Source organism: Salmo salar, chromosome 23 (genome assembly GCF_965601325.2).
Source record: "Salmo salar chromosome 23, fSalSal1, whole genome shotgun sequence".
In the NCBI taxonomy this organism is placed as follows: Eukaryota; Metazoa; Chordata; class Actinopteri; order Salmoniformes; family Salmonidae; genus Salmo; species Salmo salar.
This window is the reverse complement of record NC_138313.1, coordinates 29,391,669-29,462,967: the sequence shown is the minus strand read 5'-3', so window position 1 is coordinate 29,462,967 and position 71,299 is coordinate 29,391,669. Positions and strand designations below refer to the sequence as shown.

The window sequence follows — 71,299 nt, the reverse complement described above, 5'->3', positions numbered from 1 at the left end:
AATAACATTGTCACAGAGAAGGGCTTGCTAGCTAGCTATGTGGAATATAATTCATGGCCATTTTTGTAGGGATTGATACATTTTTCGTTAGAGCTAATCAAGTGGAAAAGACTAACTTTAGAAAACTCAAATACACTACAAGTTTGCATTTCCTGCTGTGCAGGAAAATACTCAGCAACAAAAGAGTGATCAAATTAAGATCCTACATCTGTATGTATATGTCCTTAGAAGCAGTACGAATAAACTCAGCAAAAAAAAAAACGTCCCTTTTTCACGACCCTGTCTTTCAATGATAATTCATAAAAAGCCAAATAACTTCACAAATCTTCATTGTAAAGGCTTTAAACACTGTTTCCCATGATTGTTCATTGAACCATAAACAATTAATGAACATGCACCTGTGGAACGGTCGTTAAGACACTAACAGTTTACAGACGGTAGGCAATTAAGGTCACAGTTATGAAAACTTAGGACACTAAAGATGCCTTTCTACTGACTCTGAAAACACTAAAAGAAAGATGCCCAGGGTCCCTGCTCATCTGCGTGAACGTGCCTTAGGCATGCTGCAAGGAGGCATGAGGACTGCATATGTGGCCAGGGCAATAAATTGCAAGATGCCTAAGACAGCGCTACAGGGAGACAGAACGGACAGCTGATCGTCCTCGCAGTGGCAGACCACGTGTGACAACACCTGCACAGGATCAGTACATCCAAACATCACACCTGCGGGACAGGTACAGGATGGAAGCAACAACTGCCCGAGTTACACCAGGAATGCACAATCCCTCCATCAGTGCTCAGACTGTCCGCAATAGGCTGAGAGAGGCTGGACTGAGGGCTGGTAGACCTGTTATAAGGCAGGTCCTCACCAGACATCACCAGCAACAACGTCGCCTATGGGCACAACCCCACTGTCGCTGGACCAGACAGGACTGGTAAACAGTGCTCTTCACTGACGAGTCACGGTTTTGTCTCACCAGGGGTGATGGTCAGATTCACATGTATCGTTGAAGGAATGAGTGTTACACCGAGGCCTGTACTCTGGATCAACTTGGAGCTGGAGGGTCCGTCATGGTCTGGGGCGGTGTGTCATAGCATCATCGGACTGAGCTTGTTGTCATTGCAGGCAATCTCAACGCTATGCGTTACAGGGAAGACATCCTCCTCCCTCATGTGGTACCCTTCCTGCAGGCTCATCCTGACATGACCCTCCAGCATGACAATGCCACCAGCCATACTGCTCATTCTGTGCGTGATTTCCTGCTAGACAGGAATGTCAATGTTCTGCAATGGCCAGCGAAGAGCTCGTATCTCAATCCCATTGAGCACGTCTGGGACCTGTTGGATCGGAGGGTGAGAGCTAGGGCCATTCCCCCCCAGAAATGTCCGGGAACTTGCAGGTGCCTTGGTGGAAGAGTGGGGTAACATCTCACAGCAAGAACTGGCAAATCTGGTGAAGTCCATGAGGAGGAGATGCACTGCAGTACTTAATGCAGCTGGTGGCCACACCAGATACTGACTGTTACTTCTGATTTTGACCTCCCCTTTGTTCAGGGACACATTATTCAATTTCTGTTAGTCACATGTCTGTGGAACTTGTTCAGTTTATGTCTCAGTTGTTGAATCTTGTTATGTTCATACAAATATTTACACATGTTCAGTTTGCTGAAAATAAACGTAGTTGACAGTGAGAGGACGTTTCTTTTTTCGCTGAGTTTATAAAGTCACTGCAACCTTATATGGCTGCATCAGACCAGCTGGTAGCACTATAGATGTCATTGGCATCAGTGGAACCATAGGATACTCGAGAAATAACTATTGATCAAGTGGACTGAGTTTAATGCAAATTAATGTTAGATTTAAATTATGGATATTTAATTTGGTAAAATGAAACACTGGAAGTCCTGCGGCTTGCACAGTGAGCGTATTACAACTGTGAGAATGTATTGAAGTATTTTGGAATGCCAATCTTGAGTGAACCAACAGATTTAAATCAACATGGTGTTAGGTTCTAATTTTCAGTGTAAATAACTCAACGGACACACTAGAAAAGCTTAACCAAGTTTAATTCTTCCCAAAGGGTTGATACAGCTGTAATTCAGACTCAGACATGGCTTCCCCCGTGGTGGTATTCATACCCCACTTTAGGTGGAGTCTCCTTATCGCTAAACATTGCATCAGTCATGCTAAGCAGGGTACTAAGTGATATGAGCCTTCAACGGTTTCTCCCCTTATCAGTACTGTCACATGCGATTGTGTTCCCTGCACTCAGCCCCTCCCAATCTTCATTATGGCACCCCTCATGTCTTTTCTGTAACTAATGTTCCTATACTTCTGAATAGAACAAAATTGAACCCCGAATCCAACAATGGTAATGCTTTCACTGATTGCACATAAATAAAGATTCTCATGTAAAAACAGAGTGCTTGCTTTGTTATTGAATTGTTCTTGTGTCCTTTCTTTCATCCTGAGAACCTCGTTCATTGCTGCTCACAGCTATAGCTGCCTTTGGGTCTCAGCAAACCTCCATGCCTCTGCCTTAATCCCATGTTAAAAAAATGTATTCTATAATTGTTGTGAAGCCAAGAACTCTCTTAATTACATACAATTTCATGTTGGACCCTCTACTTATGTTTAATTCATAAACCATTGGGCTTGTTTTAGATATATAAAATGTCCACCCATACATACCGGTGCCCCCAACCCCCACCAGCTATGCGAAGCAGTACAACTCCCCTGTTGGTGTCTCAGTAAATAGTATTCGTTTTGGAATTTCTCACAATAGAGGCTTATTTACAACAGTGACACTAACATGATACAGGCCTACATTGTCCATAAAAATTCAACATAAAATAAAGGACAAAATAAAGCTGGTGCTTTCCAATGAAAACATTTCCTTCACAATTGTTTATTCAACACGCTATGGTTCAAAAGTATCTTCAAACTTTACAGCGGCCCACTGAAGTGCACATACCCATCCTCTAATCGGCCGCCACCATTCATGCATTTTTGGCATGGTAGATTTGTTCCGTGGCAGGAAAACGATTCCATCCTATATGTCCATGAAGTAGTCAAATCTCCTTGAGAGATAGGCCTAAATTATTTATTTTGTAGTGCAAAATTAAACACTTTCCAAACATACATCTTTGGGTCTTTTTGCTCATTTATTAGCAGCAAAGATAAAAACATCGCGAGAATTACATACATGTAGATGTACTTACCTTAGGTGCATATCATAGATAACAAGAACTGTATGGTCTCCATACCTGTGCATGTCTACTTCCTGGTCATCTGTGTGCCTATAGGCCAGTGGAGGCACAACATATGCCCTCAGGCTGGCTCTCTAGTGCACAAATGTAATGGAATATACAAAGACAGACAACAACAACCACATAAGTAGGTCAAAATTGCTTATACTGTACACACAGAATGAGCCAAAGCCCCTGGTGTTGATCATACTGACCCTGTCTGAGTCCTCACTGCTTAGTGTGTTTGTACGTTTACTCGGACACCAGTTACAGAAATTAAATTATACATGTAAAGATGTAATTCTTCATGCTATCAATTTACAGGGAGGAAAGTGTCCAGGCGATGGATGACTCTCTTCCCACAGCAGTGTGCAGGACACTGTAGTGGACTGGAGCATCTTAAAGCCATGCAGGGTGATTACCATATCATTTACCAAGGCACACTTGGTGTGAGAGTTTGTCTGCATTATGCATAAGCTGCTGCAGGGTCTGGCTGGCCTGTGGTTGTAGCACTGTGGTGTTTACACAGTACACACCACTAGGAGTGTGTTGTTCTAGTAGAGATTGATGATCTTTTCCCTGGCAAGTACTTTTATTTTAGTATTTGAAGGGTTATTTGTAAAAACCAAATAGTCTACCAAGTTGTATTAGAGTATTTTCAAATACTATACTGAGCAAAAATATGAACGCAACATGTAAAGTGTTGGTCCCATGTTTCATGAGCTGAAATAAAAGATTGCAGAAATGTTTCATAGGCACAAAAAGCTTATTTCTCTCAAAAGTTGTGCACAAATTTGTTTACATCCCTGTTAGTGAGCATTTCTCCTTTGCCAACGTGTGGCATATTGTCACGGCTGTTTGAAGGAGCGGACCAAGATGCAGCGTGTTCGTAGCTCCACATATTTATTAAAAGTGAAACTGAATGCAATACACTGAAATACTTGAAAATACACAACAACAAACCGTGACGCAGCGAGGACAACACACTACTCAAAAGACAATAACCCACAAACCACAATGAGAAAAACCCCTACTTAAATATGATCAGAGGCAATAAGGATCAGCTGCCTCCAATTAGAGATCAACCCCAAACAATCCTAACATAGAAATAGACAAACTAGAACCTAAACATAGAAATAGAAAACATAGATTAACCAAAAACACCCCTGTCACGCCCTGTCCAACACTACTATAGAAAATGACATCTTACTAGGGTCAGGACGTGACACATATCAAGAAGCTGATTAAACAGAATGATTATTACAAGTGCACCTTGTGCTGGGGACAATAAAAGGCCACTCTATAATGTGCAGTTTTGTCACACAACACAATGCCACAGATGTCTCAAGTTGTGAGTGAGCGTGCAATTGGCATGCTGACTACAGGAATGTCCACCAGAGCTGTTGCCAGAAAATTTGACGTTCATTCCTCTACCATAAGCCGCCTCCAACATCGTTTTAGAGGATTTGGCAGTACATCCAACCGGTCTCACAACCGCAGGCCACGTGTAACCACGCCAGCCCAGGACCTCTACATCTGGCTTCTTTACCTGCGCGATCATCTGAGACCAGCCACCTGGACAGCTGAGAAAACAGGAGTATTTCTGTCTGTAATAAAGCCCTTTTGTTGGGAAAAACTCATTCTGATTGGTTGGGCCTGCCTCCCCAGTGGGTGGACCTTGCTCCCAAATGGGTGGGCCTATGCCCTCCCAGGCCCACCCATGGCTGCGCCCCAGCCTAGTCATGTGAAATCCATAGATTAGGGCCTAATTAATTTATCGCAATTCAAATCAAATCAAAATCAAATCAAATGTATTTATAAAGCCCTTCTTACATCAGCTGATATCTCAAAGTGCTGTACAGAAACCCAGCCTAAAACCCCAAACAGCAAGCAATGCAGCTGTAGAATTGACTGATTTCCTTATGAACTGTAACTCTGTAAAATTGTTGAAATTGTTGCATGTTACGTTTATGTTTTTGTTCAGTATATTTTCAAATACCTGGATTAAATGCCTGGGATTGTGTTTGAGTCAGTGTATTTTAGTATTTTCAAATACTTTCCAAGTGTATTTCCAATACATTAAAATGTTAAACTACTTGTCTTTTGAAATGAAATATATCTGAATACTTACTTTGACTGTGTGAAAGTAATTGAGATATTTGAAATTGTACAGTATTTGAAGCCAGGTCTGGGAGACACCTTTCCGTTGAGCCAGGAAAAGACCAAGGTTTATCTCAGTTAGGAATTCGCCAATTAAATGATACCCATAGTAGTTGCTGTGATTTTGTATCACACCTACATTCAAACCATCCAACACCCCTCATTACAAATTCTGTAAGCAATATATGGGAAAGTAAATAGTGAGTATTAGATAAGGGTTATTATTCCATGATAAGAGGAAACTACCCAAAGAAATATTCAGTAAATTATGTTCAGTAACCCCACACTGTAAATCTGAGTATAATATAAAGGGAAAATGTCTCAACATTAAAAACAGTAGCATTGTTACTCATTGCTTCATTGCCTGAATAATGCATGCATTTTGGGCAGTGGCATCTCAGCTTTCCTTGCATTGTAATGCTTGGATTGACCTCTCTCTTATACAATCAATCATGCCCGCCATGGGTGCCATTGTACCACTCCTGGGTAATAAATACTTATATGGCAAGTGAGAGGCTTGGAAGTGGGTGGAGGTCACATCTTTAGCAGAATTATCATACCACTTTGTTATAATGTTAACTCTGTACATTATTGATTAGTGCCAACTGTGAGGCTTACACATTATTGTCTGTCAACGTCTTATACAGTATTTCTGCATTCAGGAAAGGTAAAGTGTCAATGACATTCAGATATTCAAAATGTATACGGGCACACACATAACCACAGTGATTCTCAACCACTGCATGCCCACCTGTGCACGCACACACACACACACACACACACACACACACACACACACACACACACACACACACACACACACACACACACACACACACACACACACACACACACACACACACACACACACACACACACACACACACACACACACAGGGCTGGTCCCTACCACACTAGACTCTTCCTTCAGGAGCTATATTAGAGCTTTTAAGTGCCAACTTCAAATACGCTTTTAAAAATAGCCTTTGGGGTAAAAAAAAAGTTAAGTTGCTTTGAGGTTGTCTCTCTGGGCAAGGTCATGGAATGTCTGAGACTGTTGTCAACATTCTGCCACACTAGTACACCCCTTCCCCTATGTCTTTCTGGGCTGGGCTATAACTCACTCATCCTATGCATTGGGGATCACACATTTTGTAGATGCTCTGGAGATGTGAGAGTTGGCTAATATCATAATATGTTACCCTCAATATGACCTATGTACCATTTTATCCCAAACAAAAATATTGGTCACAGAAGGACATTTCTTTTTAAATCCTAAGGGGGTAGACTAATTAATCAAGTTGACCTGCTAAGTTACTCTAATTGACCACTGCTTAATTCATCAAGATCACTCAATATGGAGTTATCAGTATTCCTTTACTGACTGAAAACAAGATTTCAGCCACCCTACAGTTAATTGGAAAAGTATGTGGACACCTGCCCATTCCAAAATCATGGGCATTAACATGGAGTTGGTCCCCCCTTTGCTGCTATAACAGCCTCCACTCTTCTGGGAAGGCTTTCCACTAGATATTGGAACATTGCTGCAGGGACTTACTTCCATTCAGCCGCAAGAGCATTAGTGAGGTCGGCACTAATGTTGGGCAATTAGGCCTGGCTCGCAGTCGGCGTTCATATTCATCCCAAAGGTGTTCAATGAGGTTGAGGTCAGGGCTCTGTGCAGACCAGTCAAGTTCTTCCACACCAATCTCGAAAAACCATTTCTGTATGGACCTCGCTTTGTGCACATGGGAATTCTCATGCTAAAACAGGAAAGGGCCTTCCCCAAACTGTTGAAAAATTCTGTAGGGTTAAGATTCACCTTCACTGGAACTAAGGGGTCTAGCCCGAACCATGAAAAACTGAAGCAGACCATTATTTCTCCTCCACCAAACTTTACAGTTGGAACCATGCATTGGGGTAGGTAGCTTACTCCTGGCATCCGCCAAACCCAGATTCGTCCATCGGACTGCCAGATGGTGAAGCATTTCCACTGCTCCAAAGTCCAATGGCGGCGAGCTTTACACCAGTCCAGCTGAAGCTTGGCATTGCGCAAGTTGATCTTAGGCTTGTGTGTGGCTGCTCGGCCATAGAAACCCATTTCATGATGCTCCCGACTAACAGTTATTGTGCTGACGTGCTGACGTTGCTTCCAGAGACAGTTTGGAACTCGGTAGTGAGTGTTGGAAACGAGGACAGACGATTTTCATGCACTACAAGCTTCAATACTCGGTAGTCCCGTTCTATGAGCTTGTGTGGCCTATCACTTCGCAGTTGAACCGTTGTTGATCGGACAGCTCTAACAGGGCAAAAATTTGACAAACTGACTTGTTAAAAAGGTGGCATCCTATGACGGTGCCACGTTGAAAGTCACTGAGCTCTTCAGTACGGGCCATTCTACTGTCAATGTTTGTCTATGGAGATTGCATGGCTGTGTGCTCGATTTTATACACTTGTCAGCAACGGTGTGGCTGAAATAGCCAAATCCACTAATTTGAAGGGGTGTCCACATATCTTTGGCCATATAGTGTAAGACAAGAATAAGAATAGAATATTGATATGAACAACCACTGTACTGTATTTTATAATGTTGTACAGGAGACTCCTAATGGATTCAAAGATGGCATGTGCAATACTCCTATACTCCTGTGTACTGAGAGAAGAGAATAATAAGGGATAAGAGAGGAAAATAGAATAAAGTAAGAGAGTGTGGAGACAGATATTGGAAATGCCATTTCCTCCACTGTGCAAATCAAAGGGAATCCTCTATGACTCCTGGGAGCAGAGTCACCCGGGTAAAAACAGTTTCACTGTAAATGCAAATCTCTCTCCCCCTTATACAGTGAGGGAAAAAAGTATTTTATCCCCTGCTGATTTTGTACGTTTGCCCACTGAAAAATAAATTATCAGTCTATAATTTTAATGGTAGGTTTATTTGAACAGTGAGAGACAGAATAACAACAACAAAAAATCCAGAAAAACGCATGTCAAAATGTTATAAATTGATTTGCATTTTAATGAGGGAAATAAGTATTTGACCCATCTGCAAAACATGACTTAGTACTTGGTGGCAAAACCTTTGTTGGCAATCACAGAGGTCAGATGTTTCTTGTAGTTGGCCACCAGGTTTGCACACATCTCAGGAGGGATTTTGTCCCAGTCCTCTTTGCAGATCTTCTCCAAGTCATTAAGGTTTCGAGGCTGACGTTTGGCAACTCGAACCTTCAGCTCCCTCCACAGATTTTCTATGGGATTAAGGTCTGGAGACTGGCTAGGCCACTCCAGGACCTTAATGTGCTTCTTCTTGAGCCACTCCTTTGTTGCCTTGGTCGTGTGTTTTGGGTCATTGTCATGCTGGAATACCCATCCACGACCCATTTTCAATGCCCTGGCTGAGGGAAGGAGGTTCTCACCCAAGATTTGACGGTACATGGCCCCGTCCATCGTCCCTTTGATGCGGTGAAATTGTCCTGTCCCCTTAGCAGAAAAACACTCCCAAAGCATAATGTTTCCACCTCCATGTTTGACGGTGGGGATGGTGTTCTTGGGGTCATAGGCAGCATTCCTCCTCCTCCAAACACGGCGAGTTGAGTTGATGCCAAACAGCTCCATTTTGGTCTCATCTGACCACAACACTTTCACCCAGTTGTCCTCTGAATCATTCAGATGTTCATTGGCAAACTTCAGACGGGCATGTATATGTGCTTTCTTGAGTAGGGGGACCTTGCGGGCGCTGCAGGATTTCAGTCCTTCACGGCGTAGTGTGTTACCAATTGTTTTCTTGGTGACTATGGTCCCAGCTGCCTTGAGATCATTGACAAGATCCTCCCGTGTAGTTCTGGGCTGATTCCTCACCATACTCATGATCATTGCAACTCCACGAGGTGAGATCTTGCATGGAGCTCCAGGCCGAGGGAGATTGACAGTTCTTTTGTGTTTCTTCCATTTGCGAATAATCGCACCAACTGTTGTCACCTTCTCACCAAGCTGCTTGGCGATGGTCTTGTAGCCCATTCCAGCCTTGTGTAGGTCTACAATCTTATCCCTGACATCTTTGGAAAGCTCTTTGGTCTTGGCCATGGTGGAGAGTTTGGAATCTGATTGACTGATTGCTTCTGTGGACAGGTGTCTTTTATACAGGTAACACGCTGAGATTAGGAGCACTCCCTTTAAGAGTGTGCTCCTAATCTCAGCTCGTTACCTGTATAAAAGACACTCCCTGTATAAAAGACACTCCCTTTAAGAGTGTGCTCCTAATCTCAGCTCGTTACCTGTATAAAAGACACCTGGCAGCCAGAAATCTTTCTGATTGAGAGGGAGTCAAATACTTATTTCCCTCATTAAAATGCAAATCAATTTATAACATTTTTGACATGCGTTTTTCTGGATTTTTTAAATTGTTATTCTGTCTCTCACTGTTCAAATAAACCTACCATTAAAATTATAGACTGATCATTTCTTTGTCAGTGGGCAAACGTACAAAATCAGCAGGGGATCAAATACTTTTTTCCCTCACTGTATCCCTCTCCTTCCCTCTTTCTTTATTTTTCTCCATCCCCTGTTCTCTGTTATGGTTGCAGCACACTGCACAATCAATATCAGCGGAGCTGTCCAGTGATGGGAGAAGGAATTAAATTGGATAACAATTAGCCCTGAACTAATTCCCAGTCTCCCTGTGAAGAGAAAGGAGGATATAGGATGAAGGGATGAGGAGGCGTTATATGAAGTTCTCAAGCTAACCCCTAGTTCTAGATGCAGCATTTAACAAGAAGCACTTTGTAGTAAAAGGCGAGAGTAGTGACTCCAAAACTGTTTTTACTGTATCGTCAACATCACTAAAGAGCAATCTTTAGAGCAAAGCAGATTACTTTTAAATCACATCAAAGGTCTTTAAACTTTTGTCTCTTCCTCTACTGAGCAAGCCTGCAGAGCATTCTGACATCCTTATCTCTCCCGACCAGACCCTGCTGCAAACACATCAATTGGCTGCTGCGACGCACACCACATTCAGTATTATCTTCTTTTTTTAATTTTTTTTTTATCTTTTATGATTTTATTTTTCAGCTGTCTGTTTATTACAGATGCAATGCATTTTGGCATAACCAGGTTGAGTTAATGGTTTCCAACTAACTGCAATCTCTCTTTTGACTTGGCAAGGAACAGACATACTAATTGTTTGCTAAACATGAGATAAGCAATACGGCTCTTTAGCCGTAGAACTCTGAATCTGATCAGGATCCATAAAACGCTCCCACAGTCCTGTGGGTTTCAGATATAATATTTTAGTAGGATCCCCAAGGCACTCTTCACGGGGTACAAACAGGAAACAGAACACAAAAATAAAATACCTAATATACTGTACATAACACTTCGTAATACAATACAAAATATATCAAAATGTCTGTCTCTCTTCACAGCCCCCGTCGTGCTGTAAGGTGTTCTTTTATTTGTTTTTTTAATATAGTTTTATTGCTGTCTTGAGTTACCTGGGGTGGTAGAGAGTTCCATGTAGTCATCATGGCTTTATTTAATACTGTGCGTTTCCCAGCCTCTGTTCTGGACCTGGGTACTGTGAAGAGACCTCTGGCTGCATGTCTTGTGCGGTACCGATGAGTGTCCGAACTGTGTGCCAACTGCTTGAACAGACAGTTCGGTAGCTTTACCCATCAACAACTTGCACATAACTTTGAGCAGGGAGAGATTGATATGCATACCACTGACATTCGCCCTATGTGTACATCTAAGTGCAACTCGTGCTGCTCTGTTCTGGACCAACTGCGATTTAGCTATGTCCTTCTTTGCCGCACATGACCACACAACTGGGCAGTAGTCCAGGTGCAACAAAACTAGGGCCTGTAGGACTTGGCTGGTTGATTTAGATGTCAAGAAAGCCGAGCAATGCCTTATCATGAACAGACCTGTTCCCATTTTAGCAACCATTGAATCTATATGTTTTGACCATGACATATTGCTATCTAGGGTTACACCCAGCAGTTTAGTCTCCTCAACTTGCTCAATCGGTACATTATTCAGCAATAGATCTAGATGAGGTTTAGGGTTGAGTGAGGGATTTGTCCCAAAAACTATGCTTTTAGTATGATGTTTAGCACCAGCCTATTGCTAGTTACCCATTCTAAAACTGACTAGTGCTCTATGTTAAGGGTGTCAGTTATTTATTTTACTGTCGTAGCTGATGTGTATATACATTTGAGTTGTCAGTGTACATTGAAACACAGGCTTTATTCAAGGTCAGTGGAAGGTCATTAGTAAAAACAGAAAACAATAACGCCTGTAGCCGGCTACCCTGCGGTACACCACACTCAACAGAATTTGCATTAGAGAGGCTTCCATTTATTAGATAGGTAACTCAATCCATGATAAGGCAGATGATGTAAATCCATAACACCTATGTTTTTTCAGCAATAGGTAATGATCAATGACATCAAAAGCTGCACTGAAATATAACAAAACAGCCCCCACAATCTTCTTATTATCAATTTTTTTCAGCCAATCATCAGTCATTTGTTTCAGTGCAGAGTATGTTGAGTGCCCTTTCCTATAAGCATGCTGAAAGTATTTTGTTAATTTGTTTTCTGTAAAATAACATTGTATTTGGTCAAACAACATTTTTTACAAAAGTTTTTTTGATATTCTTAGGCAGCAGAATGACCATTGCCTCCCTCCAGGCCCGAGGGCACACACCATCTTCTAGGCTTAAATTGAAGATGTTTTCTTTTTTCTTTTTTTTCTTTCACCTTTATTTAACCAGGTAGACTAGTTGAGAACAAGTTCTCATTTACAACTGCGACCTGGCCAAGATAAAGCAAAGCAGTGCGACACAAACAACAACACAGAGTTACACATGGAATAAACAAACATACAGTCAATAATGCAATAGAAAAAGTCTATATACAGTGTGTGAAAATGAGGTAGGATACCGGAGGTAAGGCAATAAATAGGCCATAGTTGCAAAATAATTACAATATAGCAATTAAACACTGGAGTGTTAAATGTGCAGAAGATGAATGTGCAAGTAGAGATACTGGGGTGCAAAGGTGCAAAATAAATAAATACAGTATTGGGATGAGGTAGTTGGATGGGCAATTTACAGATTGGGAATTGGAGGAATTGGCTTTGGGGGTGACCAGTGAAATATATCTGCTGGAGCGCGTGCTACGGGTGGGTGCTGCTATGGTGACCAGTGAGCTGAGATAAGGCGGGGCTTTACCTAGCAAAGATTTATAGATGACCTGGAGCCAGTGGGATTGGCGATGAATATGAAGCGAGGGCCAGCCAACAAGAGCATACAGGTCACAGTGGTGGGTAGTATGTGGGGCTTTGGTGACAAAACGGATGGCACTGTAATATACTGCATCCAATTTGCTGAGTTGACTGTTGGAGGCTATTTTGTAAATGACATCGCCGAAGTCAAGGATCGGTAGGATAGTCAGTTTTACGAGGGTATGTTTGGCAGCATGAGTGAAGGATGCTTTGATGCAAAGTAGGAAGCCGATTCTTGATTTAATTTTGGATTGGAGATGCTTAATGTGAGTCTGAAAGGAGAGTTTACAGTCTAACCAGACACCTAGGTATTTGTAGTTGTCCACATATTCTAAGCCAGAACCGTCCAGAGAACGGAAGGAAAGTTTTATGGCATTGAAGCTCGTCTGGAGGTTAATTAACACAGTGTCCAAAGAAGAGCCAGATGTATACAGAATGGTGTCGTCTGAGTAGAGGTGGATCAGAGAATCACCAGCAGCAAGAGCGACATCATTGATGTATACAGAGAAAAGAGTCGGCCCGAGGACTAAACCCTTTGGCACCCCCATAGAGACTGCCAGAGGTCCGGACAACAGGCCCTCCGATTTGACACACTGAACTCTGTCTGAGAAGTAGTTGGTGAACCAGGCGAGGCTGTCATTTGAGAAACCAAGGCTGTTGAGTCTGCCGATAAGAATGTGGTGATTGACAGAGTTGAAAGCCTTGGCCAGGTCGATGAATACAGCTGCATAGTATTGTTTCTTATCGATGGCGGTTATGATATTGTTAAGGACCTTGAGCGTGGCTGAGGTGCACCCATGGCCAGCTTGGAAACCAGATTGCATAGCGGAGAAGGTACGTTGGGATTCGAAATGGTCGGTGAGATGTGACAAACAGGAGTCGCAATGTATTCCGCTACCAACTTCAACAATTTACCATCCAGGTTGTCGGTACCAGGTGGCTGGCCCTTATTTATAGATTGCAATTTATTCACTTCTTCCTCACCAAGTTTGCGTAACTCAGAACTACAGTGCTTGTCTTTCATTACTTGGTCAATTGTGCATGAATATGAAGGCTCAGCATGTGTTATTTGCATGTCATGTCTAAGTTTGTCAATCTTGTAAACAAAACAGTTATTAAAGTGGTTGGTAATATCAAAGGGTTTTGTTATGAACAAGCCATCTACCTCAATGAAGGATAGAGCCGAGCTTGCATTTTTAAAATTATATTATTTGGTTTGTTTTTACAGTTTTAAAAAGAATTTACTGAATATTTAAAACATACAATGTACTTGCAGTGAAGCCGCTCAACATCTACATCACATTAGTCATCTAACAGACTCCCTTCCAGAGCAACCCACAGAAGCAACCAGGGTTAAAGCCCTGCTCAAGGACACATCGACAGATCTCCCACAAAAACGGGGACCTGAACCAGAGACCCATCAACCACCGGCCCAAGCTCCCAACCACCAGGCCACCAGCCCTCCAAGATCCCCCCCCCCCCCCCCACACAGTTCCCCAAGAGCTGCCCCTCAAACATCCGAGACCCCCCAAGAAAGTGTGTATAATTCCATTTCCACACCCCCAATGAACCAACAACCAACAAAATGAACAAAAGAGAAAAAAGAGAAAGACAAAGGAAAACAGAATACAACAATGCAAAAAATTTAACAAATCGAGGACAACAAAAATCATAACAGCAAGGCCAAATTAATATGTTTGAGTGCATGTAGGGCACTATTTACGTGTGTGTGTGTGTGTGTGTGTGTGTGTGTGTGTGTGTGTGTGTGTGTGTGTGTGTGTGTGTGTGTGTGTGTGTGTGTGTGTGTGTCCATGTACAGTTGAAGTAGGAAGTTTACATACACCTTAGCCAAATACATTTAAACTCAGTTTTTCACAATTCCTGACATTTAATCCAAGTACAAATTCCGTCTTAGGTCAGTTAGGATCACCACTTTATTTTAAGAATGTGAAATGTCAGAATAATAGTAGAGAGAGATTCATTTCAGTTTTTATTTCTTTTATCACATTCCCAGTGGGTCAGAAGTTTACATACACTCAACTAGTATTTGGTAGCATTGCCTTTAAATTGTTTAACTTGGGTCAAACGTTTCGGGTAGCCTTCCACAAGCTTCCCACAAGAGGTTGGGTGAATTTTGGCCCATTCCTCCTGACAGAGCTGGTGTAACTGAGTCAGGTTTGTAGGCCTCCTTGCTCGCACACACTTTTTCAGTTCTGCCCACAAATGTTCTATGGGATTGAAGTCAGGGCTTTGAGATGGCCACTCCATACCTTGACTTTGTTGTCCTTAAGCCATTTTGCCACAACTTTGGAAGTATGCTTGGGGTCATTGTCCATTTGGAAGACCCATTTCTGACCAAGCTTTAACTTCCTGACTGATGTCCATATAATTTCCCCCTCCTCATGATGCCATCTATTTTGTGAAGTGCACCAGTCCTTCCTGCAGCATAGCACCCCCACAACATGATGCTGCCAACCCTGTGCTTCACAGTTGGGATGGTGTTCTTCAGCTTGCAAGCATTCCCCTTTTTCCTCCAAACATAACAATGGTTATTATGGACATACAGTCCTATTGTCACGAGCATCTAAAGGAGTAGACCAAGGCGCAGCGTACTTAGAGTTCCACATGTTTAATAAATATGAAACTCACCAAAACAATACAGAAGAAAACGAAACGTGCCGTTCTGGGCTGCTCACAGGCAGCTACACAAAAACAAGATCCCACAAAGCACAGGTGGGAAAAGGCTGCCTAAGTATGATTCCTATTCAGAGACAACAATAGACAGCTGCCTCTGATTAGGAACCATACTCGGCCCAAAACAAAGAAATACAAAAACATAGAAAAAGGAACATAGAACGCCCACCCCAGTCACACCCTGGCCTAACCAAAATAGATAACAAAACCCTCTCTATGGCCAGGGCGTGACAGTACCCCCCCCAAAGGTGCGGACTCCAGCCGCAAAACTTGACTCTAAAGGGGAGGGTCCGGGTGGGCCTTCCTTACGGTGGCGGCTCTGGTGTGGGATGTGGACCTCGCTCCACCTTCGGCTTGGCCCACTTAGGTGGCGCCTCTGGAGTGGGGACCCTCGCCGCCAACCCCGGACTGGGGACCCTCGCAGCGGGCCCCGGACAGGCGGGCGACTCTGGCAGCTCTGGACAGGCGGGCGACTCTGGCAGCTCCGGACAGGCGGGCGACTCTGGCAGCTCCGGACAGGCGGGCGACTCTGGCAGCTCCGGACAGGCGGGCGACTCTGGCAGCTCCGGACAGGCGGGCGACTCTGGCAGCTCCGGACAGGCGGGCGACTCTGGCAGCTCCGGACAGGCGGGCGACTCTGGCAGCTCCGGACAGGCGGGACATTCCATAGGCCTGGCTCTGGGCGCAGGCACAGGACTCACCAGGCTGGGGAGACATGCAGGAGGCCTGGCTCTGGGCGCAGGCACAGGACGCACCAGGCTGGGAAGACATGCAGGAGGCCTGGCTCTGGGCGCCGGCACAGGACGCACCAGGCTGGGGAGACATGCAGGAGGCCTGGCTCTGGGAGCAGGCACAGGACGCACCAGGCTGGGGAGACTTGCAGGAGGCCTGGCTCTGGGCGCAGGCACAGGACTCACCAGGCTGGGGAGACATGCAGGAGGCCTGGATCTGGGCACAGGCACAGGACTCACCAGGCTGGGGAGACATGCAGGAGGCCTGGCTCTGGGCGCAGGCACAGGACTCACCAGGCTGGGGAGACATGCAGGAGGCCTGGCTCTGGGAGCAGGCACAGGATAGACCGGGTCCTGGAGACGCACTGGAGGTCTGGAGCGCACGGCCTGCACAACCCGTCCTGGCTTGATGCCCACTCTAGCATGGCACTTGCGGGGGGCTGGCCTATAGCGTACCGGGCTATGAGCGCGCACTGGAGACACCGTGCGCTTCACAGCATAACACGGTGCCTGACCAGTACCACGCTGCTTCCGGTAAGCACGGGGAGCTGGCTCAGGTCTCCAACCTGACTCTGCCACACTCCCCGTGTGCCCCCCCAAAAAATGTTTGGGGCTGCCTCTCGAGCTTCCTTGCCAGCCGTGTTCCCTCATACCGTTGCCGTTGGTCCTTTTCTCCTGCTGCCTCCGCTCTTCTCAGTGCCTCTACCTGTTCCCATGGGAGGCGATCCCTTCCGACCAGGATCTCTTCCCAAGTGTAGGATCCCTTGCCGTCCAGGATGTCCTCCCATGTCCAGTCCTTTCTCTCCCTGGCCCAGGATCCTTGCTCCTCCTGGGCACACTGCTTGGTCCTTCTTTGGTGGGATCTTCTGTCACGAGCGTCTAAAGGAGTAGACCAAGGTGCAGCGTACTTAGAGTTCCACATGTTTAATAAATATGAAACTCACCAAAACAATACAGAAGAAAACGAAACGTGCCGTTCTGGGCTGCGCACAGGCAGCTACACAAAAACAAGATCCCACAAAGCACAGGTGGGAAAAGGCTGCCTAAGTATGATTCCTAATCAGAGACAACGATAGACAGCTGCCTCTGATTAGGAACCATACTCGGCCCAAAACAAAGAAATACAAAAACATAGAAAAAGGAACATAGAACGCCCACCCCAGTCATACCCTGGCCTAACCAAAAGAGAGAACAAAACCCTCTCTATGGCCAGGGCGTGACACCTATTTCTGTTTCGTCAGACCAGAAGACATTTCTCCAAAAAGTACGATCTTTGTCCCCATGTGCAGTTGCAAACCGTAGTCTGGCTTTTTTATGGCAGTTTTGGAGCAGTGACTTCCTTGCTGAGCGGCCTTTCAGGTTATGTTGATATAGGAGTCGTTTTACTGTGGATATAGAAACTTTTGTACGTGTTTCCTCCCGCATCTTCACAAGGTCCTTTGCTGTTTTTCTGGGATTGATTTGCACTTTTCGCACCAAAGTACGTTCATCTCTAGGAGACAGAATGCATCTCTTTCCTGAGCGGTATGACGGCTGCATGGTCCCATGGTGTTTATACTTGCATACTATTGTTTGTACAGATGAACGTGATTTTCCCATGATGTCAAGCAAAGAGGCACTGAGTTTGAAGGTAGGCCTTGAAATACATCCACAGGTACACCTTCAATTGACTCAAATTATGTCAATTAGCCTATCAGAAGCTTCTAAAGCCATGACATCATTTTCTGGAATTTTCCAAGCTGTTTAAAGGCACAGTCAACTTAGTGTATGTAAACTTCTGACCCACTGGAATTGTGATACAGTCAATTATAAGTGAAATAATCTGTCTGTAAACAATTGTTGAAAGATTACTTGTGTCATGCACAAAGTAGATGTCCTAAATGACTTGCCAAAACTATAGTTTGTTAACAAGAAATTTGTGGAGTGGTTAAAAAATGAGTTTTAATGACTCCAACCTAAGTGTATGTAACCTAAGTGTATGTAAACTTCCGACTTCAACTGTATGTGCATGTGTGTGCATTTGAATGAGTGTGTGTGTTCATGCATGTGTACAAACACCTGCGTGGTATCAGCCTCAGGCAAACAGTCATTAGCTGTAACACTGCCCCTCAGTGTCATTCAAGCTTACTTTTGGTTGTGTTTTATTTTGACTTAATTTTTTTATCTTTGTCTTTGACTGTCATTCTATTCCCCGCCCAGCAACTCCACTCCCACTTGTCCTCAATTCCACATCCCAACCCTCAGTTCGCTTTTTTTGCCTAGAGTTTTATTTAAGGTACTACACAGCTTTTTACTACCATTCTTTATATAATTTATCTTTGTTCCATGCTGAAGTTTCTTCTTCTTTTTGTTTAGTTTAGCGGGATTTCTCAATGTACTGTATGTTTAAGAAATCTGCTGTGTTGTCAGACTTATTTGCTATTCCCTTTGCCTCATCCCTCTCAGCCATACAGTTTTGCAACTCATTATCTATCCATGGGGATTTGGCAGTTCTAACAGTCAGTTTCTCGATGGGCGCATGCCTATCAGTAACCGAATAAAGCAATTTCATAAATGCTTCAAGTGCGGCATCAGGTTGATCCTCATTACACACATCAGACCAGGTTTTTCCGTTATAAGAAAAAAATGGCTGGTACTTCAGACTGTTGACACCAGCTTGTGTCCATTTGTCAAGAGTAGTCATTTGCTCCTCTATGGCTTTGTGCTTAATGCCTTGGTGTGTGAGTCAGCATATTGTGAGGATGTTAGAACGCACTGCACAAGCGGAAAACTGGCAAATGTTGCTCATGACACACCTTCTGAATTTTGATCATTTCAAGCACCCATCTCTGTATTTGACTGTTTGTGAAATACATAGATTTGATTTGGCTGTAATACCTCACAGTTGATGGCCAGTTGTACAGTTTCCTGTGAAGGGGCACCACAGTCATCTAGTGGGGATAGGTGGTAATACCTCTGTAGAGGCACCCCTCTCTGGTACCATTCCAGGTGACCAGTGTCAGTGTGCTGCCTGCTGTAGTCCAGAATAAGGAGGAGTTGCAGGGGACTGAATACATTTCCTGTGGAGAATGTATACGTCAAAGCAGAGCCATCAGTCCATCTGCTGTCATTAATCAGCCAGGCTTTGTGTTGCCTAACCCCGGGGGACACCAGCCTTCCTCTCTGCTCGGGTGTTATCCTCAAACAGACACTCTCTCCTCTGAGAGTGATCTCTCTCTCTGCCATTGCAGGAAGTAACACGGGCTACAATACAGATACACAACTCTCTCTGTGGGGTTGGGGAATTAGGATTATTTTTAGGCAAGGGGAATTCAGGAGGAATGTGCTATTCTCATATATCACTTGCAGCACCTTTTAACAGTGCTAATGCTTCAAATATTTCACCTAACCAGTACTACTACAGGTTAGAACAACTTTTTCAGAATTTAAGTTTTACTAAACTGACCTTTTCAGATATAGGAATAAACAGAAAGCAAAGTGAGACGTAAAGGGTTATGGTATACAGTTAGTAAAGCAGTAGCATACTGTACCTTTCCAAATGTTTCTGGGATTGATTTGTGAAAGCAGTTAATCTGTTATGAATATTACAAAAAATATTCTAATCACATACTGTGAAATTCTAATGGAAACGTCTATAAGTAATTTGAGAATCCATTCAACAAGAAAATATAATATACTGCTCAAAAAAATAAAGGGAACACTTAAACAACACATCCTAGATCTGAATGAAAGAAATAATCTTATTAAATACTTTTTTCTTTACATAGTTGAATGTGCTGACAACAAAATCACACAAAAATAATCAATGGAAATCCAATTTATCAACCCATGGAGGTCTGGAATTGGAGTCCCACTCAAAATTAAAGTGGAAAACCACACTACAGGCTGATCCAACTTTGATGTAATGTCCTTAAAACAAGTCAAAATGAGGCTCAGTAGTGTGTGTGGCCTCCACGTGCCTGTATGACCTCCCTACAATGCCTGGGCATGCTCCTGATGAGGTGGCGGATGGTCTCCTGAGGGATCTCCTCACAGACCTGGACTAAAGCATCCGCCAACTCCTGGACAGTCTGTGGTGCAACGTGGCATTGGTGGATGGAGCGAGACATGATGTCCCAGATTTGCTCAATCGGATTCAGGTCTGGGGAACAAGCGGGCCAGTCCATAGCATCAATGCCTTCCTCTTGCAGGAACTGCTGACACACTCCAGCCACATGAGGTCTAGCATTGTCTTGCATTAGGAGGAACCCAGGGCCAACCCCACCAGCATATGGTCTCACAAGGGGTCTGAGGATCTCATCTCGGTACCTAATGGCAGTCAGGCTACCTCTGGCGAGCACATGGAGGGCTGTGCGGCCCCCCAAAGAAATGCCACCCCACACCATGACTGACCCACCGCCAAACCGGTCATGCTGGAGGATGTTGCAGGCAGCAGAACGTTCTCCACGGCGTCTCCAGACTCTGTCACGTCTGTCACGTGCTCAGTGTGAACCTGCTTTCATCTGTGAAGAGCACAGTGGCGAATTTGCCAATCTTGGTGTTCTCTGGCAAATGCCAAACGTTCTGCACGGTGTTGGGCTGTAAGCACAACCCCCACCTGTGGACGTCGGGCCCTCATACCACCCTCATGGAGTCTGTTTCTGACCGTTTGAGCAGACACATGTACATTTGTGGCCTGCTGGAGGTCCTTTTGCAGGGCTCTGGCAGTGCTTCTCCTGCTCCTCCTTGCACAAAGGCGGAAGTAGCGGTCCTGCTGCTGGGTTGTTGCCCTCCTACGGCCTCCTCCACATCTCCTGATGTACTGGCTTGTCTCCTGGTAGCGCCTCCATGCTCTGGACACTACGCTGACAGACACAGCAAACCTTCTTGCCACAGCCCGCATTTGATGTGCCATCCTGGATGAGCTGCACTACCTGAGCCACTTGTGTGGGTTGTAGACTCCGTCTCATGCTACCACTAGAGTGAAAGCACCGCCAGCATTCAGAAGTGACCAAAACATCAGCCAGGAAGCATAGGAACTGAGAAGTGGTCTGTGGTCCCCACCTGCAGAACCACTCCTTTATTGGGGGTGTCTTGCTAATTGCCTATAATTTCCACATGTTGTCTATTCCATTTGCACAACAGCATGTGAAATTTATTGTCAATCAGTGTTGCTTCCTAAGTGGACAGTTTGATTTCACAGAAGTGTGATTGACTTGGAGTTACATTGTGCTGTTTAAGTGTTCCCTTTATTTTTTTGAGCAGTGTATATGGTTTAAATACATACATATCTAGTACAGGTATTGCACTTTTGTGTTTCCAAATGTGTCCTCTTGTGTTAATGAAAATCACTGTAAGGTCAAGACTGTTTACAGAATGCATTTAACCCATGTCACGGTTGTCGAAAAGAGTAGACCAAAGTGCAGCGTGTGTCGTTCCACATTTTATTTAATCTGTGAAACTATGCAATACATAAAATAAACGGAATAAACAAAACAAACCGTGACGCAGAGGTGAAACAAACACTACTCAAAAATAATCACCCACAAAACCCAGATAGAAAAAAACCCTACTTAAATATGATCTCCAATTAGAGATGAGGACCAGCTGCCTCTAATTGGAGATCCTCCCAAACAAACCAACATAGAAATACAAAAACTAGAATCTAACATAGAAATAGAACACAGAATAATCCCCCCTGTCACGCCCTGACCTACTCTACCATAGAAAATAACAGCTTAACATGGTCAGGACGTGACAGTACCCCCCCCCCCCCCCCCCCCAAAGGTGCAAACTCCGAATGCAACTAAAAAAACAAAACAAGTAAACAAAAGGGAGGGTAGGGAGGGTAACCAGTGTCTATGGCGGCTCTAGAGCAGTACCCAGAACCTTATCATCCAGCGCATTCTCCAGTAGAGGAGGCGGCTCTGGTTCGGGGCGTAACCCCCGCTCCGCCCGCTGATCCCTCTGCTTCTGTGCCACCGGACCGTAGATCATCGCCGGAGGTTCCGGGCTGCAGGCCACCGCCGGAGGTTCCGGGCTGGGAACTGTCGCCGGAGGCTCCGGGCTGGGAACTGTTGCCGGAGGCTCCGGACTGGGAACTGTCGCTGGAGGCTCCGGACTGGGAACTGTCGCCGGAACCTCCGGACTGGGAACTGTCGCCGGAACCTCCGGACTGGGAACTGTTGCCGGAACCTCCGGACTGGGAACTGTCGCCGGAAGCTCTGGACTGGGAATGCGCACTGGAGGCTTGATGTGTGGGGCTGGCACAGGTGACGCTAGACTATTAACATGCACCTCAGGGCGAGTGCGGGGAGCAGGAACAGGACACCCCGGACTGGGCAGACTCACTGGAGGCCGGGTACGTGGGGCAGGCACAAGATATACTGGATCGTGGAGGTGCACTGGAGGTCTCGAGCGTAGAGCTGGCACAACCCGTCATGGCTGGATGCTTACTTTCGCCCGGCAAACGCGGGGCCCGGGCACAGGACGAACTGAGCTGTGCAGGCGCACTGGCGACACAGTGCGTAGCGCCGGCGCAGGATATCCTGGACCGAGAAGGCGAACTGGAGACCAGGAGCGCTGAGCCGGCACCACCCTTCCTGGCTGAATGCTCAACCTAGTACGGCGATTGCGGGGCGCGAGCACAGATCGCACCGGGCTGTGAATGCGCACTGGCGACACAGTGTGCATCACCGCATAACACGGTGCTTCCTTCTTCACTCGCTCTGGCTCAGGTCTCCACCCTGACTCTGCCAAACTCCCCATGTTCCCCCCAAAGATGTTTTGGGGGGGATGCCTCTCGTGCTTCCGTCATTGCCGTGCTAGCTCCTTGTAACGTTGCCGTTCTGCTCTCGCTGCCTCCACCTGTTCCCATGGGAGGCGATCCCATCCAGCCTGGATCTCCTCCCACGACCAGGATCCCTTTCCATTCAAAATGTCCTCTCAGGTCCACTCCTGATCACGCTGCTTTGTCCTTTGGTGGTGGGTGATTCTGTCACGGTTGTCGAAAGGAGTAGACCAACGTGCAGCGTGTGTCGTTCCACATTTTATTTAATCTGTGAAACTATGCAATACATAAAATAAACTGAATAAACAAAACAAACCGTGACGCAGAAGTGAAACAAACACTACTCAAAAATAATCACCCACAAAACGCAGGTAGAAAAATCCTTACTTAAGTATGATCTCCAATTAAAGACAACGAGGACCAGCTGCCTCTAATTGGAGATCATCCCAAACAAACCAACATAGAAATACAAAAACTAGAACCTAACAACATAGAAATAGAACACATAGAATAACCCCCCCCCCCGTCACGCCCTGACCTACTCTACCATAGAAAATAACAGCTTACCATGGTCAGGACGTGACAACCCAAACTTTGGGACTACCCTGCATTTTCTGGCCCCCATCTTCTTCATTTGACAATTCATTCCAGGCTACACGACCACACAAATCTATATTCCATCCATGGATATACAATGACATTATGTCTAATATGCATTTCCCACAACAATACCAGTGCATACGCATATCAGTAACAACAACATTAATGTTAGATGTCATGCAGTAAAAACAAAACTGCCATTGGAAAAAAAGGCATCTACAATGCCACAATGTTAAGACAGTATCAATGAAATACAACTTTAGTTCAGCATTGTACTGTAATGACCTCGATAGATCATAAATAAAATTATGTCCACAACAGAGGATCGAGTTCTTGAATTGAACGGTTTATTTAACCACAACTGACACAGGCTACTTTGGCCGTAGCCTATGCTAAATACATCCGTATTCCACCCAGACTATTTGCCTTGACATCCCTCCCCACCCCCCTTTGTTTTTACATTACTGCTACTAGCTGTTTATTATCTATGCATAGTCACTTTACCCCTACCTAGATGTACAAATTACCTCAACTAACCTGTACCCCTGCACACTGACTCAGTACCGGTACCCTCTGTATATACCCTCATTACTGTTATTTTATTGTGTTACTTTTTTAATTTAAATGTCTTAAAACTGCACTGTTGGTTAAAGGCTTGTAAGTAAGCATTTCACAGTAAGGTCTACACCTGTTGCATTCGGCACATGTGACAAATACATTTGATTTGATTTGATTAAACAACAGGTATCCAACTCTCTGTTAGGACGTGAACGAGACAGAACAATAAAAGCATGACAATATAACATGTAATGCCCAGCCACCTGCCCAGCCCCCCACTGGTCCATCAACTACAATGACGCCTGCACTGAAACATTCCAGGCATTTCTTTGATTGCCAGACAGCAGGGGGACTGTCATGCTGGACCCTGTGAAACCATCAGAAACTGATAAACATGCAATGATAACCACACAACAACAGAATGTCAGAACACAGGCACACATAACTGCCCAAGCAAGTCGCTACAGTACTGATTTATGGTATTTGTCTGCATGCCACTAGATAGCGTCAAATCCAGTCAGGGGAGCTCATTAGTGATTTCACTAAGGTAGTTTTGAATTACTTCAAATTACAGAGCTAAACTGTGTGTACTATTGACTTAACTCACAACCTTTCCCAGCATAGGCCTGTGTCACGTCCTGACCATAGAGAGCTCATATTTTTCTATGGTAGAGTTGGTCAGGGCGTGACTGGGGGGTTTTGTCTAGTTTAAATTTTCTATGTTATGTTCTAGTTTCTTTTTTCTAAGTTGGGGTTTCCGTATGATTCCCAATTAGAGGCAGCTGGTCATCGTTGTCTCTAATTGGGGATCATATTTAAGTAGTTGTTTTTCCCACTTGGTTTTGTGGGAGATTATTTTGAGTTAGTGCATGTAGCACCTCTTCGTCATGTTTAAAAAAATAAAAATTATATGGTTTATTGTATGTCTTGCCTAGTTTCGCATTATAATAAAATATGTGGAACGATATTCACGCTGCGCCTTGGTCCGTTCCTACACACAGTCGTGACAGCCTGCTACTGCCAACACACCCCAGTTCCTTAGTTCTCTCTCTGTTCTCTGTCTCTTCCTCTCTCTCCTCAGCATGTCTGTGCTAGTTCCCCTGTATTCTCTTTAAAGTGCAAAACATTTTTGAAGGACTCGGCTGACAGGAGATAGAGGAGTTCTGAAGGCAGGTTTTAATCACTCTGTAATACTATAGTTTGAGAGAAGCAAGTGCTCAACTCCCCCCTTCCATTCCCTCTCTTCCCCTAATACACCCTTTCTCTCTGCAGGCTGTGTATCACCAATGGATGGGAAATATGCTATTTTTCTTGTCTTACCTGTTTTTTTACATTCTTACCCACTACTATAAGATGAGCTGTGGACTATCCAGTGTTAGTGGCCATTTAAACAGTGCAGCCACACAATTTCAGCTAGGCCTATTACTGTAAATGTTTTATACATATTCAGAAACTGTCAATGGTTAAGGTATTTATAAACCCCTTTTTAAATATTTTAAGTTAACTATAATGTCAAATGTTGTCAGTGGTGTAAAGTACTTAAGTAAAATGCTTTAAAGTACTACTTAAGTTGTTTTGGGGGTATCTGTACTTTACTATTTCTATTTTTGACAACTTCTACTTTTAGTTAACTACATTCTTAAAAACACCCAAAAGTATTAGTTACATTTTTAATGCTTAGCTGGAAAGGAAAATGGTCCACTTCACGCACTTATCAATTGAACATCCCTGGTCATCTCTACTGCCTCTTGTCACGGGCGTCGTAGTGATTGGACCAAAATGCAGCGGGGATGTGAATGGTCATTTTCTTCTTGATTAAATAAAATGAACACTGAACAAAAAGAACGATGAAAACAGTCCTGTCAGGTACACAGCTAAACAAGAAACAACTAACCACAAAAACCCCATGAAAAACACCCGTACTAAATAGGACCTTCAATTAGAGGCAACGAGGAACAGCTGCCTCCAATTGAAGGTCAAAACAATAAACTAAACATAGAAATAGAATAACTAGAAAATAGAACATAGAAATACAAAACATAGAACACTACCCAAAAACCCTGACAACACAAAACAAACACACCCCTGCCACGTCCTGACCAAACTACAATAACAAATACATTTACATTTTTTTTTTTTTACATTTTAGTCATTTAGCAGACGCTCTTATCCAGAGCGACTTACAGTAGTGAATGCATACATTTCATTTCATACATTTTGTTTTTTCTGTGCTGGCCCCCCGTGGGAATCGAACCCACAACCCTGGCGTTGCAAACACCATGCTCTACCAACTGAGCTACAGGGAAGGCTGGTCAGGACGTGACACCTCTGATCTGGCGGACTCACTAAACACAAACACTTCATATATAAATAATGTCTGAGTGTTGGAGTGTGCCCCTGGCTATTCGTACAAAATAAAAATACATGTAAATGTGTCCCATCTGGTTTGTGTAATATAAGGAATTTGAAATGATTTGTACTTTTACTTTTACTTTCGATACTGAAGTATATTTTAGCAATTACATTTACTTTTGATACTTAATAACCTGTTGGGGCTAGGGGGCAGTATTTGCACGGCCGGATAAAAAACGTACCTGATTTAAACTGGTTACTACTCTTGCCCAGAAACGAGAATATGCATATAATTAGTAGATTTGGATAGTTAACACTCTGAAGTTTCTAAAACTGTTTGAATGGTGTCTGTGAGTATAACAGAACTCATATGGCAGGCCAAAACCTGAGAAGATTCCTTGCAGGAAGTGCCATGTCTGACAATTTGTTCTCCTTCTGTGGCATCTCTATCGAAAATACAGCATCTCTGCTGTAACGTGACATTTTCTAAGGCTTCCATTGGCTCTCAGAAGGCGCCAGAAAGTGTAATTTGGGTGTCTGCAGTCTCTGGGCGAAGTACAGCAGCTCTGTTTGTGAGTGGTCAGGCTGGGAACAGTGACACTGGAGATGCGCGTTCATAAGAATTCTCCATTTTTTTCTTTCAGCCTTTGAATGAATACAACGTCGCCCGGTTGGAATATTATCGCTATTTTACGAGAAAAATTGCATAAAAATTGATTTTAAACAGCGTTTGACATGCTTCGAAGTACGGTAATGGAATATTTGGATTTTTTTTGTCACGAAAATGCGCTCGCGCGTCACCCTTCAGATACTGACCTGAACAAAACGGAGGTATTTGAATATAACTATGGATTATTTGGAACCAAAACAACATTTGTTGTTGAAGTAGAAGTCCTGGGAGTGCATTCTGACGAAGAACAGCAAAGGTAATCCAATTTTTCTTATAGTAAATCTGAGTTTGGTGAGGGCCAAACTTGGTGGGTGTCAAATTAGCTAGCCGTGATGGCCGGGCTATGTACTCAAATATTGCAAAATGTGCTTTCGCCGAAAAGCTATTTTAAAATCTGACACCGCGATTGCATAAAGGAGTTCTGTATCTGTAATTCTTTAAATAATTGTTATGTACTTTGTGAACGTTATTCATGAGTAATTTAGTAAATTCACCGGAAGTTTGCGGTGGGTATGCTAGTTCTGAACATCACATGCTAATGTAAAAAGCTGTTTTTTGATATAAATATGAACTTGATTGAACAAAACATGCATGTATTGTATAACATAATGTCCTAGGAGTGTCATCTGATGAAGATCATCAAAGGTTAGTGCTGCATTTAGCTGTGGTTTTGGTTTTTGTGACATATATGCTTGCTTTGAAAATGGCTGTGTGATTATTTTTGGCAGGGTACTCTCCTGACATAATCTAATGTTTTGCTTTCGCTGTAAAGCCTTTTTGAAATCGGACAATGTGGTTAGATTAACGAGAGTCTTGTCTTTAAAATGGTGTAAAATAGTCATATGTTCGAGAAATTGAAGTTATTGCATTTTTTAGGTATTTGTATTTCGCGCCACGCGATTCCACTGGCTGTTGACTAGGTGGGACGCAAACGTATATTACACTTCAAACCATACTGTCTTCAGATTGAAACACTGTCAAAAATACTGTCAGTCTGATTTGTAATAGACTGTAATAGCCCAAATTTAAAAAGCAAACATTGATTACATAACGTTTTTACATGGTGGGGTCTCAAAAAATTTCTTATATCAAGATGGGGTTGAGGGCCAAAAAAGTTTGCGAACCCCTGCCTGTGTAACACGATCCAAGGGGCAAATCAATCAATGACTCATGCAGGGAATGTTGGCTCAATTTGCTTTGCCACACTATTACAAGTTCTTGTTCACTCTTGCATCAGGCTACTCTGTGACTTTACCTTAGAACCATAATAGTATGGGCTGCCCATCCAAGAAGTGACGCTCAAGGGTTCCGATTTTGTGCTGCTTGCAAGACAACTTGGAAACTCTGAACCCTCTGAGTAAAAATATCCCTATTGGTTCCTAACGTTTTTGGAGTAAAGGTTCCTATTGGTTGATTCTGATACTTTCCAAGCGGGAAACTCGGAGTTCATCTTTCTTGCTGCATTCAGACAACTCGGAACTCGTAAACACAGAAATGTCCGACTTCGAAACTTGTAGAAACATGAGCTCTGATGCCGCATTCACGTTATGTCAGAAACTCGGTGTATCCGACTTGTTAACCTCTTACATCTAGACGTTCCGGTAGCGGAACACCTGCTCCAATATCCAATGATAGGCGTGGCGCGAATTACAAATTCCTCAAAAATACAAAAACTTCAATTTTTCAAACATATGACTATTTTACAGCATTTTAAAGACAAGACTCTCCTTTATCTAACCACACTGTCCAATTTCAAAAAGGCTTTACAGCGAAAGCAAAACATTAGATTATGTCAACAGAGTACCCAGCCAGAAATAATCAGACACCCATTTTTCAAGCTAGCATATAATGTCACAAAAAACAAAACCACAGCTAAATGCAGCACTAACCTTTGATGATCTTCATCAGATGACAACCCTAGGACATTATGTTATACAATACATGCATGTTTTGTTCAATCAAGTTCATATTTATATCAAAAACCAGCTTTTTACATTAGCATGTGACGTTCAGAACTAGCATTCCCACCGAACACTTCCGGTGAATTTACTAAATTACTCACGATAAACATTCACAAAAAACATAACAATTATTTTAAGAATTATAGATACAGAACTCCTCTATGCACTCGCTATGTCCGATTTTAAAATAGCTTTTCGGTGAAAGCACATTTTGCAATATTCTGAGTAGATAGCCTGGCATCACAGGGCTAGCTATTTAGACACCCAGTAAGTTTAGCCTTCACCAAACTCCGATTTACTATTAAAAAAGTTTGATTACCTTTGGTGTTCTTCGTCAGAATGCACTCCCAGGACTGCTATTTCAATAACAAATGTTGGTTTGGTTCAAAATAATCCATAGTTATATCCAAATAGCGGCGTTTTGTTCGTGCGTTCAAAACACTATCCGAAGTGTAAATAAGGGTCACGCGCATGATGCATTTCGTGATAAAAAAATTCTAAATATTCCATTACCGTACTTCGAAGCATGTCAACCGCTGTTTAAAATCAATTTTTATGCCATTTTTCTCATAAAAAAGCGATAATATTCCGACCGGGAGTGGTGGTTTTCGTTCAAAGATAAAACATGGAGTCCACTCGTGTACGAGCCTGAGTCTCACAGTACTGTGACCAGCCACTATCCAAACGCGCTAATGTTTTTCAGCCAGAGCCTGCAAAGCCACGATTCAACTTTTTGCCGCCTTCTGAGAGCCCATGGGAGCCATAGGAAGTGTCACGTAACAGCAGAGATCCCCTGTAATGGATAGAGATAATCAAGAAGGCCAAGAAATTGTCAGACAGGGCACTTCCTGCATGGAATCTTCTCAGGTTTTGGCCTGCCAAATGAGTTCTGTTATACTCACAGACACCATTCAAACAGTTTTAGAAACGTTGGAGTGTTTTCTATCCAAATCTAATAATTATATGCATATTCTAGTTTCTGGGCAGGAGTAATAATCAGATTAAATCGGGTACGTTTTTTATCCGGCCGTGAAAATACTGCCCCCTAGCCATAACAGGTTAACCAAGGCAGAAGAGTTGGATCCAGAGTTTCTCACTTGGGAGGTATCAGAATCAACCAATAGGAAGCTCTACGGAAATAACTTACGTTCATTTTAACTCGGAGACCCGAGTTTCCAACATGACAAGAACGTAGCATGAGTTTCCCACTTGGATCCAACTCTTCCGCCTAGGTTAACAAGTTGCATATTTCTGAGACATGGGGCGGGGGCCTATGCATATTTATAAACAATAGCTGGTGCACGATATCTAAGGAAGTCTCAGGGTTTTGCTCGCCTAAAGTAGAGTATCTCATGATAAGCAGTAGACCACACTATCTACCTAGAGAGTTTTCATCTGTATTGTTCGTAGCTGTCTATATACCACCACAGACAGAGGCTGGCACTAAAACCGCACTCAATGAGATGTATTCCGCCATAAGAAAACAGGAAAACGCTCATCCAGAGGCGGCGCTCCTAGTGGCCAGGGACTTTAATGCAAGGAAACTTAAATCAGTTTTACCTCATTTCTATCAGCATGTTAAAATGTGCAACCAGAGGGAAAAAAATTCTAGACCACCTTTACTCCACACACAGAGACACGCACAAAGCTCTCCCTCGCCCTCCATTTGGCAAATCTGACCATAATTATATCCTCCTGATTCCTATCCTCCTGATTCCTGCTTACAAGCAAAAATTAAAGCAGGAGGCACCAGTGACTTGGTCTATAAAAAGGTGGTCAGATGAAGCAGATGCTAAACTACAGGACTGTTTTTCTAGCACAGACTGGAATATGTTCTGGGATTCTTCCGATGGCATTGAGGAGTACACCACATCAGTTACTGGCTTTATCAATAAGTGCATCGAGGACATTGTCCTCACAGTGACTGTACGTACATACCCCAACCAGAATCCATGGATTACAGGCAACATTTGCACTGAGCTAAAGGGTAGAGTTGCTGCTTTCAAGGAGTGGGACTCTAACCCGGATGCTTATTAGAAATCCCGCTATGCCCTCCGACGAACAATCAAACAGGCAAAGCATCAATTCAGGACTAAGATCAAACCGTACTACACCGGCTGTAACACTCGATTGATGTGACAGGGCTTGCAAACTATTACATACTACAAAGGGAAGCACAGCCCAGAGCTGCCCAGTGACACAAGCCTAACAGACGAGCAAAACTGCTTCTATGCTCGCTTCAAGGAAAATAACACTGAAACATGCATGAGAGCACCAGCTGTTCTGGAAGACCGTGTGATCACGCTCTCCGCAGCCGATTTGAGTAAGACCTTTAAACAGGTCAACATTCACAAGACCACTGGGCCAGATGGGTTACCAGGACGTGTACTCCGAGCATGCGCTGACCAACTGGAAAGTGACTTCACTGACATTTTCAACCGCTCCCTGTCTGAGTCTGTAATAACAACATGTTTTAATCAGACCACCATAGTCCCTGTGCCCAAGAACACTAAGGTAACCTGCCTTAGTGTTACCCGTAGCACTCACGTCTGTAGCCATGAAATGCTTTGAAAGGCTGGTCATGGTTCACATCAACACCATTATCCCAGAAACCCTAGACCTACTCCAATTTGCGTTCCACACCAACAGATCCACAGATGATGCAATCTCTATTGCACTCCACACTGCCCTTTCCCACCTGGACAAAAGGGACACCTATGTGAGAATGCTATTCATTGATTACAGCTCAGCGTTCAACACCATATTGCTGGGACTAAACACCTCCCTCTGCAACTGGATCCTGGACTTCCTGACGGGCCACCCCCAGGTGGTAAGGGTAGTCAACAACACATCTGCCACGCTGATCCTCAACACAGGGGACCCTCAGCGGTGCATGCTCAGTCCATTCCTGTACTTCCTGTTCACTCATGACTGCACAGCCAGTCACAATTTCAACACTTTCATTAAGTTTGCTGATGACACAACAGTGGTAGGCCTGATCACCGACAACTATGAGACAGCCTATAGGGAGGAGGTCATAGAACTGACTGTGTGGTGCAAGGACAACAACCTCTCCCTTAATGTGATCGAGACAAAGAAGATGATTGTGGACTACAGGAAAAGGAGGACCAAGCACGCCCCCATTCTCATCGACGGGGCTGCAGCGGAGCAGATTGACAGCTTCAAGTTCCTTGGCGTCCACATCACCAATAAACTAACATGGTCCAAGCACACCAAGACAGTCGTGAAGAGGGCACGACAAAACCTATTCCCCCTCAGGAGACTGACAAGATTTGGCATGGGTCCTCAAAGCCTCAAAAGGTTTTACAGCTGCACCATCGAGAGCATCCTGACGGGTTGCATCACTGCCTGGTATGGCAACTGCTCGGCCTCCGACCGCAAGGCACTACAGAGGGTAGTGTGTACGGCCCAGTACATCACCGGTGCCAAGCTTCCTGCCATCCAGGACCTCTATACCAGGCGGTGTCAGAGGAAGGCCCTAAAAAATGTCAAAGACTCTAGTCATAGACTGTTCTCTCTGCTACCGCACGGCAAGCGGTACCAGAGCGCCAAGTCTTGGTCCAAGAAGCTTCTAAACAGTTCTACCCCCAAGCCATAAGACTCCTGAACATCTAATCAAATGGCTACCCAGGCTATTTGCATTGCCCCCCCCCCCCCCCCCCCACTACTCTCTGTTATTATCTATGCATAGACATTTTAATAACTCTACCTACATGTACATAATTACCTCAATTACCTCGACACCAGTGCCTAAAGCACATTGACACATTGACTCAGAACAGTTACCGCCTGTATATAGCCACGCTATTGTTATTTACTGCTGCTCTTTAATTATTTGTTATTCTTATCTCTACTTTTTTGGGGGATTTTCTTAAAACTGCATTGTTGGTTAAGGGCTTGTAAGTAAGCATTTCACTGTAAGGTGCCTGTTGTATTCGGCGTGTGTGACAAATAACATTTGATTTGAAAGTATCAGAATCAACCAACAGGAAGCTCCACGTTTCCGAGTCCGGAGTTTTCCGATAGGCGGGTTCACAACAACATTAGAGCTTCGGAGGCAATAGAACGCGGAAGTAAATTTACAATAGTAAATGAGCTAAACCAAATCGAAAAAAGTATTGTATCTAGTGTAGGCCTATTATTCTCATAAACGTAGCTATAATTTATACGTTTAGTAGATTTAGTGAAGTGACGCTGGAGTATTATGAACGCGGAATTGGAAGCTCAGGAAGATGAACTGCTGGCGCTCGCGAGTATCTACAGTCAGGAGTTCAGACGGGCTGTTTCAGGATTGGGTGGGGAAATCCGGGTCTCTTTGGACCTACCTCGGGACTTCAGTGTGATTGTCAAATCAGGTTTGGATTCAAATAATAGTCATTATTTTATATTTTATGCAAGTCACCTAAACTCACAATTTAGAAACCGTTATATGAGTATTGAATTATTCTGATCTCACTACCAGTTTTATTGCAGCCTTTAATTAGGTTATGCTACAATATAAATTGACAAAACATATATTCTATACTCAGGGTATTCTAGTAAAGCAGATGAATGGTATCCAGGCTTCTTTTGTCTTTATTGTGATACCAAGGTGACAAGCACAGAGATTATGTAATATCTTTCCTCCCTCCTCTGGTGCTGGCCTTCGACCTACCTTTGGATTACCCCTCCACCTCATCACCCGAGTTTATACTGAGCTGTAAGTGGCTCTCCCATAGTCAGGTATGTTTAGATCAAAAATGTATTCAATACTGTGAAGTGTATTGAGACATCATTTGTGTATTGAGACATCATTTGTATGTGTAGTAATCATTGATTAATGTCTCAGCTCTCAGCAGTGTGTAAGCATTTGGATAAGATATGGGAGGACACTGTGGGCAGTGTGGTCCTCTTCTACTGGGTCCAGTTCCTCAGAGACGACCTGCTTGACTTCCTGAATATCCGGCCACCGCTGGAGATCCCTGTCAATGACCAGGGCCAGGCCAGTCCATCTACTGAGGGCAGCGAGGCTGGAGACTCTCAGGGGGAAGCAGAGGGCAGTGTAGTTGAAACCTCTGATAAGGCTGCAGTGTCCCTGGACACAAGGGCCCTCTCAATGTTAGCCACAGACACAGACCTCCTGGTGCATCTGCTGGACTATGATGAGAGACAGAGGCTGAGAGTGTTCGAGGGACAGGCATATGACTGTGGGATATGCTTAATGAGCAAGTTAGGCTGTAGTCAGTACAGAGAGTGCGGCCATATTTACTGCAACGAATGCATGTCGGAGTACTTCACGGTCCAGATCAGAGACGGGAACGTCCGTGGCCTTACCTGTCCGGAGCCTGAGTGCAGCTCCACAGCTACACCCTCACAGGTAATGAAAAACTGAAGTGAATAGATGTTTATTCTAGAGATCAAAGTTGAAATACAGTTTCTTCAGTAAATATCTGAAGTTAACCTGTGTGAAACTGCTATTCTACACTATGTGGAAACTAAACCCAGAGAATGAACTGTTGTTTAAGGTGAAGCGGTTGGTTGGGGAGGAGTTATTCACCCGTTACGACCGCCTCCTGCTCCAGTCCACTCTGGACCGCATGGCTGACGTGATTTACTGCGCCCGCAAGGCCTGTGTTGCCCCAGTGGTGCTGGAACCGGACACAACCGCTGCCCTCTGTCCCTCCTGCCGCTATGCCTTCTGCACTATCTGTCGCAAGACCTACCATGGCACCTCCCACTGTAAACTGAGGGAAAACACACTCCTGACCTCAGGCTCTGACTCAGCTGCTGAGTCATCCTATGCAGGCGTACCTCAGACAGAGGGTAAGAGAAACCATTCAGTGTAAGTTATATGCAACCAAATGAACCACATGCATGTCTGTTGATCAGTCACACTTTCGGAGCCTTGGTGCTGTGTGAAAACCTACAATGAAAGTGTATGATTGTGGAAGGTAACTTAGAATAGAATGTTTCAATAATTCTTAAAGAAATAATAAACACAATTAATGTATTTGAGATGCTGTGCCTCTAAGCACTGTCATGGCATTTTAAGTATCCAATGTTTAGCTCTATCCACTGTTGAGTCATTCCAGGTTGCTTTGGCTCAATCAAACTCTTATCCCAGCTTGTGCGCCATTTTCTGTGTTTGTCTGTTTCTGCCTGTAGCTGGGCTCCAGGGCCTATGGGAAGATTATGCCTCAGGCAGTGAGGAGAGGAGAATGTTCCTGGAGAAACGCTATGGGAAACACATTCTCAACACAGTGGTGGAGGAGAGCCTGAGTGAATGCTGGAAAGGCCAGAACAGCAAAGAATGTCCATCCTGCCGTGCCAACATACAGGTAAGCCTGAGCTCTATAACCAGCCTATTGTACCTTTGACATGGCATGGCTTGACATCATCCTCGTAACCAGTGTCTATCCTCTCATTACAGAAGAACGGTGGCTGTAACAAGATGGCCTGTTTCACCTGTGGTCAGTACTTCTGCTGGGTGTGCCTTAGTATCCTGGACAAAAATAACCCTTACAAGCACTATGAAAACCCTAACACTGCCTGCTATAATGCCACATTTGACTGACCGTAAGGTTGTGCTACTGTTTGATAACCCTGTGCATGTTATTTTACAGCTCAAGTTCAGATCAAATCATATTTATAGTCAATGCTATCAGATTACTACATGAGCTTTCTAAAATCTTAGGCATGTAACAAAAACTGCTGCTCAAACACCTTAACCCATTTGTTTCCTGGTGCACCTAAGTGCAACTCAACCAAGGTTATGGATGAACACAATAAAATATAACCTCTCAGAAATGCAGGCTTTTTCAGACCCTTGAAAAGTGCTTCTTACAGTTCTTTAACACATTTAAAGCTTTCTTTAAGATTTACCTCAGTCTTTGGCCAAATATGCAGTCAATAATGAAGCTTCATTCTATGCTACAATACAGTGTACATCAGGGCTCTCCAACCCTGTTCCTGAAGAGCTACCGTCCAGTAGGTTTTCACTCCAACCCTAATCTAGCACACCTGATTCTAATAATTAGCTGGTTGATAAACTGAATCAGGTTAGTTAAATCTGGGTTTGGAGCAAAAACCTACAGGAGGGTAGCACTCCAGGACCATGGTTGGCGAGCCCTGGTGTACATTAATAGCTTAAAAATAAGAATGTTCTCTGTGTAAAGCATCACAACAATAAATATTTTCAAAAGTCTAAAACGTAATTATTGATGGATTCTTGCAGTATCTATATGTCATTTTTTTAATGTTTACAACAATTTCTCTGTAATAATACATTTTTATGACCTCTGGATTCTCGCAGATTCAGGAATGGCTGAAGAATTGCAACATTTACCTGGAGCTAACTCTGCAAATAGCACTGCTGGGTGATTTGAAAAGTCATAGTCAATTAATCAATAATATAATAATACTCTTAGCAAAAAATATATATATTTTATTTACAATCTGTAGAAATTATGAGAATAGAAAGGTTCAGAACTTTTGTGAAACTGCACAGCACAAAAATATATGGCAAATAGAAATCAAAACTGGATGTTGTTCAGCGATAGATGGGAGGGGTTGAGGATAGCTGAAGGATGGGACTAAAAACAAACAGAAAGATAACTAATGTAAAATATACTGTGTCCGTAAAATGTATATAGTATGTATAAGCTAGAAGTAGAAGCCTAATTGTTGTTGTCCATTAGTTTACTACAATTAGGGGAGGAGTGGAAGGGTTAGGTGAAAATAATAAAGGAAAATATATACAAGTATGTATATATATACATATATATATTTAAAATAATATATATTTATTAAAAATATATATATGTGGGATTGGAAATGATGCAGAGAATTACATTGATAGAAGCCACAACCTATCTGCAATGTTAAGCTGAACTACCACCTAAAATATATATATTTTAAATAATCTGGTCAGACAAGATTAATGATAGGAATGCAGTCATCCCTCCATTTCCTTACCACGCAGGGAGGAGGAGCTCTACCTAAACTGGATAAACAGGAGATGAGAGTAGATAGCTCCAAACGACTTCACTGACATTGACCTTAAAGGTTTAGAAGAAAACAGACAGGATAAATTGCACTTATCAGAATGGGTTGTTACACTGCACTCATTGCTCTTCTGTTTATCCTTCACACTGTAAATGGACAGACTACTACAGGTAGGTGGAGCACACATACTGTAGATTAACCTTTTCTTACATGAAAATATACAGTCAAGGACTTCAATACAAAATGTCATGTTAACATTTTTGTCATTTTAGTCTTGTACTGTACACTGGTTATCCCATATCAACGTGAGAATAAAACATTCCTAAACTGTACTGTTGATAATAAATACGACACAAATAAATTGAATAGGCTTTCCAGTCCATTTATATATTGTTTTGCAAAACCTTTCTCAACTCTTCTGCATGAATGACTCCAATTTGTCTTGCTGTTTGTCCTCTGAGAACAGCAATTCCACCTTCGAGCACTACTGGTCCACCATTGAGCTCAGCAGCCCCACAGTCAAGTGGGACTCCTGTCCAACAAACGAGCTCAAATTATCCACTGTCAAGCTCAAGAGCCACTTCATCCTCAACAACTTCACCATCAGATACAACAGCTTCATCAGTTGGTATAACACCCTCGTCAACAGATGTTACACCCTCACTGATTGGTGCCTCATCTCCAGTGTCAAACACAGACAACCCTACATCTATTGCAACAACTAAAGCATCAAGTTTGACGCCTCAACAGCCAAATGCAACAGCTCTGCCATCAAATGTAACAACTCCATCTACCAATACAAGCTCTCAGAGTGCATGGACAACTCTGGCCACTACAAGCACTTCATTCAATACCACTCAATATCACTTGGGTAATTTGTCGACACCATTTCCTGGGATTAGTGGAACTAGCCCAGTTCCTCTGGTGGCTTCAAGTAAGTTTCTCTGCAATGCATCAAATAAGATAAATTATGAATCAAATCCTGCTGTAAACATAACTACCATATACTTGAATTATTGTCCCATCATTTTAAAATGTTCCTTTTTTGAAAATTCTGAATAAATGATAACCGATTACAGAATTTACATTCAGTAGCAAGGTAAAGTACACCTGTCCTTTTAACATTTTTTCATACTTGTTTTTATATGTTTGCATTCTAGGGAGATGTTCTTCAAATCCACCTCTGTGTTGTCTTGGGCTCAACAGTTCCTGTTTCAGAGGGTGCTTCTGTGATGTGGCCTGTATAAGGTTGAAAGATTGCTGCCCAGACTTCCGGACTACTTGTGTGACAGGTATAGCTGAGCCATTGTTTTATCATCTCTGTTTTTATGGAGGCCCTTAATCACTAAAAATCTTGAAATTGTAGAAACTTCAAATTGTAAACATGCTACTTGTGTCTGAGGTGGCATCATTTACTGTCTTTGTTTAAAGGTTTGCAGATTGGATCAGCCACGGTGTCCCCAGTCTCCAATGCAACCAACGCAACCAATGCAACCAACGCAACCAATGCAACCAACGCAACCAACGCAACCAATGCAACCAACGCAACCAACGCAACCAACGCAACCAACGCAACCAATTCAACCAACGCAACCAATTCAACCAACGCAACCAATTCCACTTCCACATCATTCCCAGTGTTCTCATTTCCAGGTTCCTTTAGTTTTCTTCTCTACCACATCAAAATGTGATTTTTTTAAAATACATTTTATCAAGGCTTTACAGTCAACCTTCCTGTTCAATAATTTATGTTTTTCCAATCATCCTAAAGGAAATTGTTCTGCACGGCCGGCCTTGTGCTGTAAAGGCAGCAACGTGAACTGCTTCAGAGGGTGCTTCTGTGACGAGGTTTGTCAGACTCTAAATGACTGCTGTCCTGACTATGCCGATACCTGCACAAAAGGTCAGAACCCTTGATCCCTCTTTTTTAAATCATTAACAGTTCGAGCGTACATGATATGTTTGATAGTATTTTGCTCTGTACCTATTTTGGGAAACACCAAAAACTGGAACTGAGTTTCAGTGTCACAGGACACCAACATCGAAGAGGGACGGTTGAGAGATTATTATACTTTTTTGCCATTAACTCAAAGTATGTCATATTGTTTAGACATTCAGAAGGTGATTGGTAGTGGAAAGATATCCATTCTTGCTCCACCCAATTCAACTGATGCGTCTCTTGAAGTGTCTATTCAGAATGTAAGTACTACTGCTTTCTCTTTACCTATCTCAACACTCAGAAACAACAAATGCTCTACTTACATATTACATTTTAGTCATTTAGCAGACGCTCTTTTCAGAGCGACCAACGCGCTTAACTGCTAGGCTGTCTTCCAGGGTGACATAGATCAGAATCAGTCATAGAAGACCGGAAAGACTTGATTTGGGAACCTGCAGAAATATGTAGTTAGGTTGCATTGATCTCTCACTTTTCACTTTGTCTATCTCCCTGTCAACAACACCTTCCTTCTCTACCTCCTCCTTCTCAGGCTGCATTACAGCTGCAGGCCTATCTCAAGGCAACATACACTGAAATCAGCTCCTTCAGAATCATCAAACTGAAGAAGACCGGAAAGACTTAATTTGTAAATCTGCTCAAACACATCAGAAATATGAAATTAGGTTGCATATTTCTTTCTCTCTGTGTGATGAAACTAAACAAAATTGATTAAATTACAACATAAAGCACTTGTAATAGATACTTCTAATGTATATCTGGTTTGATGGGTACTATGTGGGAGAACAATAATATGTTCATTGTATTGGTCGCATACACATATTTAGCAGGTGTTATTGTGGGTGTAGTGAAATGCTTGTGTACAGAGAAATGCTTTGCACGGCTGTCTGTGGATGAGATGTGTCTTTAATGTAATTTCTCAAATAAATTGTCAGACTTATAGGACTAAACATTGAACATGAAATGAATCATACAATAATGTTCCTCCCTGAACAAGCAGGAAGTTGCCAGTAGAGGTCATAGTAACCCAGTTTTCCATTGCATGATGCCTTCCTTGCCTTTCTCCTGTATAGAATAAACCACCTTTCTTGATCTGGGTAGCATCTTCGGTTTTACCAGCAGGGGTCCCCACTCCCCACTGTACAGTAGTGGACATTTTTAATATGCCAAAAAATGGCTTCTCATCTCAATATCCTGAAACTCTAGGACACCACCAATGTCTGAATGTTAATGTTACAATTCAATAACTCAGAGTTCAATTATTAATTTACCTTTGTATCCAGGGATATTTGTGTTGTGTTTGTCTCCACTGACAGTGTCTGTCACATTTGCCCAGTGGGCCTATATTGACACAAACCTAATGCAATTCAATTGGTTAATTTCATTGATCACATTACACACTCATTGTATTTCTCTCGTGAAGGAATGTAAGGATCTAGTCATGTATCATCACCTACTATCCTAAACCATCATGGTTACAATCTTCCTGCTCCATAAACAGATGAGATAATACTGTTGTGATTATAGTGCAATAATGTGGATAATGCTTTTAGTGATGAAGGCATAGACCGTTAATGTTGCCATAATGAAAGACAGGACTAACGGGAAATGTGTGTGACGGAGACTCTTGCTGTCTGTCGCGCGTGTGATGGAGAGAAAATTAGATAGAAAGTGGTATCTAAGATATTTAGTTGGTAGGAACATCGGGGAATCGATCAGATAAAACAAAAGTCAAGAAGTAAACAAAGCAAGTGTTTAACAATTCAACTGTAGCGCTATTATGTGATCGTGCATTTGAGAGAGGAGGAAGGGAGGGGCTAGAGACCAGGAACGTACTGAATTGGATGACACCGTGCGGGCGCAAGAATAACATATAATGGAATTAAAGGAAAATTAGATATTCTGATTAATCAAAATTGTTTTTTCTTTTTTGGAATACAAATCTGTCGGCTTGAAGCTTATATTTTCGAAGTTGGACATCTACTTTAGCCTGCAAGTATCGGACATTTTACTATGATGCGGGGCCCTCGCTGTGCAATGATAAAGGCTCGACAGTAGCCTTGGACAATGTTTTCAAAACGTCTGATGTGTATTTTGCCGAGGAGATCCTGTTAGAATATGGCCAAATCTATAGGAAGGTGTCGGTGTGCTTCTAATCGAAATAACGCGCTCTTCCGAGCTGATCCATTCGAAATTGGTCGATTGTAATTGTATAGGTCATCTCTCCATCCTTGTCTGGTACGTGGCCGCCGATGATGCCTCTTTTTCTTTAAAGAACAGCTGATATAATGTGGACTAGGCAGTGTGTAGCCAAATGTTTATGCATTATTATCACAGTGTAGGCTGTATGAGATATCGATCTATTATGGTAGTGTGTTGTAGGCTAACTGATCAGCTTGCACAATATAAATAAGAGCAACCATGACAGTAATGAATTATGATAAAACATGTATTATTATTATTTATTAATTATTATTTATTAGCAGCAGGCGTTGTGGTATTACTAATATTATTATTACTGTCGTTATTAGTTGTAGAATCCAAGTAATGGTGGCTGTATAGTTATTTGTCTAGGCCTAGATAAGCGTCATCTCATAAATATGTCTGCTATGATACCGTTTTGGCATATTCTCATTCTCTAACTTATCTGCCGAGTTACAATAGGCTACAAACCAAAACAGTCAGGAGAATCAGAGCTTAGAGGCCTGGTCATGAATAAGATACTGTTATAAAACATATAAATGCTACGAGTCATGCAGTATGCCACTTACAGATTCCCCTGGAGCTGCATCACAGCTCTTCAGGAAAGCCTCCAGGCCCTTGCTAGGTGTCCGGCTTATTAGAGGAAGATGTATGCTCACTGCCTGGTCACTTCCTGGAATTGATCTCACCTTCTCCAAGGAAATGGTCTGCTCATCTCTTAACACAAGCTTGTACTTCCAAAGCTGCCTGCAGCAGCCTATGTTTGGAGAGAAGGCAGTGGAATCTGCCTAATAAAGGCTCCTCAGTATTTCAGTATCTTCCTCAGGAGCGTCATGCACCAAATATTTTATAGGGGGCACGAAGTAGAGGCCTACGTGCAGTTGGAGGGGAGGGGGTGTTTTCGGAGAGAATTTAGCATTATCAAACACCTGAAACAGCTTTTTCCTGCAATCTAGAGCCATAATCATTATGCCTAATTCTATTCAATTTAAATAAATAAATTAGGCCCTAATCAATGGATTTCACATGACTGTGCATGGGAGCAGCCATGGGTGGGCCTTGGAGGGCATAGGCCCTCCACCCACTGAGGAGCAAGACTTTATTACACACGGAAATACTCCTCAGCACCACCACCCCTCTCAAACAATCCCGCACGTAAAGAAGCTGGATGTGGAGGTCCTGGGCTGGCGTGGTTACACATGGTCTGTGGTTGTGTGGCTGGTTGGCGGTACTGCCAAAATCTATAAAGCAACGTTGTAGGCAGCTTATGGTAGAGAAATGAACATTCAATTCTCTGGCAACAGCTCTGGTTGACATTCTTGCAGTCAGCATGCCAATTGCATGCTCCCTCAAAACTTGAGACATCTGTGGCATTGTGTTGTGTGACAAAACTGCACATTTTAAAGTGGCCTTTTATTGTCCCCATCACAAGGTGCAGCTGTGTAATAATCATGCTGTTTAATCATCTTCTTGATATGCCACATCTGTCAGGTGGATGGATTATCTTGGCAAAGGAGAAATGCTCACTAACAGGGATGTAAACAAATTAGTGCACAACATTTAGGATAAAAAAAGCTTTTTGTTCGTATTGAATATTTCTGTGATTTTTTATTTCCACTCATGAAACATGGGACCATCACTTTGTTGCATTTATATTTTTGTTCAGTGTAAATATGCATCTCTGCAAAAATCTGGGTAAAAGATTGAAAGGAATGTGAGTCTTATTCAGCAGGGGTGCAACTTTGGGACATTCTGAAATTGCATTGTTGTCCCCTCCAGTTTTATTATTGGAATGTGATACAAAACTAGGCAACTGTGTGCTTTAGGACCATGCGGACGCCTCCGAGTGGTCGGGTAGGCTGCTTGGAGTGTTTATCTGACTGGATAAAAAATAATAATGATCATAATTAAGGTTGTGCCCCTGTTATTCAGTACATTTAGTTATTGCTTGCTTTTCAGAAGTTTAGCAACCTTGACAGCAGGCATGCCAGCTAAGATAGACAAGTACTCTAACGATTGATAGCCTGAAATGACTTGGTAGCTAGTTATGAGGTTGGAAGATTGGGAACCAATCTGGCTAGCTAAAGCCAACTTCATAAAATTGCTGCTAGGTGGCTAGTATTACAGAGAACCCACAAAACATTTTTGTTTTATTTATTTATCAAGAAGGAATCAATAGGCTGAAGAACTTGATCAAATTAATTTACAAACATACACTACATGACCAAAAGTATGTGGACAGACACCTGCTCGTCAAACATCTCATTCCAATATCATTGGCATTAATATGAAGTTGGTCCCCCCTTTGCTGCTGTAACAGCCTCCACTCTTCTGGGAAGGCTTTCCACTAGATGTTGGAACATTTCTGCCGGGACTTGCTTCCATTTAGCCACAGGAGCATTAGGGAGGTTGGATACTGATGTTGGACAATTAGGCCTGGCTCGAAGTCTGCGTTCCAATTCATCTTAAAGGTGTTCGATGGGGTTGATCTCAACAAACCATTTCTGTATGGACCTCGTATTGTGCACGGGGGCATTGTCATGCTGAAACAGGAAAGGGCCTTCCCCAAACTGTTTCCACAAAGTTGGAAGCACAGAATCGTCTAGAATGTCATTGTATGCTGTAGCATTAAGATTTCCCTTCATTGGAACTAAGGAGCCTAGCCCCATCCCTGAAAAACAGTCCCAGACCATTATTCCTCCTCCACCAAACTTTACAGTTGGCACTATGCATTCGGGCAGGGAGCGTTCTCCTGGCATCCGCCAAACCCAGATTCATCCGTTGGACTGCCAGATGATGAAGCGTGATCCCTCACGCCAGAAAACATGTTTCCAATGCTCCAGAGTCCAATGGCGGCGAGCTTTACACCACTCCAGATGACGCTTGGCATTGTGCATGGTGACCTTAGGCTTGTGTGCGGCTGCTCGGTCATGGAAACCCATTTCATGAAGCTCCCGACAAACAGTTCTTGTGCTGACATTGCTTCCAGAGGCAGTTTGGAACTCGGTAGTGGGTGTTGCAACCGAGGACAGACGATTATTACACGCTTCAGCACTCGGCGGTCGTGTTCTGTGAGCTTGTGTGGCCAACCACTTCGCTGTGGAGCCGTTGTTGCTCCTAGATGTTTCAACTTCACAATAACAGCACTTACAGTTGACCGAGGCAGCTCTAGCAGGGCAGAAGTTTGATGAACTGACCTGTTGGAAAGGTGGCATCCTATGACGGTGCCACGTTGAAAGTCACTGAGCTCTTCAGTAAGGCCATTCTACTGCCAGTGTTTGTCTATGGAGATTGCGTGGCTGTGTGCTCGATTTTATACATCTGTCAGCAATGAGTCTCGCTGAAATAGCCAAATCTAGTTTGAAGGGGTGTCCACATACTTTTGTATATATAATGTACCTCATGCAAGTCCTGTCCATCATGCGTAGCTAAAATATCTTATGGGACACGTGCCCTTGGGCCCCATATGGGAAGGATGCCTCTGCTCTTGTGATACTGTATTGTAACCTCACAGCCAGGCTGGCAGCATGCAACATTAGTACTGATACTTGCATTTTATTTATGGGCTCAGGCAGATCATTTTGAGTTCAACACAGCAGATATTGTAGACAAAATTATATATTTAACCAGTTTCCTCTTCCCTCTCTAACCCTCCATCTCTCTCTTCTCAGTCTGCCGGTCTCTCTCTAGGATCTCTGTCCTATTTGTGCGATGGCCTTCTCCTTTCTGGCTTTCCTGATCTTATCTGTCCACACTCTCCTATCCATTGGCTGCCCAGTGGGATGTCGCTGCTACAGCTTGACTGTAGAGTGTGGCTCTATGGGCCTCCGGGACATCCCCTCACATGTCCCACCCTCCACACAGGTTAGCCATGATGACTCAATATGTCTACCACATACATCTGTTTCCTAGACCCACACACACATAGGCCACCACGCCCCACACAATATAGCCAGTCTTGAATTATCCATACACTTATCTTCTTAGAGAGTTTACAGAGTTTACAGGGCGGCAGGTAGCCTAGTGGTTAGATCGTTGGGCCAGTAACTGAAAGGTTGCTAGATCGAATCCCTGAGCTGACAACGTAAAAATCTGCCGTTCTTCCCCTGAACAAGGCAGTTAACCCACTGTTCCTAGGCTGTCATTTTAAATAAGAATTTGTTCTTAACTGACTTGCCTAATTAAATAAAGGTTAAATAAAGATGGTGTTGTGCTCTCCCTGATCTTTGTACTTCTGCTCATCTATTCCATTTAGACCATCTTCCTCCAGGACAATGCTATCGGTCAGATCAATCTATCTGACCTCTCCCAGCTGGGCCTTCTGCACTGCCTGTATCTGCAGAACAACAGTATTGCAGCACTGGAGCCTGGGGCCTTCCAGAGCCAGGGTAATCTTCTGGAGCTAGCCCTCAACGGGAACCACATCCACCTGATCACAGGAGACATGTTCAGGGGCTTGGAGCACCTCCGTATCCTCTACCTGGCAGGAAATGACATCACTCGCCTACAGGACTATACCTTCAGAGGCCTACTGGTCAGTCCCTATATTATCAGTCACTCAAGTTAATGTTTTGCTAAATCAATGCTTTTCTTTACTGTTCCCTTCCTCCCTTGTAAACAGACCATGTTTGTCCAGATAGTTGTCTAGACTTCAACCTCAACACAACAATCAACGCATCAACGTCAATGACTTCCTCTACATTATATCACTATTCATTACTAATAATGATTACAATCCCTGCTTCCGTAGCGTCTTCAAGAGCTTCACCTGCAGCAAAATAACATTGAGATGCTGGGAGACCAGGCTCTAGTTGGTCTGTCCTCTCTTGCCCTCCTTGACCTCAGCCGGAATAACCTGCACACCATTGGCCCTGCCACCCTGCGGCCCCTCGTCAGCCTGCAGGTGCTGCGTGTCACAGGTAAGGGGAGCACCAAGAGAGAGGACATGGGGTTGGGCTGTGGAACCATAAAAGAAGCATACAGTAAATATACTGCCATTGTTCTTAAGCTAGAATTACCTCCTAACTTTGTCTTAATTGTGTCATTGTCCTGTCACATCCTTTTTCATCCTCTTTTGTTGACTTGGCCACACCCACCCATCACATGATCATTTCCTACTGAAGACAATCCGTGGCGTTGCGACTGTGCCCTGCACTGGCTGCGCAGCTGGATCGATGAGGAGGGCCAGCGCCTGCTGAGCTCGGCCGAGAGACGCTTGGTGTGTTCCGAGCCGCCCCGCCTTTCCCACCTCAGCTTGGTGGAGGTGCCTCTCAACAGCCTGGTGTGTATCCCCCCTTTGGTGCAGCTGGAACCACGCCGCCTGGCCGTGCGCCTGGGTGAGAGCCTACGTGTCTCCTGCCATGCCTCTGGTTACCCCCGGCCACAGGTCACCTGGAGGAAGGCGTCCCAGGGCAAGGTGCAACTATCCCCGCGGGGGCTGGTGCAGGATCTGGGCAGTGTAGGGAGCGTGGGGGCTGAGGATGTAGCACACCCAGGGCGGGTGAGACTCCAGAAGGAGGATGGGGAGCGCTTCGATCCAGACACGGGCAGTGGAATGCTTTTCCTCAGCAACGTGACGGTGTCTCACGCCGGGGTGTATGAGTGCGAGGCCTGGAATGCTGGAGGGGTGGCCCGTGTGACCTTTCAGCTAGCAATCAACTCCTCGTTCTCTTCCGGTTGGTCCCCCGCCTCCTACGCCCCATCCTGGCCTCGTCTGCGCGCCAATCGGCCAACATCGTCAGACGTGAGGCGAGAGCCCCTGTACGCCCTTGGCAGCATGGCCTTCAGCACGCTGGGAGCTGCTACACAGACTGCCATCGCCATAGGGATCTCCCTACTGGCTCTCACTGCCCTTCTCCTGGTGGCCATGATCTACAGCCGACACCGCCATCGGCAGAAGGACACAGATGACAAAGAGGAAAGCATCCTGTATGTCAATGATTACTCAGATGGACCAACAACCTTTGCCCAGCTGGAGGAGTACCGCGATGAGCGCGGGCATGAGATGTATGTTCTTAACCGCGCTAAACCCATCATCCCACCTTCCACCACAGCTGATACCACCACCCTGGGGTACCAACAGCAGGAGGCACTGTCTCCCACAAAGCCCCAGATGGAGCCCGATATACGGACAATGAGAAGGATGGCAGGGGAGGGCGTGGAGGCAGAGACGGTGACAGCCGAGTCAGAGGGCTTGTTTCTGAATCACACAGGGTTGTTCCTCGACTCACAATTTGCATATGAGATCCACTGCTGAAGGCCCCCAGGAGGACGTTCACTGTGAGCTAGCCCAGAGTGCTTAATGTCACTTTTCAGATGGATGTCCCTCTGGTGACCAAACCTCTAGACTGCAGATCAGATGTGACAATGAGAGTTCAGATTAATCATAAATCCTGATTGCTCTGGTTCCAGAGTGACAAGCTTGAGCAGCAGTGAGATATAAAGACATACCAGGAGAGGTGCCGTCGTCAACCAAAACCCCCACTGTACTGTACCTTACTGTGAGCTGAAAAAATTTGTCTTGTCTCATGTTGATTAACTCCAACTTGAAACTATAGTTACCATATTATGGAGAAACCATTAGTGGAGTGAGTCACATGTAGTGGAAATAACCTTATTATGATTCTACTGTTTTACATCAACTAAACTGTGTTAGGCGCCTAAACAGGCTCCCTTGGCTGAACGCTGAGAGGTTGAGAATTTAATGAGTAATGTGTATCGTAAGTCTATCATAAAATACTTCTTTGTGACAAACTGATCTACCCAGATCCTCCATTTTCTAGTCTACAGCCATTGTCTTCGGTCAGATGGCGTCATTCTAACGCAACACACGTCAGTGCAGACGGCCGTCGCGCTGACGTAAGACAATGGTCTACAGCATAATATTCCTTCCAAAGATGTCATCAGTCAAACAACGGTATACAGTCAAACAAGCTCTCTCTCCTTCAGGTCCTGTTCATTTAATTACAGTGCCTTGCAAAAGTATTCATCCCCCTTGGCATTTTTTCCTGTTTTGTTGCATTACAACCTGTAATTTAAATGGATTTTTTTATTTGGATTTCATGTAATGGACATATACAAAATAGTCCAAATTGGTGAAGTGAAATGAAAAAATTACTTGTTTCAACAAATTACAAAAATGTTAAAACGGAAAAGTGGTGCGTGCATATGTATTCACCCCCTTTGCTATGAAGCCCCTAAATATGACCTGGTGCAACCAATTACCTTCAGAAGTCACATAATTAGTTAAATAAAGTCCACCTGTGTGCAATCTAAGTGTCACATGACCTATCACATGATCTCAGTATATATACACACACCTGTTCTGGAAGGCCCCAGAGTCTGCAACACCACTAAGCAAGGGGCACCACCAAGCAAGCAGAACCATGAAGACCAAGGAGCTCTACAAACAGGTCAGGGACAAAGTTGTGGAGAAGTAATCATCAGGGTTGGGTTATACAAAATTATCTGGATCTTTGAACATCCAACGGAGCACCATTAAATCCATTATTTTTAAAAATTGGAAAGAATATGGCACGACAACAAACCTGCCAAGAGAGGGCCGCCCACCAAAACTCAATGACCAGGCAAGGAGGGCATTATTCAGAGAGGCAACAAAGAGACCAAAGATAACCCTGAAGGAGCTGCAAAGCTCCAGAGCAGAGATCGGAGTATCTGTCCATATGACCACTTTAAGCCGTACACTCCACAGAGCTGGGCTTTACAGAAGAGTGGCCAGAAAAAAGCCATTGCTTAAAGAAAAAAAATAAGTAAACACGTTTGGTGTTCGCCAAACATATGGAAGAAGGTACACTGGTCAAATTTAGCTTTTTGGCCATCAAGGAAAATGTAATGTCTGGCGCAAACCCAACACCTCTCATCACCCTGAGAACACCATCCCCAAGTGAAGCATTGTGGTGGCAGCATCATGCTGTGGGGATGTTTTTCATCGGCAGAGACTTTGAAACTGGTCAGAATTTAAGGAATGATGGATGGCGCTAAATACAGGGACATTCTTGAGGGAAACCTGTTTCAGTCTTCCAGAGATTTGAGACTGGGATGGAGGTTCACCTTCCAGCAGGACAATGACCCTAAGCATACTGCTAAAGCAACATTTGAGTGGTTTAAGGGGAAACATTTAAATGTCTTGGAATGGCCTAGTCAAAGCCCAGACCTCAATCCAATTGAGAATCTGTGGTATGACTTAAAGATTGCTGTACACCAGCGGAACCCATCCAACATGAAGGAGCTGGTGCAGTTTTGCATTGAAGAATGGGCAAAAATTGTAGCTCCCTCCAGTAACCACGAGCACAACTGTTCCTTGATTTTAACTGCCGGTTTTATTCTGTAGTTTTAGTCAGAATGATCACCTCTGTGAGAACTATAAAGTAAATGAAAATATAGTTAATCACTCTTACAACTTTCTTGTCTTATGAGTAATTTATTAGCTTGATATGACTCTGAAGTGCTTACATACATAAAAACAGTTTAGCCAGAGATATAACAGTATCAGGTTAAACACATGAATAAAGGAAAAATACCTCATTGGCTGTTTATTAGAGAAGGGAGGAAATCCAAAACTTCACACTTCTTATTCCTGGCATGAATTCACGCTTCATCCTTAATTATTATAACGTTACCATCATAACATACACGTTTCAACTGTTACGAACTACACCCGAAGACATGAAAAACCTAGCTAACATAGCGTAGGATTGCCTTCACTCCAAAAGTGTCTTGCTACGATATAAATCTCCGTTACAACAGTTCTTAGCCATGTAGTTCCGCTTGTCTTACCATGTCCCCCGCATAGCGAACACGTAAACAATTCAAACAAAAACAACGACATAGACTGACAGGTTAATTGTCAGTTATAAAAATCCCAGTGGCCAGATGTGCCGAGCTTATAGAGACATACCCCAAGAGACTTGCGCTGTAATTGCTGCAAAAGGTGGCTCTACAAAGTATTGACTTTGGGGGGGGTGAATAGTTATGCATGCTCAAGTTTTCTGTTTTTTTTGTCTTATTTCTTGTTTGGTTCACAATAAATAATATTTTGCATCTTCAAAGTGGTAGGCATGTTGTGTAAATCAAATGATACAAACCCTCCAAAAATCTATTTTAATTAGAGGTTGTAAGGCAACAAAATAGGAAAAATGCCAAGGGGGGTGAATACTTTCACAAGCCACTGTATATTGGTGACAAAATATATATAAAACAAAATGTCAACATGCATGAACTGAAGATGAGGAGAAGTATTACGTTTGAGGGCATTATCAGAAATCATTCATCTCTTATAACTTTAAATTAATACTTTTTTAAATCCATGAAATTACTGTAGGGCTCAGCTTTATGATGAAAGTGTTTTTGTCGCTTGTACTTCAACATGTTTTTTAGTTGACAAAACAAGGCCTAATGTGATTCAATGTAGATTTTTTTTTAAATAAAGTGTTCAATAGCTTTTAGCAAATTGTATTTCCAGTATACCTCAGCATAATTAAACTTGTTTCAAAATAGTCTGGTAAAATGTCAGTGGTCCAGGCAGCACAAGACTACAGTAGATTATGGCATGTGCTGTAAGCTGCACATATAGTGCATACATTTTTGCAGTACATTGCTGTATGGCACTCAGTTGGGACTATTTACTGAAATTCCACCAAAAACGGCCAAATCCACAAAAATATTACCATTCATTCAAACTGTGTCATTGTCATTCAGATGTTGAAAAGTATTTGTTTGAAAGAGGAATTGCAGTGCACAACAGCTCAATCTTCCCCCAGCCGCTGTACAGGGAAAGAGTGGTAGCCCATCGCATACTGGTGTGGTGATACTGATGATTTGTCGCCTCAGATGGTTTGTTTACATATCAGGTTGGGATCATTAACGTGGCAGGTTAGGTGAATTAACGTGGCAGGTTAGAGAACTAACGCAGTAGGTTAGGTGAATTAACGTAATAGGTTAGGAGAATGAGGTTCATTTTAGGAAAAGGGTTAGGGTTATGCTTAGCTACAATCCTAGTTGTCAACAACTGTTGTCCAAGACGCGACCAGTAGATAGCGCTGTTGGCCAACGCCATCTTTCAACAACGATAGAGACGTTAACAAACCATCTGTGGCGACAAATCATCAGTATATCATAACACTGGACATTGGTGTGTTTGAGGCGGGAAGAGTGAGAAAAACCGTGCAATCTGTTATTAAAACACTGGATTGTCCCCCCCCTCCCCTTGTAAAACTGAATTTCAAGCTCCTAATTTCAGATGTTTTTAATGCATTTATTTAAAAAATGTATATATATTTCTGGTTTATATTTATTGTGTTTTATTCATTTTCCAAATAAATACAGTTAGGAAAATGGTCTCTGTTGATGTTTCAGATGGAACTATATTGTACTCCTTTTGTCTACTTGCCCATTTGTCCAAACATGTCTAAAATACAATGCTCCATGTAGCCTAAAATTCTCAATTAACCCAATCCCACAATGTAAGGAAATAATGGAGGCCCAAAGCCTGCCATGAAATTAGGACAATTATTCATTTATTGCATGTAAACTGATTTTGATTTCAACGCAAGAGTAGGCCCAAGTGAAGTGTTTATTTTGCAGTGCGTGTTTGATTGATCTGCCCCATGTTGAATGGGCACATAACAGTCAGTTTCAGACCACAATTCATGACAACATAATTGGAAGTCAGCATGGTCCGGTAAACGCACCGGTGTGCGTGGGACAAAAGACGAATAGGCTACGGAGATATTTGGATTTCATGAAGGGGCATGTATTTAATTAGGTTCTATTTATAGAGCAAACGCAAAGCGCGCCAGCAGCGAGAAGAGAGGAGACGTGCACTCGGATATACTGTACCTATCGACTTCTATTGATCAGGATTTTGTCAATATTACGATATGCCTAGCGTCTTTCGCAAGGCATACACAGGAATCTCTTGGAACACTAACCTCGTGGTCTCCAAATTGTTGTATATCTGAATTGTGCATTATAATGGGGCCTTTTGGCTGTCTTGGGGGTGTGGACTGCCTTGAGTGATCATCATAAATCCTTAATGAATTTGAGTAATTATTGTCTGATTAATAGTCATGCTGATTCTTAAGGAGAGGAGTCCTCTCACAGAATTTAATAGAATATATACACATAATTTAAGATAGGTAGGCATTTATAGGCCTAAGGGTGCTCTAAATTAGATTGTTTAGATTGAACATAATTATGTTAATAGATTTAGGCAAAATTTGAACTGGACATGTTGAGTCAAAATTATCCCATTTCCTTGCTTTCAGACATGTCTGAAGCTGAACAAGCTATATAATAGGATAAAATGTAAACATTGATCAATCAGACCAGAGCACAAAGGTCATTTGAAAGGTTTAAGAAATTCCACTCACAAGATCAATGAGAATGGATTCAATTTAGAAGGTGATGGGTTGTGCAATTCTTGTCTTTTGTCTCTTTTCATGCAAACATCCACCCTTCCCAGGAACAACCACTCAGAGCTGGAGAGGCATAAAGTAGGTGGACATTTTGGACAAGCAATTCAGAAGGAGAGAGGATCTGCTACAGTCATGATTTTGACAGAGGACATAGAGATGGACCTGTTTTCCTTTATAGGCATGTTTGCTGTGCCAACAGCAGTAATTCCGCAATGCCGACAGGAGACAACGGTAGGTAACGCAGCCATTGAGGCAGTTGAACAGGTCAAATCAACCTCTGATCCTCTATGATTTAGTGTTATTGATCAACATACTACTGAGTCTGACCATGGTTAGGTTCAGTTACATTTCAGATTATACTTACTCTGCATCTATCTCTCTCCTATAGAGACAACAACCTGAACACCCCCTAGTACCACCGTTGGAGGAAGATTATATAGAACCACCTAAACAGCAGAGGGAGACTGTTACACCTGCAAAGATTGAGAAAGAATATATACCAAGGATTACAAACAACACCTTTGAGAGCATTGAGATCGAAATGGAGATGTTTCCGCCCTCAGGCTTGACTGAAAGTGATGTGGTGGAGATCACTCCAGATGACCCCTCTGTCATGTCCAGGGTAAGGACCCCAATCATTGTGTCGTTTATGACCTTTAATTTGCATGCCTGCAAATAAATCCAAGGAATGTTACATTTTAAATACAATTATTTTCAATGTTTATATCTTGGATGATTTGTGAATCACACACTCAATTTAGAAATTAGAAATCTAGAATATGATACATTTCATTCCTTTTATTCAGACACCAGAACCAGTTGTCCCAGTTTCACCAGAACCGATCCGACCAAGCAAACTGAAATGGCGAAGAATCACACCAGGGAAGACTTGTTTGGTGGTTAAAGATGTGATCTGCCTGCCACAAGGCCACTACCTGGCTCAGGAGGACAGGCACAGTGTCCCCAGAGGCCAGGAGAGGGACGAGCTCGCTGCCATGGGCCTCATCGCTAGGATAACCATAGACAACTCCTGGCTCCATCATGAAATGGAGAGCCGCCTTGCCTCTCTGTTCAGGTGCCGCTTCTTAAGTGGACCTGAACAAAGATTCACCTTCACATACCTTCAGGTGATTACAGTGGAGGATCAAACACTTGGCATACTAACTCTGATACAGCACCACTACTGATTGCGGGACGCAACTACGCAATGGTGCATATGTACATTAAGTACCTTTGTCTCTGTGTCCCTACCTGCATTCTGATTTAATATGTAAACTGTATTTTTCAGTGTCTGCAGGGCTCTCATGTGCTGTTTGTTCCAGACACCCCGCCACAGTTCTCCTGGAGTGGGGAACAGGTGTTGCGGATAGCAGGACATGGCCCCCTTTATATTCTCAGTCACTATGATTTCATGAGCTTTGAGGTAAATGGATAATAATGAAAATAATGAATGTGATTTATCTTTTATTAAATGTATTTGCTGTGTAATCATTGGAACATTTATGAAGTCTTTGTTGTTGTTATTCCATAGATAGAATATGAGTGGCCAACAAACAGCGCACCAGTAATTAACAGGTATGTAAATGACATTCAAACTGGATCTTTATCAATGTCAGTGCAATTTAATTTTCATGACTCAACATGGCATTGTGTATATATGATCTCAAGCGAACTCATAACAAAACACTTTTCTGTTGACTTAACCAATGCACTAATGCCCTCAAATGTTTTTAATTTAGTCATGATTTCTTGATGGATGACAATGAGGATGAGGAGGAGGAGAGAAGTGTAGAGTCTCCACTGCCTGTCACCACTGATGAGGAGGTAAGCTTGGTATAACATTTGGTAAAACATGTAGAATTCTGTATCTTTACAAGATAGTTTTTATGTTTTAGGTAATTTCGGACCTGGTCACCATCCTCCAAACATACAGAGAACAAAACTCAATGCCTGACATCCAAACACACATGTATGTGAGGCGGAGAGACATCTTCAGAAGTGCACTCAAGGTGATGAGGAAGAAGTCATTCTCCATCAAGACAACTCCTCTCTTCCACTTCCTAGGAGAGGATGTTGATGACTATGACGGCCCTATGAGAGAGTTTTTCAGGTGAGTTCTTACTGCTCTCCCTTTTCATTTACACTATACAATATATTTGGTTGCCCCCTTCATAACAGGAAATTATTTTGTTTTTCACTTTGACATGCCCTAATGCAATTGATTCCTTTTTTTCTAGACTCATCATGTTAGAGTTGCAGGAGAGCGGTATCCTGGAGGGTCGCCCGGGGCATCTGCTGTTTGCCTACGACCAGGCTGCCCTGGAGGAGAGGAGGTACTACGCTGCTGGAGTCATGGTGGCCTGGTCTCTGCTGCATGGCGGTCCTGGACCATGCTGCCTACACCAGTCCCTCTACCAGCTCATGTGTGGCCAAAGCCCTCCCCTGGAAGACTTCAACTGGATGGACATCTCTGATGTGGATGTACAGATGAAACTGCAACAGGTACAACACAAGACAATCAAATCACTACCAACCTTTTCTTTGTTTTGGTGTACTCAATCCCTGTTCCTAGCGGTACTGGAGCGCCAAGTCTAGGTCCAAGAGGCTTCTAAACAGCTTCTACCCCCAAGCCATAAGACTCCTGAACAGCTAATCAAATGGCTACCCAGACTATTTGCATTGCCCCCCCCCCCCCCACCCCCCTTCTACGCTGCTGCTACTATTTGTTATTATCTATTTATAGACACATTAATAACTCTACCTACATGTACATATTACCTCAATTACCTCGACACCCCACATTGACTCTGTATCGGTACCCCCTGTATATAGCCCCGCTTTTGTTATTAACTGCTGCTCTTTAATTATCTGTTATTCTTATCTCTTACTTTTTTGGGGGTATAAAACTGCATTGTTGGTTAAGGGCTTGTAAGTAAGCATTTCATTGTAAGGTCTACACCTGTTGTATTCGGTGCATGTGACAAATAACATTTGATTTGATTTGATTCTGGGTTTGTGATTGATTCTTTTTTATAGGTCAAGAATTGCACTAGCATCCAGAGTTTGACTCCAAACCTGTGTGAATGGATTGCAGGTTGTGGAATTCCTGATATCTACAGTGCCGAAATCAAAGACATGCCCTACATCTATACCTGGGTTTTAAGGCACTACATTTATCACAGGTAGGATATTATTTATTGGTCATAGGATCTTAATTTGATCACTATTTTGTTGCTGAGAATTATCTTGCACTGCTCTCTCCAGGGCTTTAGGTCGCCATGCTCTCGCGTCTCAGCCTGACTGACAGGTTTCCCGTGCCTCAACAGAGGTGACCGGTCTGCTCCTGATCCCCGGGATCGTCATTTTGGTCAGCGTCCTGCGGCTGGAGCCCCGCGTCGGGGAGGGGTCCTGTCACGTGTGCGCCCTCTAGGTTACCAGGCTGGTTGTTATGGCGCACACCTGTCACCATCGTTACGCGCACCTGCTCGTCATCACTCACCTGGACTCCATCACTTCCCTGATTACCTTCCCTATATATGTCACTCCCTTAGGTTCCTTCCCCAGGCGTTATTGTTTCAGTTTCCTGTCTGCATTGTTCGTGTTTCTTGTTTTGTTTATTAAATGATGTACTCCCTGAACTTGCTTCCCAACTCGCAGCGTACTCATTACAGATGGCTTAACCACCCATCAAGCAACATTATGGACTAAACGTTAAAATCCTGTTGATGCAGGATCATTCTGCTGTGCCAGTATAGGTCAAATTAAGATCCTACATCGGTATATTTTTTGAACACCTATTCAACATTTGGTCATCTTGCTTTTCCTCTGCTCTTACGATCATATGGAATGAAACTATACGTTTGGTTAATATCACTGCTTGCTTTTTTTTGCAGGGTGTCAAGCATGATCTCCCAGTTCACAGAAGGTCTGAACAGCTGTGGTGGCCTGTGGGATATCATCAAGGCCCACTCTGCAGCCTTCATGCCTGTCATGACCAGGACAGAACACCCTCTCACCCTGCAACAGTTCAGAAGTCTGTTTGAGGTGTCGTGGAGTCCTCTGGAATCAACCATAGGCCTGAGGAGACCACAGTCACCTCCTGGGAGAGATTTCTGATCATGGTCAACGGTAGGCTGGGTATTTTCTGTTGCGTTGTATTGAATATTTCTAGAATTAATTCATTTTCGGTCAAGGTTCATACATAGATCTAGATCACCATAAACGTTTTCCACTAATTCCTGAGCATAGCAATACAAGTATGTACATTAAAATGTACGTTTAATATATTCTCAGATTTTCTGTTCTTGCATCGATTCTCAGAACACCAGACTGCCTTGTCCTTTGGAAATCTACTGGCCTTCATCACAGGGGCGGATCAGATACCTCCTTTGGGATTCCTAAGAAATCTCTGCATCAGATTCTACGACCAAGACCAGGGAATGTTCAGTGTCTGTTTACCACATGCCTCTACTTGTACTTTGGAGCTCTACCTTCCCTGAGGTATGGCCAGTCCTGGTGGGTTGAAGGACATGCTGACAAGAGCACTGCAAGAATCTTTAGTATTTGGAAACATTTATGCTGACAGTTCAGCTTTGAGCCAATGATCAATCCAACAAAAAACAATGTGGGAGAAATCGAAGCTTGAAAATGTTTGATAGATTAGGTAATCAATAATGCATGGTTTACCAGTCTAGGTGTTTTATTTGTTCTGCAAATTGTCATTTTCTAAATTACTATTGAGATTCTCAGCTATGGGTACAGTACGTACTGAAGGAGATTGCAAGATAAGGGCTGAATATTATTTCTGATATGCAGTTAATATGAAGGACATTCAACTGAATGTGTCAATGTAACAGGGTCTAGCACATTTCCTTTTAATCTGGAAGTTTATTTACTTAATATTCTATGTATTAATATTTTAGATATGCTAAACTCAGTCATTTTTGTCAAAATGAATTAAGACCAAGACAGTGCATATTAAGTCATCAACAAATAGTATTTGGGAATCATTTGAAAATAGAATAACAATACATTGCTAATTTTGATTATGACAAAATTGAGATGTAATTATGCATTGTAGAGATCATGTTGGTCTACAAAATGTGACTTAATAAAATATTTTTGATAACATGAATTAAACTGAAATTAGCAATATTTAATTGATTTAAGGGCAGCTACTCACAAATTAGAGGATTAAATCATAATTATATCTTAAATGCCATCTTTATACACTGCTGGTAGAAAGCCTAGATATTTTACTGTCCAAAAGATACCTTCATGGTGTTACTACTTTTATGTACAGTTCCTTCAGAAAGTATTCAGACCTTGACTTTTTCCCATTTTGTTACAGCCTTATTCTAAAATAGATTAAATTGAGGGGGAAAACTATCTACACACAATACCCAATGATGACAAAGCAAAAACTGGTTAAGAAATGTTTGCTAATAAAATATATAATTTACATAAGTTTTCAGACCCTTTACTCAGTACTTTGATGAAGCACCTTTGGCAGCGAATACAGCCCTTCTTCCCCAATTGCTCAGTTTGGCCGGGTGGCCAGCTTGGTGGAGTCTTGGTGGTTCCAAACTTCTTCCATTTAATAATGATGGAGGACACGGTGTTCTTGGGGACCTTCAACGCTGCAGAAATGTTTTGATACCCTTCCCCAGATCTGTGCCTTGACATAATCCTGTCTCAGAGCTTCCTTTGACCTCATGGCTTGGTTTTTGCTCTGACATGCACTGTCAACTTTGGGACCTTGTATAGACAGGTGTGTGCCTTTCCAAATCATGTCGTCAATTGAATTTACCACAGGTGGGCTCTAATCAAGTTCGAGAAACATCTCAAGGATGATAAATGGAAACAGGATGCAGCTGAGATCAATTTCGTGTCTCATAGCAAAGAGTCTGAATACTATTTTTAATACCTTTGCAAAAACTCTAAAAACCTGTTTTCGCTTTGTCATTATGGGGTATCGTGTGTAGATTGCTGAGGAATTGTTTTTATATAATCCATTTTAGAATAAGGCTGTAACTTAACAAAATGTGGAAAAAGTCAAGGCATCTGAAAACCTTCCGAAGGCACTCTATTTCACTGTGATCTGTGTTCCATTCACTCGAGCATGGAAGAACTAAAATCAGAGGAAACTGACACAAACTTAAATCTATTTTCCCTATATTTATTCATATCATTATGGACAGGAAGCAATTATTACGATCAAAACGTACCTCTTTAATAAGTTGGATGACTGTTTCATTGTCTAGTTTAACAGTGGAGGACATATTGAATGTTGCATATGCAACATTTGTGAAGCCTGTGGAAGAGATTAAGACAATGAGGAACAAAATCCTTACATTTACACAAGTTTTGATACAAGTAGGGGGTATTTGGAAGCCTGTTACCAGTCTGTTGGTTCCATCATGCCACTTCTTGTCATGTTTGGCATGTAAGGAGTGGTATGTTGGCACAAACAGATCAGGGAAAAGGCTAGGTATTTGGGGGCTTGATTCCCAAAGCATCCAAGTATGTTATACACTGACCAAAAATATTAACTCAACATGTAAAGTTTTGGTCCCATGTTTCAGAGCTGGTCATGGGTGCACCTCTGCCACACTCAAGGTCCTAAACGATATCTTAACTGCCATCGATAAGAAACAATACTGTGCAGCCGTATTCATTGACCTGGCCAAGGCTTTGGACTCTGTCAATCACCACATCCTCATCGGCAAACTCAATAGTCTTGGTTTCTCAAATGACTGCCTCGCCTGGTTCACCAACTACTTCTCTGATAGAGTTCAGTGTGTCAAATCGGAGGGCCTGTTGTGCGGGCCTCTGGCAGTATCTACGGGGGTGCCACAGGGTTCAATTCTTGGGCCGACTCTCTTCTCTGTATACATCAATGATGTCGCTCTTGCTGCTGGTGAGTCTCTGATCCACCTCTACGCAGACGACACCATTCTGTATACTTCTGGCCCTTCTTTGGACACTGTGTTAACAACCCTCCAGATGAGCTTCAATGCCATACAACTCTTCTTCCGTGGCCTCCAACTGCTCTTAAATACAAGTAAAACTAAATGCATGCTCTTCAACTGATTGCTGCCTGCACCTGCCTGCCCGTCCAGCATCACTACTCTGGACGGTTCTGACTTAGAATATGTGTGTAACGTCCGTTGTTGGAATGAGACCAAGGCGCAGCTGGTGAACCAGCAAAAACCAAAACAAGAAAGCAACACAACGAACGAACAGTTTCGCAGGCTACTCACAGCAATGCAAAAACAACTTCCCACACCAGACAGGTGGAAAAAGGGCTACCTAAGTATGGCTCCCAATCAGCAACAACAATGTACAGCTGTCCCTGATTGAGAGCCATACCAGGCCAAAATACAGAAATACAAAACATAGATAGGGAACATAGAAAGAACATAGAAATAGAAAATATAGAACACACATCAAAACCCCGAAACACACAAAACAAACACCCCCTGCCACGCCCTGACCAAACTACTATAACAAATAACCCCTTTTACTGGTCAGGACGTGACAATGTGGACAACTACAAATACCTAGGTGTCTGGTTAGACTGTAAACTCTCCTTCCAGACTCACATCAAACATCTCCAATCCAAAGTTAAATCTAGAATTGGCTTCCTATTTCGCAACAAAGCATCCTTCACTCATGCTGCCAAACATACCCTCGTAAAACTGAACATCCTACCGATCCTCGACTTCAGCGATGTCATTTACAAAAAAGCCTCCAATACCCTACTCAATAAATTGGATGCAGTCTATCACAGTGCCATACATTTTGTCACCAAAGCCCCATATACTACCCACCACTGCGACCTGTACGCTCTCGTTGGCTGGCCCTCGCTTCATACTCGTCGCCAAACCCACTGGCTCCAGGTCATCTACAAGACCCTGCTAGGTAAAGTCCTCCCTTATCTCAGCTCGCTGGTCACCATTGCAGCACCCACCTGTAGCACGCGCTCCAGCAGGTATATCACTCTGGTCACCCCCAAAGCCAATTCCTCCTTCGGCCGCTTCTCCTTCCAGTTCTCTGCTGCCAATGACTGGAACGAACTACAAAAATCTCTGAAACTGGAAACACTTATCTCCCTCACTAGCTTTAAGCACCAGCTGTCAGAGCAGCTCACAGATTACTGCACCTGTACATAGCCCATCTATAATTTAGCCCAAACAACTCCCTCTTCCCCGACTGTATTTATTTATTTATTTATTTATTTGTTTTTGCTCCTTTGCACCCCATTATTTCTATTTCTACTTTGCACTTTCTTCCACTGCAAATCTACCATTCCAGTGTTTTACTTGCTATATTGTATGTACTTTGCCACCATGGCCTTTTTTGCCTTTACCTCCCTTATCTCACCTCATTTGTTCACATTGTATATAGACATATTTTTCTACTGTATTATTGACTGTATGTTTGTTTTACACCATGTGTAACTCTCTGTTGTTGTATCTGTCAAACTGTTTTGCTTTATCTTGGCCAGGTCGCAATTGTAAATGAGAACTTGTTCTCAACTTGCCTACCTGGTTAAATAAAGGTGAAATATTTGTAACATTTTTTAAATGAGCTGAAGTAAAAGGTTCCACAAATGTTCCATACACACAAAAATATTATTTCTCTCAAATTCTGTGCACAAACTTGTTTACATCCCTGTTAGTGAGCATTTCTCCTTTGCCAAGATAATCCATCCTTCTGACACATTTGGCATATCAAGAAGCTGATTAAACAGCATGATCATTTTCTATTTGTATTTATTAGGGATCCCCGTTAGCTGCTGCCAAGTCAGCAGCTACTCTTCCTGGAATCCAAACACATTAAGGCACTTACATCACACATAAAACAACAGATAAAACAGTACATCATATAATATTTTTACATCACTACATATCTACAATACAAAATGTATAATAATTGACATGCATATCATTAATGTTAGCTCCTCATGTACATTGGGCAGCTTGCGTCTGGGTTTCCCTTTGTAGTCTGTAATAGTTTTCAAGCCCTGCCACATCCGACGAGCGTCAGAGCCGATATAGTAGGATTCAATCTTAATCCTGTATTGACGCTTTGCTTGTTTGATGGTTCATCTGAGGGCATAGCGGGATTTCTTATAAGCGTCCGGATTAGTCTCCCGCTCCTTGAAAGCGGCTGTTCTAGCCTTTAGCTCGATGCGGATGTTGCCTGTAATCCATGGCTTCTGGTTGGGATATGTACATACAGTCACTATAGGGACGACATTATCGATGCACTTATTGATGAAGCCGATGACTGAGGTGGTGTATTCCTCAATGCCATTGGATGAATCCCGGAACATATTCCAGTCTGTGCTTGCAAAACAGTCCTGTAGTGTAGCATCTGCGTCATCTGACCACTTCCGTATTGAGCGAGTCACTGGTACTTCCTGCTTTAGTTTTTGCTTGTAAGCAGGAATCAGAAGGAAAGAATTATGGTCAGATTTGCCAAATGGAGGGCGGGGAAGAGCTTTGTATTTATCTCTGTGTGTGGAGAAAAGGTGATCTAGGATTTTTTCCCCCCCCCCTGGTTGCACGTGTGACATGCTGGTAAGAATTTGGTAAAACTGATTTAAGTTTGCCTGCGTTAATGTCCCCGGCCACTAGGAGCGCTGCTTCTGGGTGAGCATTTTCTTCTTTGCTTATAGCCTTATAGAGTTGGTTGAGAGCGATCTTAGAGCCAGCTTTGTTTTGTGGTGGTAAATAGACGGCTACGAATAATACAGATGAGAACTCTCTTGGTAGATAATGTGGTCTACAGCTTATCATAAGGTACTCTACCTCAGGCGAGCAATACCTCGAGACTTCTTTAATATTAGACATCACGCACCAGCTGTTATTGACAAAAAGACACACACCCCCACCCCTCGTCTTACCAGAGGTAGCGTCTCTGTTCTGCCGGTGCATGGAAAATCCCACTAGCTCTATATTGTCCGTATCTTTGTTCAGCCACGCCTCGGTGAAACATAAGATGTTACAGTTTTCAATGTCCCGTTGGTAGAATAATCTTAATTGTAGGCCATCAATTTCATTTTCCAATGATTGCACATTAGCGAGAAGAATGGAAAGCAGTGGGAGTTTACTCGTTCGCCTCTGGATTTTCAGAAGGATGTCAGATCTGCGTCCTCTTTTCCGGCGTCTTTTCTTGACGCAAAAGGCATGGATCTGGGCCTGTTCCAGTGAAAGCAGGATATCCTTCTCGTTGGACTCGTTAAAGGAAAAAGTTTCTTCCAGTCCGCGGTGAGTAATCGCTTTTCTGATGTCCAGAAGTTATTTACGGTCATAAGAGATGGTAGCAGCAACATTATGTACACACAACCCCAGACCACGTGCAACCACGCCAGCCCAGGACCTCCACATCTGGCTTCTCACCTGCGGGATCGTCTGAGACCAGCCACTCAGACAGCTGATGAAACTGTGGGTTTGCATAACCAAATAATTTCTGCACAAACTGTCAGAAACAGCCCCAGGGAAGCTCATCTGCGTGCTCGTCGTCCTCACCAGGGTCTTGACTCAACTGCAGTTCGGCATAGCAACCGACTTCTTTGGGCACATGGTCACCTTTGATGGCCACTGGCACATTGGAGAAGTGTGTTCTTCACAGATTAATCCGTTTCAACTGTACCAGGCCGATGGCAGACAACATGTATGGCGTTGTGTTTGTGAGCGGTTTTCTGATGTCAACATTGTGAACAGAGCATAAGGCAGGCATAAGCTACAGACAACAAACACAATTGCATTTTATTGATGGCAATTTCAATACAGAGAGATACCGTGATGAGATCCTGAGGCCCATTGTCGTGCCATTCATCAGCCGCCATCACCTCATGTTTCAGCCCGATAATGCACAGCCCCATGTCGCAAGGATCTGATCCACACCCCTACCCTTTTTTTAAAGGTATCTGTGACCAACAGATGCATATTTGTATTGCCAGTCGTGAAATCCATAGATAAAGACTTTATAATGAATTTACTTCAATTGACTGATTTCCTTATATGAACCGTAGCTAAGTAAAATCTTTTAAATTGTTGCATGTTCAGTTTAAATAATATGATTACCTACCTTGATACGGAGCAGTGTGTATTAGAACTGGATATGTTGGAGCAGTGGTTGTTGAGGCTGGAGTTTTTTTGTTGTTGGGGGATTTGGGTTGGCGATGATGATGTTATGGTTTGGATTGATTTTGCTGTGGTTGAGGATGACAAGTGATTTGGAGATGGTGTTTCCATGGTTACCGATGATGTTTCCGTGGTTGCTGATGATGTTTCCATAAATAATGATGACTTTGCCATGGTTACTGATGATGTTTGCATAGTTGGTGATGATGATGCCGTGGTGGGTGAGGATGTTGCCCTGGTTGGGAATGTTGCTGCGGTAGTTGACAATGTTACCATAGTTACCGATGATGTTTCCGTAGTTGGTGGTGATGTTGCCGTGATGGGCAATGAAGTTTCTGCGGTTGGTGATGTCGTCATGGTTACCGATGATGTTGCCATGGTTACCGATGATGTTTCCATAGTTGGTGATGATGTTGCCATGGTGGGCGATGATATTGCTGTGGTTGGTGATGCTGTTGCCACGGTTGCATATGATGTTGCCATGGTTACCGATAATGTTTCCGTAGTTGGTGATGATGTTGCCGTGAATGATGATGACTTTGCAATGGTTACTGATGATGCTGCTGCCATGGTTACCGATTACGTTGCAATGATTACTGATGATGTTTCAGTAGTTGGTGAATATGTCATGGTGGGCGATGATGTTTCTGTGGTTGGTGATCGTGTTACCACGATTGGAGACAATGTTGCCATGGTTACCAATGGGGTTTCCGTAGCTGGTGATGATGTTTCCGTGATGGCAGTTGATATTTCTGTGGTTGCAGATGATGTTGCCATGGTTACCAATGACTTTGCAATGGTTACGAAATATGTTTTTGTAGTTGGTGAAGGGTCTGAATACTTATGTAAATGTAATATCAGTTTTTATATTTTTTATAAATTAGCAAAAAATTCTAAAAACCTGTTTTTGCTTTGTCATTATGGAGTATTGTGTGTAGATTGATGAGGAAAAAATAAATGTAATCCATTTTATAATAAGGCTGTAACGTAACAACATTTCCTAAGGCACTGTATAATGTAGGCCTAATTATGGCCATCAATAATAAACTCCATTAAACAAACATTCATAGCGTACAGTACAGAGTACCACAGTATGAGTCATAATACCCTTAAAACCTATCGGTCAAACAGGGAAATGGTTCCAATCATTTTTCCACCATTCATTTTTCCCCATAGGGGATTTAAAAAACACTTAAAATAAGGTCTGTGTTTCATGTAGGCTTACCCTGGCGTGACATTTTATTAACTCTGTAAATCTCTCTAGGACAAGTTGACTTTTATCAATATATTCGCCTGTATTTAGCTGCTAATGTGGCTATCATAAAGAACAACAAATGTCACGATGATCTGGACAAGACTGCCGAATCGAGGCAAAGGTAAGAATCTCTGGATTAAATTGGCAAAACGTCTTTACATGGAAAATTCTGTGAACTGTCTTGTGCAAGTTTTAAATTGACACAATACCTGTTAGCAAAGGTGTCAGCTAGAGATGACGTGCAGGGATGTGTAATTTTCCATGATGTCAACTTTGATGCTGATTAGTATTTTCGAATCCGAGAGTAAATAGAGCCCAATATATTGATAAGAGTCGCCTTGTCCGAGAGAGATTTACATGGTTAATAAAATGTCACGCCAGGGTAAGCCCTTTTTTTCTAAGTGTTTCTAAATTCCCCTATGGGAATAATGAATGGTGGAAAAACGATTGGAACCATTACCCTGATTTTATAGGTGGGTTTTATGGGTATTCTGACACCTCCACTGTGGGGCTCTATATACTCAGTTTAGGCAACCAGTGTAGATATTCTTCGTTACCTGTTGTGTTACATACAGGAAAACCCAACCAAAACTATTTATAGAACATTTTGCTATGGATAAAAGAGGCTCTCATCAAGACGATGCAACTGTCTCCTGAATGTTTTGTTAGACTGGAAGGACAGGAGAAATCCAGAACTATCAACAAAATTGTATTTACAAAATATGTCTATGGCAACCCTATGAACTCAAAAGGGTTCCTAGTAGGGTTTTGTTTCTTTTGGGACCAAATAACTGTAACACATAAGATTGAAGTTCCGGACGCTCGAGAGTTAGAACGCTTCCACAAATTCTTCTGTCAGATAGCTAGCTGCTAGCTATGTCAATAATTCGCGTAAATGTTTTGTATACATCTGTAACTGCACGGTAAGTTGCTTTTTGTCCGCAGTACAGGGCAGCAGCAACAACTAACGTTAGCTAGCTAGCGCCAGAGCCATATATTTACAGCTGGTTAGCCAGCTAACAATGTTGCTCTCATGACGTGAGTTGGGCTGGTTGGCCGCGCTGCATTAAAATATATTTGTGATTCTTCTTCGCTAGCTACTAGTTAGCTATTATGCTAACATATTATTCTTCTGTTACAGGATGATGTGCATACTAGCTAACCAGGCTGAATTCTGATGCCAAAAACTGAAAATGGATAGAGATTTACTGAGGCAAACTTTGTCTCACCATGGACAAAGCCTGTTTACCCATCTCAAATGTGAACAAAGTGAAAATCCAGATTTCAAGGCTATTGAACCTGACTTGTCCAAAGCCAGCTATCAAAGGTCATTTAAATGGACAACACAGACAGTATTGAATCCACATTTATTTGAATCCAAATGTAGGCTAATTGAGCTCAACACTGTCAACTGCAAATTTCCAGACAGGTGTACTGATAATGTTAAAACTATCATCTACAGGAAATATGGAGGGGAGGACAATGCCTTAGTGGAGCAGTTCATTGCTAGAAAAGCTGACATCCTGTTTGCGCCATCATGGAAGTCTAGTGCACTTATGGAGGATGTGTTAGAGGAGGAAGGAGAAGGTAACGTTACTGTGAAATTTAGAGGTAAACCAACATATTGTCTTGAGTGTGGACTAACGACTGTATCCTTTTCCTAGAGCCCTACGCCATCATGCCCCCTCTGGAGCAGTTCATGGAGGTGTCGTTTGAGGAACGGAGGAATCTCTTGTACAGGGACATTGAGCGAGGGGACATTGTGATAGGCAGGATCAACTCCATCAGGGACTTTGGCTTCTTTGTAACTTTGATCTGCATGGGAGGTGGACTAGAGCGAGACATAGAGGATCTGGAGCTCACGGTAGGGTTTGTGGCTTCGGCCTGGTGGTCAGTGTGCCCTATTGAAGAAATAGGAGTAAGTGGTAGCCTCTTTCTCTGCTTTCTTTCTCTCGTCAGGCCCTGTGTCCCCTTAGAGATGTACCTTCCAATGGCAATCATGATGATCCGTTATCATACTATCAGCTTAATGATTTGATAAGAGGTGAATGCACACTAGCTAACTTTGTGTTGTACATTTAAACAACTTATCACAAAACTGCATTGTGAACATAAGTCAACAAACTGTACCATGTGCTGTTCTCTAGCTGGAGTGAAGGACATTGACCGATACCATGAGAAGATAACCATTTCACTTCAGCCCTCCTCCCTCGGCCCAAATCTGATGAACCTAAAGCTTGGAGTTTTTAGTAGAGATGATCTGCCACTTCAATACAGGTAAGACGGATGTATTCTAGTTGGTAGAAAAATAGTTATGCTAGAACTTAGGCTACATCTTTGCTCATTGTATTGTTTTCATTGTTTTACCCAGTCGCAGTGTGAGGGTTGCAAACGACAACACTGAAACCTATGAGAGGGTTTTAGAGGGTTCTCTTGGCTACTCCAATCCATCTAATGTGGAATATCTCCTGGGGAAGATTGGGGTCAGTGACACACAGCCTCCCTCACTCATGAGAGGGCTACAGAGGTGAGAAGACAAACTTGTTGTTTTGCTATTCTTCAGAAGACATACTTTCCATAAATTGATGTCTGTAGCCCCCTTTTATCAGCACTTGACTCTATTTTGGGACTCCTTTACAGCAAACATTTCCTTGAGGAGGACTTTGCCACAACTATCCGAAAGAAGCAGTCTGCATCCTGGGCTCTTAAATGGTATGCCTGACATTTTAACTTTTTTTGCATTTTGACATTTGCAGCAGCATGTCACTAAATCTCTGCTAGCCGAATGTTTACAGAATGAATGAACTGGTCCTGATCTTTCTTTCTTTGTCAATATGTCTGCGCTACAGTGTAAGGGTTGGTGTGGACCACTTCAAATCTGGCCGCCATGTCGAAGCAATGAATGAATATAACAAGGCCTTAGAGATCGACACTAACAATGTGGAAGCCCTTGTGGCACGTGGTGCACTGTGAGTAGCCATCTTATTTTATTGATAATGTGGTCGATCATTAACAATCTAATAGTCAGCACTCCTAGCATACACTCTGCTAGTTCTCTGTTGACCACAGGTTTTTGAAACGTGATGTTTAATTGTATAAAATGTAGTTGTGGTCCTACAGCTAATATAAACTTGCCATTTGATTTCCCAGGTATGCTAACAAAGGGAGTTTGCTGAAGGCAATAACTGACTTTGAGCTGGCATTGGAAAGCTGCCCAACCCACAGAAATGCAAAGAAATACCTATGCCAGACCCTGGTCGAGCGAGGTGGCCAGTAAGTAGGAATGTTTATCCACTACCTTTATTATCTTCTGTGCACTGAAGTGATTTATAAGCGACAACCCTTCCACTGAAAAAAAAACGTTTTTTCATTCTGTTAGACTGGAGGAGGAAGAAAAGCTAGTCACAGCTGAAGGTCTCTATAGAAAAGCCCTGGCCTTAGACGACTCCTTCCAGGACGCCAAGGAAGCATTGAAAAAAATAGAGCTGCTTATCCAGGTGAGCTGGAACATTCCATGGCAATGCCAACTATTCCTCATATGACTGATCATTGAACATTGTGAACTATGAACATTTTGGGAAAAGGGCCAGTGAAAAGTTCTGTGTCGTTAGCGTGCTTTGAGTAACACACAGGGAACCTTGTAATACTGATTAAGTGTTTTGTTGTGTGCTTGTCTGATCTGGGATCCTGCCCTTTGACTCTACCCGACTGCCTTGATTGTCGCTTGTCTATTGGGGGAACAAACAACCTTACAACTGGAATGAAAATGGTTGGTACGCTGGACCTGGTCTCAATGCGGTAAATGTAAACCCTTTTTGTCCACCTGGAAAAATTAACATTGGTTCTCTGCTTGTAATTGTGATTTCTGGATCATGCTATGGTAAACGTCTGTGTATATGCCATTTTCCCCATTGCCTTATCCATTCAAATTAATTGATGGAATGTTTTTCACATTGCTGGTTTCCTCCCTTTATAATTTTTCATCTCTTGAAAACGGGTAAAATTTTACTGTGAAAATGACTGCTTTAAAGAAATCCCTCAAACTGAGAGAAGAGGCAGCTGCAAAGGAAGCGGAAAAAGCTAAGAATGTGGAGACAAGTGCAGAAAAATTGCGTAAGATCTTAAAAGAAGAAAAAAGGTACATCCATACCAATCCATCAGAAAGGTAACCTGGTAAACTGTCAGCTCATCGGTTGTCTTGTAAAACAAAATACATACACGTAATTTTAATTTGGCAAAATATTATCATTCATCATTTAAGTTGATCACAAATATCACCTATTTCATATGTAGCTACATAGTTTCTGCTATAACTCCCTCTAGAATGAAAAGGAAACAGAAGAGATCCTCCTCTTCATCGTCTTCCTCCTCTTCTTCCGACCGATCCTCCTCGGGTCGCAGGAAGTCAAAAAAAAAGAAGCGCAAACACAGACGGTCATCTCGAGGGAAGAAACAACAGCCGGTTTCATCCAGGGACAACAGGAGTGTGGCTGATGACGAGGAGGAGTGGTACCCTGCCCCGCCCAACACCTCCGCCTCCTTCCTGGATCAGAAATCTAGCGTGGTTAGGCCGTTTGAGGGGCCAGAGAGGACTGAAGAAGGCAGTCAGCCTCCCAGCAAGGGCAGGAGCCACTCGTACCGCTCTTTATCATCAGTGTCCGACGCTCCGGACAACAGCAGGTTTGAAGATGACCCTTTTGACGCCTCTCCTCAGCGAGCTGAGGGCAGCAAGGGAAAAGGTGTCCGTGATGGAGACGTGAAGGAGAGGGAAGGCTCCAGGGGCCAGAGGAAGAGCCAGGGCCAGGAGGATCAAAGTGGCCCACAAGACGTTCCCAGCTCATTGGAGAAAGTCAAACACAGAAGAATGTCCTCCTCATCTGCCGGCTCAGAGCATTCCCGCAAATCTGACCAGTACACCAATGACCTCCCATCACAGTCCCACATATCCACTTACAGGCGATCAGATAGTGGGAAGTATGGTAGCACAGAGCGAGGCGATAAGAAAGAGCAGGAGAGGGGCACCCGAAGGTCTGATGGAGGAGATTACAGGTCTTCCACTGACGCCACTCGGAATGGTAAGGGATCGTCCGCAGGAGGAAGTCAGAAAAAAGAGCTGCCAACTAATCTCCTAGATCTCTTCAGCCAGATAGCCCAGTTTGAGAAGGAGAAAAGTGTCAAGCCGAAAAAGTGATTTCAGCTTTTCCGAGATGCTTTTACCTTATGTCGTAAAAACGATAAACTAATGCTATTCTAATGTTGGACAAAGTTGTAGTGACCAAGCTGTCATAATTTAGAATTTAGTGTTGGTGATATCAAACATTTTCCTCTGAAATGTTTATTGTTATTTCTGTGATCAATACACTGCCTTAATATTATGAGATTACATTTTCTGTGAAAGGATGTTTTTTTTATGTGCCAGAAAGCAAATGAAAGACCAGTTAAGATGTCTTCTTTTGGCTTATAGCTGGGAAAATGTATTTCCTTTGATTGAATAATTGTGTATTTTCCTCTTAGTACAATGAACTCTGTATTACCAAGTACCATCAGGAAACTCACAAATCAGATCTATTGAGAAAGAAATGTGCCATTCTTTTCTATTTGCTGGTAGTAGATTGGAAGATGTCATTTAATGACTGATAACACATTTCCATGTGTGAATCTTTTTCAATAAATGGCCTATGAGCTTTGCCCAAAATGTCTAAGCTTGATTTGTTGTTTGGTTGAAGCATCAACGTGGTTATTTTGTGTTAGACCGCTGCGCCACTCGCGAGCCCTAAGGCACTGCATCTCACTCAGTGCAAGAGTCGTCACTACAGTCCCTGGTTCAAATCCAGGCTGTATCACATCCGGCCGTGATTGGGAGTCCCATAGGGAGGCGCACATTTGGTTTAGGTTTGGCCGGGGAAGGCAGTCATTGTAAGAATTTGTTCTTAACTGACTTGCCTAGTTTATTTAAAGGTAAAAAAAATTAATTGTCCAACTTAGTATCAGAAGTTCTCAAATACTGTTGTGTTAGCCTTGTCTGGATCTCTTACTGTTACAATTCTGGTCTCACTTCAGTATTAAGACATTTATTTTATGTCCAATTGCTGCTTGGTGAGCTATTTTATGTTAAATTGCATGATTTAATAACTAGACACAGCATCCTTGCAAAGAGCACAACTTTAATGCAAACAGCCAAAGTGGCTTATTTACAGCTTAATTTAAACGTCTTACTCCATCATCATACTGCACATCAGTTAAATGTTTTTAGTTCATCTTGTTAC

The 71,299-nt window shown here is 43.0% G+C and overlaps 4 protein-coding genes across 9 annotated transcripts; all 4 read left to right on the top strand.

The window, feature by feature from the left end:
* The first annotated feature begins 33,061 nt into the window (after positions 1-33,061).
* LOC106584348 (E3 ubiquitin-protein ligase RNF14) lies at positions 33,062-36,233 on the top strand. Of its 2 annotated transcripts, none has more exons than XR_001323729.3 (6): positions 33,062-33,400; positions 33,637-33,767; positions 33,874-34,401; positions 34,550-34,866; positions 35,190-35,362; positions 35,455-36,233. XR_001323729.3 is itself a non-coding variant. In XM_014169560.3 (6 exons), exons 1-6 carry the CDS (start codon positions 33,250-33,252, stop codon positions 35,596-35,598), a joined length of 1,425 nt encoding a protein of 474 aa, XP_014025035.2. In that variant the 5' UTR covers positions 33,064-33,249; the 3' UTR covers positions 35,599-36,233. The 2 variants fall into 2 exon arrangements, 1 of the variants encoding a protein (XP_014025035.2); XM_014169560.3 differs by having other exon boundaries at positions 33,064-33,400; positions 34,550-34,847.
* A 185-nt stretch (positions 36,234-36,418) lies between these two features.
* Positions 36,419-51,635, top strand: LOC106584347 (leucine-rich repeat-containing protein 24). The gene is made up of 11 exons (XM_014169557.3): positions 36,419-37,198; positions 37,495-37,962; positions 38,189-38,320; positions 38,460-38,681; positions 38,800-38,931; positions 39,139-39,227; positions 39,518-41,223; positions 44,859-45,051; positions 45,443-45,721; positions 45,938-46,106; positions 46,311-51,635. The coding sequence occupies exons 8-11, from the start codon at positions 44,899-44,901 to the stop codon at positions 47,441-47,443; spliced, it is 1,734 nt and encodes a 577-aa protein (XP_014025032.1). The 5' UTR covers positions 36,419-37,198; positions 37,495-37,962; positions 38,189-38,320; positions 38,460-38,681; positions 38,800-38,931; positions 39,139-39,227; positions 39,518-41,223; positions 44,859-44,898; the 3' UTR covers positions 47,444-51,635.
* Positions 51,636-52,623: 988 nt separating this feature from the next.
* LOC106584346 (uncharacterized) lies at positions 52,624-57,761 on the top strand. 3 transcript variants are annotated; one of them, XM_014169554.3, is made up of 11 exons: positions 52,625-52,853; positions 53,011-53,244; positions 53,429-53,749; positions 53,911-54,045; positions 54,154-54,197; positions 54,362-54,446; positions 54,518-54,732; positions 54,860-55,124; positions 55,659-55,804; positions 56,516-56,750; positions 56,943-57,761. In XM_014169554.3, the coding sequence occupies exons 1-10, from the start codon at positions 52,647-52,649 to the stop codon at positions 56,736-56,738; spliced, it is 1,875 nt and encodes a 624-aa protein (XP_014025029.3). In that variant the 5' UTR covers positions 52,625-52,646; the 3' UTR covers positions 56,739-56,750; positions 56,943-57,761. The 3 variants fall into 3 exon arrangements, with proteins under 3 accessions (XP_014025031.3, XP_014025029.3, XP_014025030.3); XM_014169555.3 differs by having other exon boundaries at positions 56,916-57,761; XM_014169556.3 differs by lacking the exons at positions 56,516-56,750; positions 56,943-57,761 and adding an exon at positions 55,887-56,260 and having other exon boundaries at positions 52,624-52,853.
* Positions 57,762-65,825: 8,064 nt separating this feature from the next.
* On the top strand, positions 65,826-70,728 carry LOC106584345 (tetratricopeptide repeat protein 14). 3 transcript variants are annotated; one of them, XM_014169549.3, is made up of 13 exons: positions 65,826-65,956; positions 66,175-66,360; positions 66,496-66,620; positions 66,698-66,897; positions 66,993-67,077; positions 67,181-67,310; positions 67,405-67,560; positions 67,674-67,745; positions 67,883-68,002; positions 68,184-68,306; positions 68,413-68,530; positions 69,065-69,171; positions 69,357-70,728. In XM_014169549.3, the coding sequence occupies exons 2-13, from the start codon at positions 66,227-66,229 to the stop codon at positions 70,222-70,224; spliced, it is 2,238 nt and encodes a 745-aa protein (XP_014025024.1). In that variant the 5' UTR covers positions 65,826-65,956; positions 66,175-66,226; the 3' UTR covers positions 70,225-70,728. The 3 variants fall into 3 exon arrangements, 2 of the variants coding, with proteins under 2 accessions (XP_014025024.1, XP_014025022.1); XM_014169547.3 differs by having other exon boundaries at positions 69,065-69,198; XR_001323728.3 differs by lacking the exon at positions 69,357-70,728 and having other exon boundaries at positions 68,413-68,831; positions 69,065-69,198.
* Positions 70,729-71,299: the final 571 nt, after the last annotated feature.

Coding starts and splice junctions, on each gene's coding strand:
- LOC106584348 (XM_014169560.3), top strand. CDS start 33,250: ATGAACGCGGAATTGGAAGCTCAGGAAGATGAACTGCTGGCGCTCGCG. Junction 33,401..33,636: donor CAGTGTGATTGTCAAATCAG/GTTTGGATTCAA, acceptor TGTGATACCAAG/GTGACAAGCACAGAGATTAT. Junction 34,848..35,189: donor AGGCGTACCTCAGACAGAGG/GTAAGAGAAACC, acceptor TTCTGCCTGTAG/CTGGGCTCCAGGGCCTATGG.
- LOC106584347 (XM_014169557.3), top strand. CDS start 44,899: ATGGCCTTCTCCTTTCTGGCTTTCCTGATCTTATCTGTCCACACTCTC. Junction 45,052..45,442: donor ATGTCCCACCCTCCACACAG/GTTAGCCATGAT, acceptor TATTCCATTTAG/ACCATCTTCCTCCAGGACAA. Junction 45,722..45,937: donor ATACCTTCAGAGGCCTACTG/GTCAGTCCCTAT, acceptor CTGCTTCCGTAG/CGTCTTCAAGAGCTTCACCT.
- LOC106584346 (XM_014169554.3), top strand. CDS start 52,647: ATGCAAACATCCACCCTTCCCAGGAACAACCACTCAGAGCTGGAGAGG. Junction 53,750..53,910: donor TCACCTTCACATACCTTCAG/GTGATTACAGTG, acceptor TGTATTTTTCAG/TGTCTGCAGGGCTCTCATGT. Junction 54,046..54,153: donor ATGATTTCATGAGCTTTGAG/GTAAATGGATAA, acceptor GTTATTCCATAG/ATAGAATATGAGTGGCCAAC.
- LOC106584345 (XM_014169547.3), top strand. CDS start 66,227: ATGGATAGAGATTTACTGAGGCAAACTTTGTCTCACCATGGACAAAGC. Junction 66,361..66,495: donor TCCAAAGCCAGCTATCAAAG/GTCATTTAAATG, acceptor TATCATCTACAG/GAAATATGGAGGGGAGGACA. Junction 68,307..68,412: donor CTGGTCGAGCGAGGTGGCCA/GTAAGTAGGAAT, acceptor TCATTCTGTTAG/ACTGGAGGAGGAAGAAAAGC.